General features: G+C 36.0%; 1 protein-coding gene across 1 annotated transcript; it reads left to right on the top strand.

Annotated features, from left to right (window-relative positions):
• The first annotated feature begins 47,047 nt into the window (after nt 1-47,047).
• On the top strand, nt 47,048-71,280 carry irs2b (insulin receptor substrate 2b). Its single transcript, XM_087267482.1, has 2 exons — nt 47,048-50,434; nt 67,368-71,280. The coding sequence occupies exons 1-2, from the start codon at nt 47,251-47,253 to the stop codon at nt 67,370-67,372; spliced, it is 3,189 nt and encodes a 1,062-aa protein (XP_087123608.1). The 5' UTR covers nt 47,048-47,250; the 3' UTR covers nt 67,373-71,280.
• Nucleotides 71,281-72,089: the final 809 nt, after the last annotated feature.

Genomic DNA, 72,089 nt, shown 5'->3' with positions numbered 1-72,089 from the left:
ATGCAATTTCAAAGGTTAGAGATCACCAAGCTTGAACTTTCTAACGAAGCGAAATGCAAAACTTGTCGCATGAGCCTACGTTTTTGGTATGTCACATCCGCACACGTTTGAATGGAAGTCTATGGGGAGAAAAGTGCATTGTGACTGCAGCTTAACACTTTTTTGGGGGGGAAAGAGGCTAATTTACAGGCCACCTAGAGTTAAACAGTTGAGTTTTACCATCTCTGTTTGGTGGGAGCATTTTTAGCTTAGCTTAGCATAAATCACTGAATTAGAGCTGAAGATCTTTGTCCAAACCCGATGGGACCCGGTTGAACCCAACAAGTTCCGGTGGGTTCAGGTTTAGTTTCTATCATTTTAGACGGGGTCGGGTCGGTTTGGGCCGGGATTGGCTTGCGCGGTAAAAATTCATATGATGCATTTGTATTAGCGCGAGAAAGTAATCAAATTGTTTGTTACAACATCAAAATTCCTCCCTGTAAAAGTGAAACAAAAGATGACAAAGAAGTCAAAAAGAGCGACTGCGGTCAGGCCAGCCACCAGTCCAAAAAGAACAATCATTCTAGCCACTAAGGTATTTAGGTGGTCGCTCATACACTGCGTATTACGGTAGAGCGCTAAACAGCACAACAAGCTGATAGGGAAGATGGCGAGGTCTTTCGCTACATTGAAACCGCTGTCAAGGAAAATTAAATGGATGTTCTTGGCTGGTAGAAGATGAACAAACAATCCTACCCAAAACATGCTGAATTAGCCAGATTAAAACTCTGCATCTCGCCCTGTAGCAGCAGCAGTTACAGGGTGTTTGGTGCTGCTGGATGCACCATCCTGAGCGCAGGACTGCGCTAAACCCTTTACAGTGGATTCAATAATGTTCCTCCACAAAACACGTAGCCTAATCTTGGTGAGTAAAGGGTTTTAAATTATAAATAAACCATAAAACCATAATGTAGACAGAGTATACAGGCTAATGTTGGCATTAGGCTATATTCAACTTCACCGTCACCATAAGGTCAGATTATGAATTGAAGTGGCAAAACAAATCTTGCACAGCCTTTATCTTAATTTCGTTATTTCCAAATACCTGTCATCATTTATAATTTATTTTAATTTAATTTGTTAAGAAGACTTGCTTTTATAATAAAGTGCTGAGATGTTACGATGTTACAGAGGACTTTTTTTTACACGTATTTTATTTCTTTGTTCCAACTTCCAAGTTGCCTATGTTTTTTACGAGCAAATTCTGTTAAAACATATAAATGACTCATTCTTGAAAAAAAGGCAAAGGAGCTGTGTGCCTGTTCACATTTGAATAATGTCGAGCTATAAACGGGTTCGGCCTGTCAATCAAAATGTACCTGTCAGGCTTGGGCTAATTTCTGTCGGGCTCGGACCCTATCAGGCCTGATTACAGCTCTATATTAAAATAGATTAGACCATTAGCATCTAATTTTAAAGTAAAGTTTTGATATTTCAGATTTAAAGCTTGATTGTTCTGTGGTTACATTGTGTACTTAGACAATGATATTATTACCTAGTTACCTAGCTGCAAACTATTTTCAGCTGGTGTGTAATAGCATTATGCAAATTTCCTTCATTATTATGTATATAAGAGTATATTTCGTAGCAATATCAGCTTAGTAAACAGCAACTTATTTTTTTTTCCTCAGCCTTACTACACAGGAACTACAGGAGTGTCAAGCTTTCAATTAGATAATAATTTAACCTTTGTTTTTTGAGCGAGATGCTAATGGTCTAGTCTGATTCAATCATTTATGCTATGCTAAGCTAAAAGTGCTCCCACCAGACCCACAGATCGGCAGAATGGATTCAATAATGATGAAACTCAACTGTTAACTCTAGTAGTGGACTTATAATATGAGTCTATTCAAAAATAATAATAATAATTTAAACAAACAAAATACACACAACAAATCTTGATTTGTTGCTGCATAAAAGACTGTAGTGATATGAGATTTGTTACAGGAATGAAACTCTCTTAGAGAGGCAGATCTGTCCTCACTTGACCTCAGTTCGATGAAAAAAAAAAAAGAAAAAAGCTCCAGGAAAAGCTGAAATGAAGAGGGCTTGTGTCTGTTCGAAATATATAATTACATCCTAAGTGCTCTCACATTTCTGCCATCTTGGCAAAGCTTTTAAACAGAACCAGGACTGTGAATGATTGTTGTTGTTTGTGATTTCCGAGGGTTTGTCACAGTCCTGATCTATGTGTCTTTTTCATTTATTAGTATAATCTCACTCTAAAATCATTCAGGCTTGCAAGACCAGTTAGTGCCCACAGCGGGGTCACAGTAGTCATTGCTTGGGGCGAAGGGGGCAATTATGCCAAACCAGCAGTGCCACTGTCTGAGAAACTACCCACAAAACACTGTGCCATCTTGTTTCCCTGTATAGGCTTTCTCTGTACCTATTTCTGAAGGATGAACCCAAGCACACTCCGAAAAGTGATACCCATCCATTTTTTCCGCCTATTTTTGCATCATAAACAGCGCTCTCGGTTTATCTGGCAGATCTTTGATATCAAAAAAAGCATGTGTTTGTGTGTATGCGTCTGTTAAATGTGGTTACAGTCTCCCAGCGTGTCCGGACATTGACTTTCTTACTTCACTGGCTAAAAATGCCATTGTTCTGATGTGTGTATGTGTTTTTTTTTTCAGCCCTGTGTCTTGAAATTTTGATCCCACAAATGCAGTAATGAAAGGGTGCGGCTGTTGAGGATTTCTGAAGGACATGATATAACTTGCATAAATCTGAAACTCATATCTTGAACGATGAATTCAATTATGGTTTCGTTACAAACAAGTGAAAGTACCAACATGTGCAAAACACATTTGAAGAGAGTGACGTAAGATGTTTTGTGTGGGTATGTGTCTGTGTTTAGAGTCAAAGCTCACAATATACTCACATTGAACAAATACACAGAAGCAATATAATTAGTAGTTTATTTTTCTAATTCCTTTATATATATATATATATATATATATATATATATATATATATATATATATATATATATATATATATATATATATATATATATATATATATATTTTTTTTTTTTTTTTTTTTTTTTTTTTGCCAGATATAAGACTTCTTTGTAAACACTTGTAAACACTTGAGTGTGCTGGATAATTATCTAAATTTTGTTTTGTTATTGAGTGAGGTGCTAATGGTCTAATCCGATTTAATGATTTATGCTAAGCTAAGCTAAAAGTGTTCCAGACAGACCTGAATATGTAGAGATGGTTGTCCGTAAAAAAAAAATGCACTTGCAGTTTCTGAAATACAGATTTATTTATTTTTTTTGTAATAAATTGTATAATTATCTAAATTTTGTTTTGTTTTTTAACAAGATGATAATGGTCTAATCTGATTCAATGATTTTGGATAATCTAAAAGTGCCTCAGCCAGATCCAGAAATCTAAAGACGGTTGTGCGTGAAAAGAAATTTTTTAAAAAAATTTTATCTGATTCAAAAATGTATGCTAAGCTAAGCTAAAATTGCTCCAGACAGGTTGTGCGTGAAAAAAAAGCAGATTTGCAGTTTCTGAAATACACATACATTTTTTTGTCATATATTGTATATCATCTAAACTTTCATTTATTTTGTTTTTGAACAAGATGATAATGGTCTAATCTGATTTAATGATTTATGCTAAGCTAAGCTAAAATGGAGCAGGCAGACCCGAACATCTAGAGATGGTTGAGCGTGAAAATAATTATGTAAATTTTGTTTTGTTTTTGAGTGATATGCTAATGGTCTAATCTGATTCAATGATTTATGCTAAGCTAACCTAAAAGTGCTCTAGCCAGATCCAATAATCTAGAGATGGTTGTGAAAAAAATAAAAAATAAAAATAAATAAAAAAAAAAGTTTCTGAAATACAGATTTATTTATTTTTTGTAATAACATAGATAATTATCTAATTTTTGTTTTGTTTTTGAGTGAGATGCTAATGGTCTCATTATGACTAAATACATTTTCACTTACCACCATGTGATTGACAGATTAAATAGTTATGGTAATGAGTAGCTTAACAGGAATACCTAAAAATAATAATAGGAAAAGGTCAGGTGTGCGTTAGTGAAAATGTGTTGAAATGGACAGCACTGAAATAAATAAAGAATGTGTGTTAAATTCCTGTTTGGAATGTATGTTAATCCTGCTCTTTAAACCGATAGCTATGTTATTCCTTTATGTGTTTGTTCATTATTTTCATCCAGATTTTCAACTAACGTAATTGCAGGCTTTTATTTACTCTCTTTAGGGTGCTCTTACATCTACATATAGAGAATTTTTAAATGTGTGTTTTCTTTTACAATTCTGTTAGCGTTTACCTTTTTTAAATAATATGAAAACAATTAAATTAGAAAGTAGTTTGTAGTGTTTTAAATTTGTCACCATATGTTTGACATTATTTTATATTCATAATTTTTTTTAATTTAAATATTTATTTACCTTTAATTATGTATCTTTAAAAGTTTTATTCTAATATTATTTTCTCTAATTTTACTTAAATGGTTATTTTTATGTTTACATTTAACTATTAGAATAGTTTTTAATTGTTTTAGTTAAAAATAGCAGTGTTTGTTTGGTGAATTTGGTTCGTTTGGAGAAATCAATTCATAAAAATTAGAAAAATGTGTCAAATTAAATCATGTTACTCTTTGTTTCAGACCTAATATAGATTTTTTTGTGATGTAAACTTGAATTTTTTTTAAGTTGTACAGTTGAAGTCAGAATTATTAGCCCCCTTTGCATTTTTTTCTATTGTTTTTTAAATATTTACCAAACGATGTTTACCAGAGCAAAGAAATTTTTACAGTATGTCTGATAATATGTTTTCTTCTGGAGAAAGTCGTATTTGTTTAATTTCGACTACAATAAAAAAAGTTTTTAATTTTTTAAACACCATATTAAGAACAAAATTATTAGCCCTTTTAGGCATTTTTTTTTCGATAGTCTACCAAACCATCATTATACAATAACTTGCCTAATTACCCTAACCTGCTTAGTTAACCTAGTTAACCTAGTTAAGCCTTTAAATGTTACTGTAAAGTGTATAGAAATGTCTTGGAAAATATCTAGTAAAATTTGATTTACTGTCATTACGGCAAAGACAAAATAAATCAGTTTTTAATAATGAGTTATTATTAATGTTTATAAATGTGCTGATAAATCTCTTCGTTAGACAGAAAACGGGAAAAAAATACAAATTAACACTTCCAATCCTACTCTCAACCTTTAAATGTGATAAAATATACCTATCTTAAAACCAGGTAGGTAAAAAAGTGTGTTTTTAGTCTTTTTCTTTAAGGGGGAAAAAAAGCACAGCAGGAATTGGTCGAAATGGGAGATTGGACATCTGCACATGACCTAGGATGATCTCCACTAAGTCATGAGGGAGAGAAGAAGAAAAGAGGGCAGCAGGAGTAACATGAGGGTGAATGTTCTCCCAGTCATCATTATGGTGAGTCGGTGTCCTCTTGAGACTCGTCACGGGGGCCAACCTGACAGAGCAGCACAATTACAGCTTCGGGACCGCTCAGGTATGTCTACAGCACTGCCATTTAATACAGTCCTACACCAGTGTTTTGCAGTGTCTCTTCACATTTTTACATCTTTGATAATCGCAGAAGCACGAGAGGAATATACTTTACATTTGTAGACACACAGAAGGTGAATCTCGTCACAGAAATGATCCAGGAGCACAAAACCACATTGGTGCACAGGTATATTTTTGGTAATATCCAACAACACATTGTATCCCAGCAGGCACACAACGTCATGAGACATTGATATTAGGTTAGATTTAAGTTGTCAGCGGCTAAGGACAATGTTATTTTGACATCCAATAACTACATCAAATTACGTTGATATTTGTTTGATTTTAGGTTGTGTTGGAAAATGACCAAAATCTAACGTCAAGCCAACATCTTTGACCAACATCATATTGACTTCAAATACTGCCATTTATCCGTCAAGTATGGCAATCAAAACTTAAAGGGCACATAGTTTACCCCTTTTTTATGATTTCATATTAATATTATGGTTCTTCTGAGTGTGCCAGTTTAGGTTCAGTTCAACACACAGTTCAGATGTTTTTATTATAATGTGTTAAAAAGTGTCATGTTGGGGGCGTTTACACAGTTTGCTGTTTTAGGGGCGTGTTGCTTCACAGTTTCGGCTTCCCGCCCAACGTAACAAGGGGGCGGAGCCAAGAGCTCCCACGCCCTGTGTTTGCAACAGACAGGCTGACAGACAGAGAGAGAGTAGCTAAGCTAAGCTAGGATGAGCATTCAGCCGTACATGTACGACTCGGACACAGACTAAGCAGAGTACTAAATCATTTGTGTCTTTGTATAGTCTCGTTGCCGAGCTTGTACACCGAGACTAATAACCACACATACTGAATTAACTTTGACTGAGTCACCGATTGCGTCGCGACACGGCACACCAGATACTCAGTGACGCGGCAGAAACATGAAGTGTCCCGAATCATCGCGATACGCATTCCAGAACTCCAAACACAAGCCTCCACCAGGGCAAACACAACGGCGCCGCGGCCTCTAAGCCGCTGACCCGAAGCTCCACCGCGTGCACCCCGACAAAAACCCACGCCCAGAACTCCGAAATGCACAGCGCCACGCAAAAGGTACAATTTCGATTACAGCGATAATGTGGAGAATATTGATCTTGTGTTGAGCCCAATGAGCTTTTCATCAAAAAATAGAAAAAGAGTGTTTCTTTAGTGATATCCCTTTGACTCACACACTGAAAATGGCAGACGTGCAACAAGAAACTGAGGATATGATCGTGACGCGAGGCTGTCAATCAATATTGGTGGGCGGGTGGACCGCAATTCTACGTTGCGGTCAGTCTGAAAACTGCTCCAATTGGTCCACCATTTTTATGTTGTTAAAAAAGGACTGGTTGTGTTTATATCACCCCAATATGACCATAGGTGCCCTTTAACGTCTGATAGATGTCATATTGGTACATCCACACAATATCAAGCTGTAACACCATTAGACCTTTTTTGTTGCTTTTAGGTTGCGTTGGAAAGTAACCAAATGCAATGTCTGTCAGACGTTGAACAATGATGTTCAGTTCTGCCTGATTTTCATTTCCAATCAAAATGTATCATCCCACGACATTGGGAAACAACCTCCATTTGACATTATGTTGACATCCTATGGCTGCTAGGATGGCTCAAAATTCTATGTGCAAAAAAATGTGATGTTTTCCAAAAACTAAAAAGAAATTGCCACAAATTCACTAACAATTTGCTGTAGAACCTAAGAGTTTTGGTACAAACAACCATGAATGAATATGCTGGCTATTTTGTACAAAAAAATAAAAACAATGATTAAGTGGCCGGTGGCTAGCTTTCTGCAACTCCCACATGGTCGCCCACTGAAGCTAAGCAGGGCTGCACCTGGTCAATACCTGGATGGGACACCACATGGGAAAGCTAGGTTGCTGCCAGAAGTGGTGTTAGGGAGAGTGCTCAACCTGTGGTCTGTGTGGGTCTTAATGCTGATGGGGAAACTATTCAGTGAGCGCCATCTTTCAGATGAGACATTAAGCCCAATATTTTTGTACCCCTTCCCATTTGGTCCTTACAACCGAGGGTGAAGGGAAAGGGCTTCAAAAGGTACCCCTAAGAATTGGGACAGCACTACAACATCTGCACATGTCATCATATGTCATTGCGATCTCTGCTTCATATGAGATCAGACGATGGCGACTGCTGTAGTTATTCCAGTTGTGCTATTTTTATTTTTATTTTTTGGTATTTATCTTCAGGAAATCACCGAAAGCTAATATTATTTCATCACAATGATCTAATATGGCAATAAGATCATAACTATACTGCGCATTTACACAGTAGCCATATTCATCTATATAAACACACCCAAAACAACATTAACAGGATAGCAGACACTGTAAAAGCTCATTCTCAGCCACTAGACGGTAGCCCCTTTCACACATACAGACCTTTCCGGAAAATTGGCAGCAATTTTATGGAAAGGTTGTATGTGTGAACAGGTCCTTTTTGAAAATACCGGTAAATTCGTTCTGGCTATTTTCCGGAAAGAGAAGTTGTAACATTACCGGCAATTTGCCGGAATGCTGCGCTGTGTGAATGCAGATGGAAGATTGCCGTAATAAGCGCGTGCACGTCTTGAACGTGCTGACGTGAAACGTCTGCTTAAGCCAATCACAACAGTCAGACGCATTTACGTCCGCGCGGTTTGTGAGAATAAAAGCCTTTGAATATTTTTCCAGACACATTTAGCTGCTAGAGGATAGTCAGGTCACGTTTATATGTTCTTCTTAATGCCAATTGTGTAAATAATCATCGATGAGATGCTTATGATAAGCCGTTGTTTGTTTACCTTCAATCTTTGCGTGTGCCTGTGAAACAGCCTGTGAGCGCCTGCACACGCACATATTATGAACATCTCGACATGCGAAAGTGATCCTGCGAAAGTTGTTCACAATATTGATCATCCACAGAGTTTGCAATTTAGTCAAATGTTTACAAATACAAGCGCAGCCGTTTAAAGCTCATTTGTGGTGAATGATGTCAGAATTTACCGGTATTTTGGAATGGATGTGTGAATGCTCTTTTCCGGAAAATTTCCGTAACGTCCTCGCCTGTGTGAACAGCGCTTTTTCAAATATACCGGTCAAGTCGTTCCGGAAATTTTCCGGATATTTACCGGTATCACTGTGTGAAAGGGGCTATTACTGACAGGGTATTTGAGTGTCATCGAGTGTCAGAATGTTGTAGGACTGCTATACAGGAGTTATTATTAGGGATTATAGATCTTTTTTTAAGCATGATGGTAAAACATGTGCTTGTTTGATGTAAAAATTTGTAATAATGACAAAAAAAAAAAAACTAATTTGTTGATCTTTTTTCCAGGTGCAGTGATTCTGCCGTTGTGGCTGGTGTGTTCTGGGAAATTTCCTTCCCCCTTGGTTTTGAGTGTGGTGCTGAAAAATCTTCATTCGAAGGGGTATTAACCCCTTCTCCTTAGCCCAACGCCTTCAAGCTAAAGAGAATTGGGACACCCCTAACCCTTGATGTGAACGCGCAAAATGAGGGGTAAGGGTAAAGGAAGGGCTAAGGGGTAGAATTGGGACTGTTAAACAAGATGGCTGTTAAATAACCCAGGATGTCCTTGGAAAAAAAAAAAGTAGAGTAGGAATTTTATCCTGGCCAAATTTTGTCACTGGCCTCTGTTCATATAACTATCCCCATATCTTCATCACTCCTCTCCACCAATCAGCTAGAGTGTGGTGTGCAATATGGCTGCCGGTGCATCACCCATGTAGATGGTGTATATGCCAGTGGTGTTTGAAGTGATTCCCCCAAAAAATATGCTTTGAGTGTTCAGAAAAGCGCTAAATAAATGTAAGGATATATTATTATTATTAAAACATTACAATTAAAAAGATTTTGGCTTCTTAAATGCATTTAAACACATGACTGTTTACAAGGCATGGGCCGGTATAAGATTCTGACGGCATGATAACCTTGGATAAAAATATCACTGTTTCATGGCATCACGCTATTGCAATTACTGCTCTAAAATATATTATTTTTAAATGTCTAAGTAAAAAACTAAACGTTTTTTTTCCCATTTGAACACAATATATTTTATTTTGAGAACCACTTTAAATATTTTGGAGCGGCAAACATGTCAGGCTGAATAATTCTGATGAATCATTGACTTCTGCTGTCTTCATTAGTTTCTAAAACACAGATTTCTTTACGATTTAAAATGGCATCTTTGAATATCTTTTCTGATGGAGATTCTGTTTTCCTAAACAAAAGTTAATAAAAATTCTTACACATACCTTAGGAACGGTATAGCAGATAATTTCGACAGTTTTAAAACCTTGACTTTTCAAACTGCGGTATACCTTGAAAATGGTTATTGTCCCATGCCTACTGTTTACAATATAAAAGCAATCCAATTGAATGTGTTTTCATCTGCTTCTGGAAGTGGTCAAAAGTGGACAGGTTCTAAACATTTTACACCCTTTTCCCTTAGCATTAACAACCTGTAATCAGTAAGAAAAAAACAAATATAAATATTTATATTTTTTTTCTCTTAAATGCTTGAAGTCCGTAACAGGAACTAACCAACAAACCCCAGACCAAAAATGACAATTTTGTCATCTTTTACTAATTCTCCACTTGTTCCAAACCTGCATGAGTTTCTTTCTGTTGAAAACAAAGGTTGATATACTGAAAAACTGTTGAAAAATCAACCTTTAAAATCCATATTCTGAGTTCCAACTATGGATGTCAACAGCTGTTTTTCCCTCAATATTCCTCAGTTCTTCTTTGCGTTCAACAGAAGAAAGAAACTCATAAAGGTTTAGAACCCCTTAAATGTGAGTAGATAGTGAGGAAATGTTCATTTTATTCATCGACATGGAACAAACGTTAAGATCAGGGTCAGATCAAAAGATTGGATCAAACTTTTTCAAAAACCAACCTTGATTGAGGCTAGTAGGTCAAAGGTAATTATAGCTGCCATGGGTAATTTCCTAATCTATTTAATAATATTTAAAATTAAAATAGTTAAAAAATAACTAGTTAATCCTCTTTTGAGGCATGTGCAAGTGCACAGACCCTCCTCCCCCATCCCTCGGTATTAAAAAAGGGCTCCTCCAAACTCGTAGCATGCACGTAACACTAATGCTGTCCTACACCTTGGCTTAATGTTGTTGGTTGATGTTTGTGTTACAGTATATTGCTTGCAAGCAGAAAAGGCTTTGGTGATCCCATTGTTCTTAACCTTTCCCCAAGTCCATCTGCAGTAATGGAGTTCTGAATGACCCTCTGGGCTCCACTTTGCTTTTGACAGCTCTCAAATAGAGAGCTCTGAACTGACAGATAAAAGATCAGTTCTGTATAACCCGTGACAAACAAGCAGATCCTCATGGAGCTGTTAAGATTCCAAACCCTATGTTCATTGAGAATCCTGTGTAATCCAACCATAATCCATGACAAGTCTTTTTACCTGGGACACGAAGCTCTTAGTATAGAAATGATATAAGCTGGTTTTATCTTGGCCATGCCTTCATCGGAGGTCAGCCACTAAACAATGCAGCCCGTTAGAAGATTGATGTCATGATGAGCACAAACAATGGAGCGGTGATATACTTACTGGTTTATGTAGCGGTCTATATCAGCTAGCCTGCTTGACTTCCACCTACTCAGCTAGATGCAAAAGTTGGCCCTCGTTTATTGTACTGGCCCCATTGCATCAGTGGCGACCCACATTCGCATGATCAATATAGTCCACTTGCTCCACCTCTTGGATCATGAGGCATTAGGTTCATATAGGTTTTCTTTCCACTTAGCTAAAGGTGAAATACTGTATATAGAGGAATATCTACTCATACAGTTTGAACTACGAACTTACTCAAGGTGACATATGGAAGGTAAAGATCTACTTCTATTGAAAGAGCCAACACCGGAATGGGCTTTATGAGTTGATAGTAGTAGATTAGTTAATGTAGGCCTTCTGATTCTGCAGATCTGCGTTCTTAAGTGAGCCAACATTTAATTCCAATACTCAAGACTGCAAGTACACATGAAAGAACCTAATGGGCCCTATTATACACCCGGCGCAATGTGCCGCAAGGCGCGGCGCAATAGTCTTTTGGTAGTTTCAGTCGCAAGAGTTGTTTTGAGGCGTTTCGCTACGCTGTGTAAATAGCAAATGCATTAGCGCTCATATGTGCGCCCATAGGCGTTCTGGTCTAAACAGGAAGGCTCTGAGGAGCACTGTTGGCGCGTTGCTATTTTGAGAAACTAAAATCGATTTTTCATTAGACCAAAACAAACCTGCCTCGCTTACGCACTACTTAATACGCACAAGAGAGCAATAGGCAAATATCTTTACATATGAAAAAAATTAAATATTAGGGGAATATATATATAGGATATAATAAGAATAGAGATAGGATATAAATATAAAGGAATAAAATATTACAAAACATTATTTTCTAGCCTATATAAATATGAAAAATCACTGCTTTTATGTCTTCTTCATCTCGGGAGGCTTTTTCAGTTCATTCATAACAATTTGCTTTTGTATAATGTCATTATTATTAGCAGTATTATTTATTATATTCATATTTATGTTTGTTTTATTAAAAGCAAGCTTAGATTTGCCCACCAGTCAGGTTTTAGACCATATGGGGCACAGCATGTGTTTTAGGATATAACTCAAGTTTTTGAGCACACTTCGTTATTATTGTTCATTTATTCGTTTGCTGGAAATTAGAACTGAATTTACAAAAAAGTTACATGACACATTAAATTAATTATTTATAGACTAATTGATGTCTGTGCATAAAGGTTTCCCTATCCAAGAGCGAAAGTGAAAGTAGTTCCATTATCTCATTCTCACGCAGTAGATGCTCTGTTTAACAGTTTTCTGTTAAAAAAAATTGTTTGCTAGAGAAATTCTTAGTTTTTCCACTTAGACTTACCTTGCGTCCTGTAATTAGCGAATGCGCTTATGGTGCGACGCAGCTGGCTCTTAAAGGGAATGGGAGATGAGACTCTAATTGGTTTATTCTCAAAACACACCTATAACTCATAAAGAAAATAAACTCAACCCTTTTAGACCATGCGCCATGGCGCAAAGCAAATTTTCCCATCCTTAAATTAGCAAAAATGCGTTCTGACACGCCCTGAAAGCGTTTGCGCCCTGCGTTTTGCGCTTTGCTCATGGACCGTCAAAATAGAGCCCAATGTGTTCTTGACATCGAAGATAAAACTGGATATAGATGAGTATCTACTTATAGTTTAACCAACAAACCTGCTCAAGGTGAAATATGGTAGGTAAATGTCTACTCCTTTTGAAAGAGCCAATACTGAATGTACGTCATGAGTTGATAGATGAGTTAATGTAGGTCTTCTGATTCTGCAGATCAGCACATTTTGCATGTTTGTTTCTCAATTTGCTTTCTTAAGTGAGCCAAAGTTCAATTCCAATGCTCAAGACGGCAAGTACATATGAAAGAACCTAATGTGTTTTTAATATCAAAGATGAAACTGGATGTAGATATGATCTACTCATATAGTTTAAAATACGAACCTGCTCAAGGTGAAATATGGTACAGTAGGTGAAAATCTACTCCTATTAAAAGAGCCAATACTGAATGTACGTCATGAGTTGATAGTATTTGATGAGTTATTGTGCCCTTCTGTTAATGCAGGACTTCTAATTCTGCACATTTTGCCTGGTTGTTTCTTAACTGCGTTCTTAAGTGAGCCAAAGTTATTCAATTGACTGCAAGTACACATGAAAGAACCCTAATATTTTCTTAATATCAAAGATGATACTTTATATAGAGGAATGTCTACTCATATAGTTTGAACTATAAACCTGCTCAAGATTAAATATAAATGGTGAAGATCTGCACCTATTAAAAGAGAAAATACTGAATGTACTCCGTGAGTTGATAGTAGTAGATGAGTTAGTTTATACCTTCTGTTAATGCAGGTTGTTTCTCAAGATGCGTTTTTAAGTGAGCCAATTTCTTAGATTTCAATACTCAAGACTGCATGTACACACAAAAGAACCCCAATGTGTTCTTGATATATCGAAAATAAAATAAACAGAGACTTCAGACTTCAAATCCTAGAAGTCTTTAGCCCCTTTCACACAGTGATACTGGTAAATATCTGGAAAATTTCCTGAACGACTTTACCTGTAAATTGAAAAAAGTGCTGTTTACACAGGCAAGGACGTTCCGTAATTTTTCAGAAAAGACCATTCACACATGCATTCCTAAATGATCGTATATTCTTACATCATGAGACAGAAATTACCTTTAAACGGCTGCGCTTGTATTTGTAAACATGATAGGGGTATGGCTTTTGTTTTCACTTTTATTTAAAGCTATAGGAGATCAACAAATGAGTATTTTTTTGTCATTATTACGAATTTTTACAACAAACAAGCACATGTTTTAATATATTTATAACTGTGTTTGTGTTTTACCATCATGCTTTAAAAAATAAACGCTAAAATAAAGGACGCCAAATTTCGTGATCTATAATCAAAAATCCTGTACAGTTCTGCAACATTCTAATACTCGATGACAGTGGAATACCCTATCAGTAATGTCTAGTGGCTGGGAATGAGCTTTTACAGTGTCTGCTATAATGTTAATGTTGTTTTTTGGTGTGTTTACATTGATGAATATGGCCACTCTGTAAATGCACAGTACAGTTGCGAGCTTATTGCCACATTAGATTGTTTTGATAACATGATGTATACCTTCAAAAAAATAGCACAACTGGAATAACTACAGCAGTCGCAATCTTCTGATCCAACGCAATCTCATGACAATTCGAAACTTTTTGATTTAGTGGCTAATTCGTATAAATTTGTACGATATAATTCATACAATTTAGTAGTATTTGCTTATCACTCAACGATAGTTGGGTTTAGGGGTGGGGTTGGCTGCAACGCCTCCTTTTTAAAATCGTAAATTTTTGTACGAATAAACTCCTACGAATTTGTATGAATTAACCACTAAACTGACAAAACGTAAAATACTTACGTTTCCTCGTGAGATCAGGCTGTCTCATATGTAGCAAGAGATAGCAATGACATATGATGACGTGTGCAGGTGCTGTAGTGCTGTCCCAATTCTTAGGGGTACGTTTTAAAGCCCTTCCCCTTCAACCTCGGTTTAAAGGGCAAAGGGAAAGGGGAAGGGGTATAAAAAACAATTGGGTTTGGGCCACAGTGGTAAGGGTAAACATATATATATATGGTTGACCCTAAGGCTTTTCCCATGGTAATATATATATATATATATATATATATATATATATATATATATATATATATATGTACTTTATATATACAGTTGAAGTCAGAATTATTAGCCCCCCTGAATTATTAGAACCCGTTTATTTTTCCCCCAATTTCTATTCAACGGAGAGTAGATTTTGTCAACACATTTCTAAACATAATAGTTTTAATAACTCATTTCTAATAACTGATTTATTTTATATTTGCCATGATGACAGTAAATCTTTTGATATTTTTCAAGACACTTCTATACAGCTTAAAGTGACATTTAAAGACCTAACGAGGTTAATAAGGTTAACTAGGCAGGTTAGGGTAATTAGGCAAGTTATTGTATAATGGTGGTTTGTTCTGTAGACAGTCGAAATAAAAAATAGCTTAAAGGGGCTAATAATTTTGTCCTTAAAATAGTGGTTAAAAAATTAAGAACTGCTTTTATTCTAGTCAAAATAAAACAAATAAGACGTTCTCCAAAAGGAAAAATATTATCAGACATGCTGTGAAAATTTCTTTGTTCTATTAAACATCACTTGGGAAATATTTAAAAAAGAAGAACAAAATCAAAGGGAATTCTGACTTATATATATATATTTAAGTTAGTAAATATAAGTAATAAGTAAATATTATGATATATATATATATATAAAACAGAAGTTGCTATGTGTTGACTTATATGAATGTATAGTTGCAGTTTAGGACTCCACTACCTTGAACGGTCCTAAAAATATATTTTGCCTCATGTTTTTGCATTCTGGATTTTGCAGCTGAAGGATTTTGGCAGATTTTTGTCCTAAAGGACTATTGTTTAGCAAATACAAAGCGAAGCGATTGCTCTTAACATTTCACTTTGAGTATTCCAAATTTAAGTAGTTTATTTTATATTGTATTGAACTAATACTTTTTTCCACTCTTACCATCAAGAAACGAGTAATTTGCCTTTAATGGCAGATGTGTCCACTATTGTCAACCATTCTCTAGCGAATGATATATTAAATAAATTACTATTGAAATGTCAAGCAGCTAATTCATCTTAACTCAAGAGGCCTGTCTGTAAGAACATACATCATGAAGGATGGGCTTTATTCAAGTTTAATGTTAATTTTATAATCAGAACTCTGATGCAAACTGAGTTTTATTCATGAGGTGAAGCTAAAGCACAAAATGTAAATGAGGGCAGGGTCTTAACAAGGCTCTTCACCCTTATATTCCCCCTTCCCCCTCTGCTCTTCTTTCCTGTGTTCTATAGCAAGAGCTTTCAGTCTTCGCAGACCCCTAAACTTGTCTTACACAAAGGTACTTCATTCAAAAATGCATGAATTAATAATTGAAGGCAGAAGAAACAATATTGTTTAGATGTGTTTTATTTTAGAAACATGTAATTCAAAGTATCAAAGTTATTAGCTAAAGCATGTGTTTAAAAAGGACAAAAAAATGCAATGGTTTTCTGATATGTATGGTTTTTATCTTGACCTGACCCTGATTTTGCTATATTTAGGTACTCTCGTTCTTCTCTGCAGGATTATAATGTGTCTATAGGAAGAAACATAATTTATGGACTGATTGTTGCTAAGTGTCATTCAAAAACTGTGGAAATTAATTTAAGACACGGTTAAATTACCTCTCTCAAATATTACACATGGATAGAGTCTGTTATGGAGTTACAATACAATACAATATATGGCAAACATTTCTTGTTCACCTGGAACAATATAATGCAGATTCTGAACAGCAGTGTAATGCTTAATCTGCTCACTACCATTATTAACTGCCTCTTTGTATTTTCATTGAAACCATTTATAGCCCATAATTGTTTTTTTTAATAATAACTTTTTTATTTATTTATTTTTAAAATTATTATTATTACCATTAATTTCTTTGTATTATCATGCTTATATCATGTTTTTTTAGTGTTGCTGTGTTGTTGGCTAATTTTTGAAAAACGGCAAACTAATAAAAACACTTGTTAAAAAACTGCAACATATGGAACAACTTTACTCAAAATGTCCAAAGTAAAAACCACATATCTAAATTTCACTGGATTTTAAAGGGATAGTTTACCCAAAAATAAACGTTCTGCCATAATTTAATCAGCCTTTACTTGATTCAAACCAGTTTGAGTTTGACTTCAGGACACAAAAGACAATACTTTGAAGCATGTTGAAAACCTATAACCAATGACTTCCATAGTATTTGTTTTTCCTACTATGTAGGTCAATGGTCACCGATTTTAATTCCTAATAAACTAGTTTGGATGAAGTGAAAGGTAAATGATGGTAGAATTTAAATTTTATCCATTTTATCCTATTTCTATCCATTTAAGTTTGAGTAAAATATTGTTTTTTATATGTAAATTAGGGTATGAAAGAATTTCTTCCAGATTTTGTTTTGTCTTTTGGAGTTTTTATAATAAGAGTTATTGCGTCAGATATAGCTTTCCTAACTCTTCTGAAGTTACACCATTAGTAATGTGTTGTATATAAATTAATATAGACTTGTCTGAAACCATTGCACACTTTTTATTTTATTTTATGCCAATTATTAAATCTCTAACTGTATTTTTTTTAATTACTAGTATAGGTCACACTTAAAGAGCCCCTATTATGCCTAAAAAAGGGTCATATTTTGGTCTCCATCAACAATCTGATATGCATGCAAGGTCAAAAAACACTTTCATTGTCTTATAATATGGAGTTGTTTTTACCTAATTATCCTAATGACTCCCATTTAAATTGTTCAGCGACTCATTTTTTTCTCAAACCCCTCCTTAGAGCGATGCTAACCTGTGCAGTTTGTTCCGACGACCCAGTCTGTTGAGATTGGTCGACTGGGTTCAGCACGAGACAGAGAGAAATGCTCACCATTGCTTATCAACAATATTAAATTAGTCAGAGTACAGTGTGTCCACACATCGGCAAAAGCTAAACTATTTTAAAATTTGACTGCCACACAGATGAACAGCTGATGATGACCATAGTAATGACAAACAGCAGTGGATCGATTCCATACAAAAATCGACATGTGTCACGATTTCAACGTAGCTTTAGATGCGATATGAGAATATAAAGAGTTAACAGATATAGTACAAGCGGTTGCAAGTAACAAAACACAATTAAATACATAATTTGCACGCTAGAGAAAGCATTGAGGCAACCATTTTAATCGCGGTTAAGTTACTTACACTTGTGAAATGGAGGAAGAAACTGATCAATGAACTATGTACTGCAGTGGCGGCTGGTGCTAAAAAAATGTGGGGGGGCGCAAACACCAGAACTGACCTAACGGTTGGTAATGCAACAGTGTAAAAGCCATTTATCAGGTGATTTATGAAAAAACAAAAATATGACTAAAGCATACAACAAATGCTTCATAAATGAGAAAATTTTAGTTCAATTTAGGTTTATTATCAGTAATGAAGTAATCAATAAACACACGCACAGACACACATAGATGTTGCCTAATCACTGGCCAGTAGCACTACTTGAAAATAAATTTTGCTCTCCTTTCTTTCTGGCTTGCAAATTTCTCAATGACCTTTTGGTTGAAGTCAGTCATCTCAGTCACTAGTCTCTTCTCTATTGGCAGCATGGCCAATGCATTCAGCCTCTCTTGGGTCATGCAGTTTCTCAGAAATGTTTTTATTCTTTTCAAAGTTGAGAAGCACCTCTCAGCTTCTGCTGTGGTCATAGGCGTAGTTACCAGAATCTTTAGGAGAGTTACAGTCTCTGAAAAGACTTCCTCAAGATTGTTCTCCATAAACAGCTGGAGTAGGTCCAAAGCACCACAACAGGCTCTGAACTCATCCTTGGAGTAGATGAGACTGAGCTCTGTCTTTAGCTTACTTCCATCGAGCACAGGATAGGCTTTCAGAGTCCTGCTAAGTGCATCTTCTGGAAAAGCTACTGTATACTGCTCAAACCTGTCTGCCTGCAGCAATGTGGCACTAACGAGGTGGTCTGTGAAGGAGAACCGCTCCAGTGTGTGTGTGAGTATGGTATCACAGACCTAAAGGATAAAGACAAAAATGATGTAATTATGTGTCAATTTCAACTGCTACATTAAAATAACCAGGTTGAGTTATAAAGGCAGACCAGTTAGTGGTTAAATTCATACTTTCTCAAAACCTCATAAACACATTCATTCTTAGTAAACATGTCAAGCTCCACTAGAAGAAACTGAAGAATAACAAATCATTTTAGATAATAGTTTAAAGAGTATATACGTTTAAGAAGATCAACTAGTCATAAAAATGCATTTACATTTATCATAGTTTTATACAGCCCACTATTCCCAGCTTATAAATCAACAACACTTAGATTCAAAATTCTTATCAACTATTTTTTATATAATGCTTCTATAATGAGACACTTAAAGACTCCTATTTCAAAAAGACCTGGTCATTGTATCATATAAACAAGCCAGTGTGCTTGCAACAAATTAAACTGTATTGTTTCATTTACTATCTCTGGGTAAATGTTTTGGTGACTACAATATTATTACTCCTCAAATTATTATTGAGCAGTTCCAGCATTATGGATGTGGCATTTGCAGTAAAAACTCAAAACATAAATTCACAGAGAAAGTATGTTAACATTATATTGAAATATCTGTTTATATTTTCCAAAACTACTGACCACGTAGCTATAAGATCAGCTTAATATCAATCTGTAAACATGTTTTGTACTTTAAATGAGGAAAATAAACAAAGGAGTTATGGATGTAACTAAAAAAAGTCTGTGAGTTTGCAGTATACAACAGGCCTAGTAGAAATTCTGTCTGTTAAACTGCAAACCCCCCCAAAATAATGCTAAGCAGGATGTTAAGAGTTTTTTTTCTTCTATAAAACAAACATGATTGATTTTATTTGATAATTTTTCATTTATGAGGAAAAAGCTTAGTTATGGATTTGACACCTCTGTATTATGGGTGTGACGGATGTGAAATTGCCTTTCATGTGACTTGGGTAAATAAATAAAAAAATTTAAAAACATTGACAAAGACATTTGAGTATGTCTAAAGTACTGTAAAATACTTGCTTACACACACAAAAAAAAAAAAAACACAGAAACAGTTTCGGTATTTTGTTGAGAACTTAATTTTTTTCATGAAAAGGTTAACATTTGCAGGGAATTGCTCTATTATTATTTTTATCTTAAAATCAATGAAAAGGATATTTACAAGTTCCCATAGAAGGTAATTAAACAATACAGTTTAGCTTGTTTGTAATGACTTATTTTGATTAAAATAAAAACTCACTTCTGCTATCTGTTCATGAACCTCTGGACTGAGGGACCGCCGCCTCTTCTGTTGAAAACCACCTTCACTGCATTGGTCAACCAGGGAATGGAGAGAATTTCTGTAAAGGAATAAGAAAGTGTAAAAATAATAATATTAGTAATAATCATAATAAATCCAAAACAAAAAAAAACAGCAACTACCTGATCTTCTGTATGTCCTGCTGGAATTGCTGGATGCTCCCCCTGATGTGGGCTGAATCGATGTCCTTCTTCTGGAGTTTGGCATAGAGGATGTCCACATGTGGCATGATGTTGTGGAAAAGTATAAAAATATGTGTCTCATAGCGTTGTCAAGATGGCTTCGGCTACTTTCATGACGCTTGCACTTTTCAGAAAAGTGTTTTAAATCGCGAACCCCTGTTGTTGTCCACAACGTTTCGGTGTAAGGACTTTGAAACAGCAAACACGGGAAACAGTAAAAGGCATGACTTACATCACAACCTGCCAGCCAGCTCCGTTTGTCATAACAAGTGCTGGAAAAGCCCCGAGTGTACGCGCGCCCACGATCACTTGACTGCTGTTGAATTTGCAAGGAAGGTCGATCTGGTCCAAGCTCCTTGATTCTTTTTTTTTCTTCATCCAAACGCCTTGTGAATGGATATCTTTGCAAAGATACAACGGAATTTTCCTTCATTTCGAGAAATTGCACTTGCTTCCACTATGATTAATAGTCGTCAGTTAACTGAGGAGCTGCTTGCTAAGTGAAAGTTCCAAGTGGGAATGGTCCAATCACATAAGGCCAACCATATAAAAACAAATATGATTCGTTCTGACAACATAAATGGGCGGGTTCGGGGCGCAGAGTGCTGCGCCCCAAGGACAATTTAAAACGGGCCAATTAGAGCTTTTTGTCATATCACATGTATTGCAAAAGTTCGTGTATCTACATAGACACTCATTAGTCCGGCGCCCCGCACACATATGAAAAAATATTTTCATACATTTTTTTTTATTTTCAATAAATGTTAGTATGACTAACTGTAGAGTGTTATCATTAAACCATTTATTTTGTTAATATTTGTGATAATAAATATTAACATATTAAAGTAGGCTAACTTGAAGGGGGGGGCGGCGCCCCAGCGCCCCCTATTGACCAGCCGCCACTGATGTACTGTAAAGCCCCTACATCAATAGTCTTTTCTAATCCTTCCTTAAACAAATGGATGTCAAATCCCTCATCGTAGGCGTGTAGATTGCTGAAGCACTAGTCAGAAAAATGACAAGAACACAGCACAAGGTTGGGGCTATAATGCTTCACAGCCTCATCTTTGGGTAGTGAAAAATAACATTAACTTTCCCTCACACTTCAGTGAACAGCGTCTACTGTACGCAACTTCATTCAACCAGGATCTGCTACAGTGTTTGTCTTCCTCTTTTTCTTTCTACAGTGTTTGTGGGCAGGGCCGGGGGGTTCAATTTTCCCGGGTCTGAACGTGCACGTCTTGCCGAAATGGCTAACGACGCGTTACAGCGGTGATTCATTTGAACCACTGAGATGACTCTTTTATATATGAAACAATAGTTTTAAACATGTTGCACTCTTAGATTAGAGCTTTAGCTGGATAATTCACTTCACTTAGAGCTTTGTTACACACTATATGGAAGGTCATTTTCAAAATATTAATTTTGTATTATTTTGTTTAAAGAGCCACATAATATAGGCTCTCTAAACTAAATGGGAAGTAACTAACACATGAAATGTTTATACCTTTAAATTATTCTTGCTATCATTTTCCACACATTTGCGACTCTCTGATGTCCCCCAATTTGAAAATCCTTGCTTTTCAACATGAATTCAGGGAAAAATCAATGAATAAATGCACTAAAATCATTCTGCAGCAGGATTAAGCCTATAGAAAACCAGAAAATGTGCATTTAAACCATCCGAACCAGCTTAGACTGAATCGGCATTGAGCTCTAAATGCTTGTTTTAAGCTTGTCTTTGTGGTTATGGCATTAACATAATTTCTTTAGCGATCGAGGTGCTAAAACAACACATGCAAATAAATAACACTATATTATTGGCTACAGTCAATTCATAAAGCAAATTTCCCCCCTGTGGTGTACATTGGCACATATTTCCGTGGTAATTCACTGTCCTAATAAATATTAATTCTGAACGTCGGGCTGTATATGTGAAGCAGCTACCACTGTGCCAGAGCCCCACATTCATGAGCTTTGTGAACTCGCCATTTGTCATTTTTCATAATTATGCATTGTCTTTGGTCATGTGACTCCCACATTAATGCGTTTGATCTATAGATTTCATTGCTATAAGGACCCCGGGGGAAATGGAAGATAATTGCAGGGAAAGGACACCAGGAGAATAATAGCGAACAGTGCTTGTTTAACCTCAAAATCACTTCACAGGAATGACCTCCGGAAAACGTGATTTATTACTCATTACTCCTCTCCAAAAGTAATAATATTGCCTTGCTTACCACTCCCTGTCAACTAGGGTAGTTTCGCTAAAATTACAAATGGTGGAATCTGTAACAATCATCCCAAACAACCAAATTCAAACCATTGGTATATTTTAATGGTTTCTATAATGTGTTTGGGGATATATTCCATTAGGATTTATTGGTTTTATCATGCCATCAGCAGAAGGCAAAAATAACCAGACCCAAAGGACCGCTACAGTTTCCATTAAAACCCGTACAATATCCAAAACATCCATTAAAATCATTACAAATTCTATGATGTTACTATTATTTTTTTTCCAGCAGAGTATTCATCATTATATTAATAAAATTAATTACAAAATAATTTCACATTTATTTTCTAACACTCAACACTAAGTTTAATAAATTGTGAACCTTCTGACTTTGTACCTCTAATGCTAATGTTAGAGTATATTTATCCATTCACTTCATATTTCTATTAATTCCCCACAGATTTACAGTTGAATTCAGAACAATTAAACTCCATTTGATTTATTATTATTTTTTAAAAATATTTCTCAAATGATGTTTAGCAGAGTAAAGAATTTTTTACAGTATGTCTGAAAGTATTTTTTTTTCTGGAGAAAGTCTTGTTTGTTTTATTTTGGCTAGAATAAAAGCAGTTTTAAATTATTTAAATCTGATTTAAGGTCAAAATTATTAGCCCCTTTCTTTTAATAGTCTACAGAACAAACCATCGCTATACAATAACTTTCCTAATTACCCTAATCTGCCTAGTTAATCTAGTTAAGTTTTTAATTGTCACTTTAAGCTGTAAAAAAGTCTTAAAAGATATCTAGTAAAAAAATAATTACTGTCATCATGGCAAAGATACAAAAAAAAATCTGTTATTAGAAATGAGTAAGTAAAACTATTATGTTTAGAAATTATGTTTATGTGTTGAAAATCTTCTCTCCGTTATACAAAAAATTGGGGGGGGGGGGGGGGGGCATACAGGGGGCTAATAATTCAGGGGGTTTAATAATTCTGACTTTAACTGTAGGATATCTGAAGTGCATCAAGTGGTTTCCAGTTTGTATGTTTTCTTTTTGGGGATCACTGTTATGTGGAAAATAATTACATCACTCTATTATTCCAATATATTTGTATATATACAACATTTCTGCCTGGTTCTCAAATCTGATTGGCTGATAGCCGTGCGATATATTGCAATATCAGCACCTGTAGGGGCCTCTTTATCCTTGTGTATTACTCTGCCCACATAAAGTGACAGCAGATCAGAAAACTCTCTGACAAATATTGCAGCTGTTGGGCAACATAATGCACTTTTGAGGCTTTTTAGGCGAGAATAGATTGAAACTAGGCAGTTTATTTAAAAGGATAGTCTCTATTTTACATATTTATAATTTCAGAGATTCAGCGCGTTGGCAGCCATTAGCCTGTCATTAAGGGAGGAAAAACTCAGAGGAAATTTTAAATTACAGTTGATCAAATCTTTAAAAAACTGGTGACACTCTAAGTCAATCTCTCTCTTTTGTATGTTGCAATGCTGTATTTATACCATAGTAATCTGGTAGCATTTGCTTTGATTTGGATTTTTCGTGGTTAGTTATTGTGATCTTTCACTTGCAACAGAAATACTGGGAGAAATCTCTGTAGACTGATGGCATTTCATGCTTTTCAGCCTTAAAATCTTCAAATGTGAAAATGTTTTGGCATCACTTTAGACATTACACTAAAGAATCATTCAAATACAGCTAGTCAAGTTGGTGAATTAGCAATGGTTTCTGCTGTTCAGCTGCAGATGTGAATGAAGCGGTAAGAAAGTAGTTCCTTGTACAAAAGGATTTTGAGACTCGGTGTATGGTTTTCTTTTTTATACACGCAATTATGTCGTCAAACTGTTGTATAAACGCTAGATCATACTCGTAGCAGAGCAATATGGCTGTATATCATCAGAGGTGGGACACTAACACATGACTAATCACCACTAGTGCTGATATGCAGCCATATTGCACTGCTACGTGTGTGATGTAGATTGTGAGAATGTGGGCGTCTCCTGTGACCTTTTTACAAGAATGTTGGCCGCTTTTAGAAGAATAATAAATGTTTACATGAGAAATGTTAATCAGGTGTAGCAATTAGCTTTTTGGCAAAATGCTACAAATAACTTACTTCTGCCTCATTTTATAACTAAAATCCACATTGGCTAGTAACTAAGAGCATTAATCATATGCTAATATCTTCTTTAGCATTGATGCCCTATATGTCATGCTGGGTCAAAAGAGGGTCATGGAAATGTTTTGGTTTGGCTACCAGCAACTCAATTTGATCATAATATAAGACAGAAATTATTATTATTATTATTATTATTATTATTATTATTATTATTATTATTATTATTATTATTATTATTATTTAGCTTGCTTTTAACTTTGCGTTTCTTATTTTAACACTTTGAACTCTTCATGGCAAAGAGTGTTTGTAGGATATCAGTTTTCAGAGATCAAAATGATTTGACAGAGAGGTGTGTTTTCTTTTTTTTCCTCCAATCTAGAACTAAATTGCTCTGTTTGATTTGTAATTTGATAGTTTGATGGAGTTGTGAAGTGTAGAATTGTTAAATATGCCGCTATGAAATAAGTGTTTATGAAATACAGACATTGAATTGTCACATAACTCTGGCTTTTTTTTTTTTTTTGTATTCTTCCATAAAAATTGCTGACATTTAAATTTAGTGTCACTAGTCAATTTGCCCCTTTTGCACTTGTTATTATTGTATTTTTAAATGGAAAAGGCGTTTAATGGTTCAATCGTTTTCAATGGTTGATTTTCCAGACCTTTGACGTTGATGAAAATTCAGCTTTGGACCTTTCCTGACTGAAGCGTTAACATATCATCACAGCTAGATTTTTGCCCCTTAGGTTACACAGACTTGCCTTCAGTCAGCTTTTATATGTGCATATATTAATTCTCTTATTAAACTAAGCTCACGTTTTAAATTCATTGTCCATGAACGGCAATATAATTGAACTTGCACTTAAAACAATGTTAAAAGAAAAAAAAAAATGTTGCTGATGTAAGCTATATTTTATTTGCAGGGTAGAAGGTGGAATAATTTTTACAGTGTAATACTTACTATACCCTTTAGTACTTTTAGAAGAGCTACTTTAACTCAGATAGCTTTACTCTACTTCTTTTGGAATGTAATGGTACTTTTACTTGAGGTGATTTTTTCTGTTCTTTTTCCACTACTGATTATAGAACAAGATTATTGATGTATTGACTACAGAGCAATATAACACAGCTACTCTTCTGATATTGCTTATTGATATTGGACATTGCATATTACTCAGATGTTATGTTACCAATAAAGAGTTCAGATCCAAAAACCTCTAAAACCTGTCTGAAATATTTTTTTTTCTAAAATGAGCTTTCTCTTCTCTCCATGTTTTATGTTTAGTTATTTCACTTTAAATGCATAAAAAAATTATAATTTAAAAAATAAATAAATATATATATATTTATATATTTAGGTTAGTGTGATAGTGTGGGGGTAAGTTAGTGTGATATCCAGAGGCAATTGCAGATTAGGAAGTGAAGTGGAGACTAAATAGTTGAGTTTTTAGTCATTTCTTGAAAATAGCGAGTGACTCTGCTGTTCTGATGCAGTTAGGGAGTTCATTCCACCAACTGGGCAGATTGAGCGTGAGCGTTCACAAAAGTGATTTCTTCCCTCTTTGGGATGGAACCACGAGGCGACGTTCATTCACAGAACGCAAGTTTCTGGAGGGCACATAGATTTGCAGAAGTGAGAGCAGATAAGAAGGAGCAAGGCCAGAAGTCGCTTTGTAGGCAAACATCAGAGCTTTGAATTTGATGCGAGCAGCAACTGGCAGCCAGTGCAAACGGACTAGTAGCGGAGTGACATGTGCTCATTTAGGTTCATTGAAGACCACTCGTGCTGCTGCGTTCTGGAGCAGCTGAAGAGGTTTGATAGAGTTAGCTGGAAGCCCAGCTTGTAGAGAGTTGCAGTAATCCAGTTTGGAGAGAACAAGAGCTTGAACAAGGAGTTGAGCTGCATGTTCAGATAGGAAGGGTCGGATCTTTCTGATGTTACAGAGTGCGAATCTGCACGATTGAGCAGTTCCAGAAATGTGGTCAGTGAAGTTTAGTTGGTCATCAATCGTTAATCCAAGGCTTTTCACCATTATGGATGCAGTAATGGTTGCCCCATCCATCCAACATTTTTGTTTGTAATGACACAAGTAATGAAACAAGGACTATTAGTTTTATATGGAATGACTATTCAGCATTTACAAGTTTAGTTAATTTTGTCTGACATGACATAAGCAAATGATGTTATAATTAGCAGAGAATTGTATGAAAGCAATTGATGCATGTCCAAAAGCATTTGCAATGTGTTGAAAAGAATGAGAAACTGCTACTAGGATGTGCACAAATGACTAATTGTTTTGAGAAATGCATTAACTATTGTGCAAATGTAAATAGTGTAGTGAGAAATGCACCAAAGCGACTGAGAAAAACTGTAAATCTGCCTTCAGGCATTCTTCACCACATTCTGTTGGTGTTGTAAATCTGGCAACCTGCTCTTTTGTGTGTTTTGAACTATGTGTGCAATACCTAATTTAACCACTGTGTGTCAAACTTACATTCTACACCTTTAAATGCAATGTTCCAGTTTAGTGCATAAGTTTAATTTGCATCTTCGGATGAAAACTGCTACCAGTTTATTCTATTTTTACTTTGTTCTAAATATCTTTTGAATTGATCAGCAGTAATAACCCCTTAAATTGGTTTGAAACAAGTGGAGGCTGAGTAAATGATGACCGAATTAAAATTGGGTGAACTATCCCTTCCTGTACCACTTCCACCTCTTTCATGCTTCCTTCCTTTCTGACCCTCTCGTTTTCATCCTTTCCTTCCTATCTCTTGGTAAGTTGAGCTCGCACATCCTCCCACTCTTGCAAAAAACAGCCCAAAAACAGCATGCGTATCTGTGTTGTGCTGAGATTAAGTCTGACGGCTGAAATCAATGATCTCTGCTTTACTCCAGTTCTCTGGTTGACTGAATGACTCATCCTCCCGTCATCCCTGGACTAAGTGGGAAGCAGAGGCGGAAGAGGATGTGGGTCTGTGTGTGTGGAGGAGAGAGGCAGGTGCACAGTTCCACACCCCCGCAAACAAGGAGGAAAGGCTGAGACCAATCAAAGTCACTGACTAAAAAAAAAAAAAAGTGGAGAAAGAGACTGCACTGGGAACTGAGCACTTTCTTCTAGAAATCAGAGTTTTACTATTGAACTTTAAGAAGAAAAAAAATGTTACATAAAACGTGAACAATTTTACTGTGTTATCGTGTTCTACTTTCTTTTAAAGGAGAGTCGGTTGTTAGTGGGTGAAGCTTATGAAAGCAAAGAATGAATCATTATGGAATTCATGAACGGATATGTCAAAGCTTCAATAGTATCTGTATACAGGCCTTGTTTAAGGAAGAGAAATCAGAATTAGAACAAAAAAGTAGGTTACGGTAAGTGTTTAGTTGAATTATTTGTGCAAATACAGAAATGAGGTCTCCGAGAATAGGAATTATGGATGGATGGATGGATGGATGGATGGATGGATGGATGGATGGATGGATGGATGGACTGAAAAATAGACAGAGGGATGGATGGATGGATGGATGGATGGATGGATGGATGGATAAAGTAATGAATGTAAGGATGGATGAATGAATGGATGAACAGATAGATAGATAGATAGATAGATAGATAGATAGATAGATAGATAGATAGATAGATAGATAGATAGATGGATGGATGGATGGATGGATGGATGGATGGATGGATGGATGGATTGACGGACGGACGGACAGACAGACGAACTGATAGATGGGTGGACGGATGCTAGATAACAGGATGGATGGATGGATGGATGGATGGATGGATGGACAGAAAATAAATACACAGAGGGATGGATGGATGGATGGATGGATGGATAAATTAATGAATGTAAGGATGGATGAATGAATGGATGAACAGATAGATAGATAGATAGATAGATAGATAGATAGATAGATAGATAGATAGATAGATAGATAGATAGATAGATAGATAGATAGATAGATAGATAGATAGATAGATAGATAGATAGATAGATAGATAGATAGAATGAATCATTATGGAATTCATGAACGGATATGTCAAAGCTTCAATAGTATCTGTATACAGGCCTTGTTTAAGGAAGAGAAATCAGAATTAGAACAAAAAAGTAGGTTACGGTAAGTGTTTAGTTGAATTATTTGTGCAAATACAGAAATGAGGTCTCCGAGAATAGGAATTATGGATGGATGGATGGATGGATGGATGGATGGATGGATGGATGGATGGATGGATGGATGGATGGACTGAAAAATAGACAGAGGGATGGATGGATGGATGGATGGATAAAGTAATGAATGTAAGGATGGATGAATGAATGGATGAACAGATAGATAGATAGATAGATAGATAGATAGATAGATAGATAGATAGATAGATAGATAGATAGATAGATAGATAGATGGATGGATGGATGGATGGATGGATGGATGGATGGATGGATGGATGGATGGATGGATGGATGGATGGATGGATGGATGGATGGATGGATGGATGGATGGATGGATGGATGGATTGACGGACGGACGGACGGACGGACAGACAGACGAACTGATAGATGGGTGGACGGATGGCTAGATAACAGGATGGATGGATGGATGGATGGATGGACAGAAAATAAATACACAGAGGGATGGATGGATGGATGGATAAATTAATGAATGTAAGGATGGATGAATGAATGGATGAACAGATAGATAGATAGATAGATAGATAGATAGATAGATAGATAGATAGATAGATGGATGGATGGATGGATGGATGGATGGATGGATGGATGGATGGATGGATGGATGGATGGATGGATGGATGGATGGATTGACGGACGGATGGACAGACAGACAGACGAACTGATAGATGGGTGGACGGATGGCTAGATAACAGGATGAATGGATGGATGGATGGACGGACAGACAGACGGATGGACGGATGGATGGACGGACGGATGGACGGATGGATGGACAGAAGGATGAACTGAAGGATGGACAGAAGGATAGACAGAAGGATGGATAGATGAAAGGAAGGATGAATGGATGGATGGATGTACAGACAGCCACATAGATAGCCAGGTATTTTATGACACATATCATCAACATCTAATGTCAAAAACAACCTTAAACTGAAAACCGTTGTTCCGTCTGTCTGTATTTTCAGCCCAAACACTATGAACAATCTCCTACAGAATGCATTATGGAGTCAGTCATTATTAAAGCTATACATCTCTAGACGTGCACATCTCTGTGATGGGGCATGAATATTGATGCTACAGAGAGAAGGCCTGATGAGAGAGAACATACACTGAATGCTTTAACAGCTGCGTAATTGAATCAGATTCATATTACATGATCATGAATTGAGCTCTGTGTTGTTCTTTTCTCCATAATGCATAGCTGGATATAACCTAGTGAGGAAAAACTTAATTAGAACAAGAAACTGGATCTTTTAAAAGTTTATTTGGAACTATTTCAGATATACCTACATTTTTTAAACAGACAAACAAACATGATTAGTGATTAGATTAGATTAATAATCAAAGAAAAAAAATGCTTTATTGCAATGGTCTGTGGTCTTGTCCGTTATAATATTGCATGGACTCTGAACCTCAGTGTTTGAGTAATGTTGGACAAACCAGCAGCAATCCATCAAAATAATGTTTGATGTGGTTGATGCAACAATTATGTCGATATTGGACTACGGTGATGTTATCTATATGCATGCTTCATCTAAAGTCTGCATGCATTGGATGCTGTTTACCATGGTGCACTAAGATTTATAACTTGTGTGCTGTATACCAGGGTAGGTTGGTCTACTTTGTCCAATCGCAGGCTCAAGCATTGACAAATTCTTGTTTACAAATCTATACTGGGTGTACTCCCATCATATCTACACAATTACATTTGTAAAAAGCCTGTTCTTAAGGTCTTTGGTCACAGGATATTTGTTTACTGTCTGTTCCAAAAGTGCGGACTGAGATGGGAAAAAAAGGCTTTTAATTCCGCAGCACCCTTTGCATGGGATAATCTGCAAACACAGTTGCTGTTCAAAGAATTGATTTCACTATATGCTTTTAAAAAGACTATAAAAGATTTAGAAGTTGAAACACGGGTTTGAAGACGTTTTGAATAGTTTGTCAGTGTGATTTTTGTTAACTGTTAATTGTTTTTTGTTTGTTGTCTGTTAGACTCATGTGCCATGTATACTGCCTAATCTTTAATCTAAATGTGTCTTTCCTGGTAAAAAAAAATAAAGGTTATAATAATAATAATAATAGTGGAGTGTTCCTTTACAGCTGTCTATTTAACATTGCTTCACCATATTCATTTTAAAGCAAAAAGGTTCATACGCTGATTATTGATGTCTCTGTCAGCAAAAGTTGAACCATATAATTTTTTTTTAGCTTATAAACATTCATAATTATGTATCATGTTCAAGCATGTTATGACGTTACTTCTAATAATGGATTGAATATTGGTTAACATCAGTGACATATTATTTCATCACAGTTTGCCTCACTTAATTTTATAGTTTTTTTTTTTTTTTTTTTTTTACTTGGCTTGTTTGCTATAATGAATAACCATTTCAAGCAAAGCTCTTAAAAGTTACAGCAGCCAAAAATAAAATTTATATTTAAACCAGTTAAACTCTGCGGACCTGGTACCGGGTCCGTGACATCATCGACTTTCGTTTTGAGATTTAAAGGGCTAGCATTGCACCAGATCCCCGTAAGTGGTTTTATTTGAAAGTGTAGAATCTATATTTTATGCACATATGCATCACTTTGGTTTTTATTCTACTGTACAAAAGTTTTTACACTTAAATACACAGTATTTTGGATACCCGAGCTGGGTATTGAACATTGGTTCATTTTCATATTTTCCATATGGTTCATATACGACACACAGGCCCGTGCAGAGACTGTCAAAAGGGCATGTGCAGAATAATTTTTTAAAGGGGGGGGGCACTTATGATGATATCCAAGACTAAAAAGGGCATGTGCACTGCACAGGTTGAGCTCTATGTGTGCACGTGCCTGACGAGACATGTTCAAGATATAGCTCAAATGAAAGCTCTTGCCGATGCTCATACGGTTCTAGCATTATCTTTACTGAATTTTATTCACATATCAAGCAGTTGACAAATGAATCGCGGTGTTTCCATGGCGCAGAAGTGAAAACAATACATTTATGATCAATAAGCAGCCCCGGATAGCACAGACAGCTGTCATCTCTTACATTATGCTGTGCGCTTCAAGGCCATTCTCCTCTGTTTTTGAGGTGATGTGCATGAGTAATCCTTTTATATGTCTGATGTGGTCCAAACATAGTGAATGATGTTTGATCAAACAAAAGAATAGTGAGGTATGAAAACAATGATCGATCCCTGTGGCTTGTATAGCACCTCTCATAAGTTGGAATACAATAACTTTTGCATACATTATGGTAGAGACATTTTTGTTTTTTCCTATGATTCCAGAAATGTGCAGGAACCACCAAAATTAATTACAGTACCCTAGACCACACAGAACCTAAAAGGTACACTTTCAAATTTGAGTTTATAAAAAAAAATGTTTATTATATTATTATGTGTTTATTATAACATAGATGACATATACAGATGTTTTATACACTTTCAATAGTGTTTTATGAAAAATTCAAAGAGTTTTCTTTAAAATGATGCCAAATCTTTGCATTTACACCTGGGATTTGGGAAGCTTTTAAATTTTGGTAGTCAAAATCCAGGCGGAAATCCCAAAATAGCAGCAGAGTATGACGTTTAGGGCTATGAGCCAAAATAAAGCAAACACGTTTCTCCATGATGGTGACTTTATGTGTTCTACATATGTTTTAAGATAACTGGGCCACATTTGCCATATCTTCTCTGTGAGGCTCACAACCACATTAGCCAGAGCTTACTGTGCCGAATATTCGCCAAAAGTGTCCCACATTTGTTTTAGGATAACTGGGCCACATTTGGCATATCTTCTCTGAGCCACTTTAGGCTCACAGCCACATTAACCAGAACTTGCTGTGCCAAATATTTGCCAAAAGTGGCCCAAATATGTCTTAAGGCTGTTTTATACTTCTGCGTCAAATGCCGACGTATGCTACGACACTGACGCATAGCCCTACGCCGTGGCCGTCGTCGTCGCTGACGTGCACTTCTCAAAAAATTTAACTACACATCACAACGACGCGTAGCGCAAGCTCTGTGATTGGTTGGCTTGGTAGCGCTGACGAGTCTGGGCGGGACTGAGAGCCGTGTGAATGGTGTAAACCTGATGGAGCGATAGTTTACAATTGTGGAGTCCCGTGAAGGAGCTCCGGATGGAAAGTTTTGTTTAGTTAAAGTTGTTGCACGTCCGTCGGTTCCTGCCTCAAAATGAGCGAGTTTGAGCCACTTGTACATCCTGGAAGTGTTCAGGAAAAGCAAAACAGCAGCGAAGAAACTCGACACAGAGAAACATTTACACCTCACTGCCAACTAGCGTTTCGGAAGTGTTAATGCAGACCAACAGAGACAGCGCGCAGAAGTATAAATGCACAGCTACGCGCGTTGCATGCGCCATGGATTATGCCGGTCACTTGACGCAGAAGTATAAACCTGGCCTAAAGATAACTGGGCCACATTTGCACCAACACATGTGCGCCACTTTAGGTTTAGACCCAGATTACTCTTAAATGACGATGCCAATATTTTGCCAACTGTGGCCCACATTTGTCCTTCTTCGTTTGCGCCAAATGTATCATTTTAATCATGGGCCACATTGGGCTCACATTCATATTACATTTTTGCAATAAGTGCCAAATCTTTCCCTTAAATGGCCCATTTATAAATGTGAATCTTTAGCCCCTCTTTGCCATTGTACAGGTGGGCCACTTCAGGCTCACATTCATTTGTCATTTGTATGCAATCTGTGTGATCTAAATATGATTCAATGATTTATGCTAAGTAGGGGTGTCACGATTTCGATTTTTAATCGAAATCAATCGAAATTTATGCTCAATTTCGATTATCGAATCAAAAAATAGAATCGTCGATGCTGCCACGCCCCCATGTCACGTCAGCTTTGCTTGCCAAGTGGGAAAAAACAGGCTTGTTGAAGTGCTTGTTAGACTGTAGAAGCAGGAGACCCGTCGACAGAACTTAAACTCTCTCCTCTTTCAATGAAGTCGCCGGTGTGTAAGCATTTTGGATTTCCAGTGAGTTATGTTGACAACGTTCGTGTTGTCGACAAAAAACACAGTTTTGCAAGCTCTGCTATGTACGTATTACGTACGGTTCGTCCGATAGACAACACCGGCATCGCGATCCTCCGCCCGCCCCCGTTGCAAATCCGCTCGCGTAAAGTACACACTCAGGCCCTCTTTACACTGTGTTTGTTTTTAAATGCCATTTTAGAACGACAACGATTTGACATCCACAGTGGCGTGTAGCATTTCTGAGCAGCCCTCCTTCCTCTCTACCTCTGAAACATCACGTGACCACACAGACACAGACGCACACAGCCATGCGCTCGAGACAGCAGGTCCAGGCAGTCAGAGGACTGCTTCAATCTTTCACTCACTTGTACTTTGTCATTTTAGCGAACACCTCAGATACTGTTGGCTGGTTCCTGTTGGTTGTGCGTCTTTTTTACCGACGCCATTATAACGACACAGATCACTGCCTATTCACGAGTCCCGCAGAAAAAGTGATTGACAGGTGGTAATTATGTGTGTATCTTGCCTTTATTCATTTACTGTATGATTTGTTTATCGGTTAAACAATGACCATGCAGGTCTGGTAGTTTAAACGGTAGGCTACAAATAATTAATTGGTCATTAATTAATTATTCATAATCGAAAATCGAATCGAATCGTGCCTTTAGAATCGAAAATGTAATCAAATTGAGGATTTGGAGGATCGTGACACCCTTAATTGTAAGCTAAGCCAAAAGTTCTAACGCCATACCCAGAGATCGAATAGATCCAAAAGGGGTAAAGCTCTACTATTTAGCTCTAGATGCGTTGTAAAATAAATCTATATAATAAAGTGTTCTTTTACAGCAGACACTTAACTTACATTTATAGGCTACATTTTGTATTTGACCCACACCTAAACACCTATGTTTAACCATAAACAGCAAAGCAATTAAATGTATCCATCAAAAACGCTATAAAAAAGGGATTCCAGTGCAGAAAATACTTGAAGAATCCCAGACCTCAATGCCATCACAGATAAATTAAGTGCTTCGCATCACACCTGTAGTTTAATTTAAAATAGAAAACAAAGTGTGATGGCAGCAGTCCAGAACGATCAACTTTACACCCTCGTAAATAAGAGTTTGATAGGCATTTAATTGACTAGTAAATTAATGATTCATTGTGTGCATTTCAAGCTGATACATATGCATGCTTTAATAAATAACCTGCATGGACCAGCAAGAGCAGATGGACCTGAGAAGGGCCTTATGCTGAATGTGTGTGTGTGTGTTTGTGTGTGACCAGCTTTGCATGTTTGTGAACATGCATAATTCAAAAGAATCATGCACCTTATTGCAATTTTATGAAGCCCTGATTTGCATTTTGCAAGACTTTATAGTCAAACGCACACACACATACTCGTAAACACATGCTCTGGCGGATCACTCTGCTACTCATTGTATTGTCAGGAGAAGTGTTTATCCTCTGTACTTCTCTCTAGTTGCTGTCATTTACTGTAAAAATAACCATCTAGGCTTAAGTTGATCCCATTATACTGTCTGTTTTCCATTTTGCATGTTTCCTTCTTTGTCTTCTGCATTCGTCCTGCCTCGTTGTTGCAGCACAGTGTGGGCACGTTTCCCACTTAATAACAGACAAATGAATGTGACAAGTGCTGCTATTGTTCACAATGACCAGCTTGCCAAAATAGGCTTCGTATTTTTTTAACACCGAGCCCATCAGGGGATCTTCTCAACTTACTGCAAACACTGAAAAAGGAACATTGGACGTTAGTAACTAAAAATAAACATATTTTTAAAATTATTATTCAACAAGGAATAACATGCAGTAAAACTATTAAGTTTAGACTTTAACTGACTAATCCTTTGGTTTCTTTGAAAAAAAAAAAGACTTTATCACTTTATCATACAAAAATAAAGCTAGAAATAACAATTCAGCTATTTGTATTATTGCTTAACCGTAATTGGTAATAATAAAATTACTTTACAGTAAAATGTTTTACCATAAATATTTTAAAGCCACTAACTTTAGCTAATAATTGATGTACATTATAATGGTTTCCTATCCGATACCAAGTAAAATAAAGGCGAGTATCGGCGGTATTAAATATATATACTTTGCTCAGAAATTACTGTTTGAGAAATTCAAGTAACAAGAAGTGTACTTAAAACTCTCTTTATACTGAACACGTGACATATTATGGGTTATTCTTGTCTATTGCTCATTGATGAGGAATTATCATTCAAAAAAAGCCAACTTCCATATTTATTGACAGCATCTGAGCATGTATAAAACACCTGCCTGAACATGTTAACATAAAACAATAAACATTAACACATTTTTGTTTAGTGACATGTTAATCCGGTCCCCTTGAACATTTTTAACCTTTTTCTTTTGTTTTATCATTGTCACAAAAACCCAAGCCCCCAAAATACAGCCACATTGCCACATTTTCACCATCTGTACCTGGATAGTGCCTGCCTGCTGCACCTAAGGACAAGGCAAACGACATCTGTCGGCCTCTCCTCCTTTTCTGACCACCTAGTCATGCCATAGTCATATTCTCTCTTGTCATTATATGTAGGTGTTTGATATTACCATAGTGCCTCACTGTTTTCTTACATGTGTCACAAACTGCATTGTTTGTGTTTATAGAAGTGTAGTAGCTCCACGCATAACTTTGCATTTGGTCTTACATTTCCAATGACAGCGTGACTGAACAACATGTGCCAGCAGAATGAGTGTCTAGCTAGCGTGCTCTGCAGTAGTACAGTTCCATATTACGCACATGACTTGGCAGGCAGAAAAATAAGTAGTTTGACTAAGTTGGCATTATTTAGATAAACTAGGGTAATTGTGGTTACTTTCCACTGCATTTCTATTTCCAATAGACTACATATTTGCTCCAAATTACTGAAATATCGATATTTGGATTAGATAATCGATTCTAGAACATACAAATCTGGTATTAGAGATATCGATATTTTAGTATCAATCCACACATCACTACTGTACATTTGAAAAAATCTAACCAAAGTGTGCAAGAATAATATCAATATGTTACTAATATTACAAATGATAATCTGCCAGGCTTCTAAATATGAATGCAGTTGTTTACGTTCATTCGACCTGATTGGCTGAAATCAAAATGTGGAAATTACATGAAAATTGACCTTCAAAATTATGTTATTTCTGCTAAATACTAAAGAAACCAGCAACAAAGAATATGATGTAAATGTATCGTGTCAATTCTCAGAGGTACATTACACTGAAAAAAATGCTGGGTTTCACACAATTCCTTCATGTTGTCCCAACACAAAAATCAGTAAATTCATTCATTCATTCATTTTCTTGTCGGCTTAGTCCCTTTATTAATCAGGGGTCGCCACAGCGGAATGAACCGCCAACTTATCCAGCACATTTTTACGCAGCTGATGCCCTTCCAGCCGCAACCAATATCTGGGAAACATCCACACACATTCACACACACTCATACACTACAGACAATTTAGCCTACCCAATTCACCTGTATCGCATGTCTTTGGACTGTGGGGGAAACCGAAGCACCCTGAGCAAACCTACGCAAATGCAGGGTAAGCATGCAAACTCCACACAGAAACGCGAACTGAGCTGAGTTCATAATATTAAATTTAGAGTTCATAATATTAAAATTTAATTTGAAAACCTTCACCAAGTGCTCCTGATGAAAAGAGGTGTTAACTTCATTGCTTAAGTTTCAGAGTAGTGATGTATGGATCTATACTGAAATCAATATTTCAATAATGAATAATCAATATTTCAGCTTCACAAACAGTCAAGAAATAGTTTTAAATTTTATGATTTGTTTACTGTTTTTACACTTATAGTTTCTTTTTTGTTTGAAAGATTTTTTTTTTTATATATGACTGCATCGTCTATTTGGTTTTTCTGTTGTTTTCTTAGCTCGGCTATATTGTAAATGAGGCTGTTACCCTAATATACTTCCAAGTTCCACTTTTTTTTTTTTACATTTTATAAGGTGCATTTGCACAAAGTATTAGTTTCGGATCTGTATTGTCCATACCAGCCTGGATGTTACTCAGTATCGGATTTTAAAGAAAATCTGGGTAGAACATCAGTATTTCAGAGTGAAGTAAGCAGCAATCTGATTGAGTGATAATTTAATTTAATTGTGTTGAGCACACTGGCTGAGTCCAAAAACACATACTCCCATACCATATAGTATGCGAGCTGAGTAGTATATCCGAATTCACAGAATTTGAAAACCAGTATGCGAGAAGTGGATGACCTTTTACTTCCAGTGAAATTATGCTATGCTATCCCATGATGCACCACAAGAGAATTCATGAATGGGAGTGAAGCGATGCAACTGACGTTTGTAGGACAATGTAGTGCATCCGAGATCCATTTATACCAATTATTCATATTATATAAAACGTATTTTCGTTCTTTTTATACAGTTGTAACAGTTGTGTTAGTAAATAAAAATTTAAATGCACTACCTACTAAGTAGTAGATGATTTTGGACGCAGCCTGTGTTTTATATATATATATATATATAAATATATATATATACATATATATAAATATATATATATATATATATATATATATATATATATATATATATATATATATATATATATATATATATAAATATATATTTGCACACAATCAATAAAAAAATACACAAGATGTTTAAAAAAATAACACAAAAAAAGTTTGTTGTTAATTAAGACATCTTTTTTAAAGTGCACTTACAATGCAGTGTGTTTCCCACACAAACATAAACAAAAAAATAAGTTTATATATCACTCTTAGAATGCTGCATACTTGTGTCTACATTGGGTGCAATGACGTGTGTGGTAAGTAGTTCCTGTAAGAGCTGTCTATTATGGGAACCTACCATGACTACTATGCATACTACAAATGTTTACTACGAATGCACATCATACATCACAGGTCAGTCAAGAATTGTCGCGAATGCACAGATTTATGCACTTTTGGAAGCTCACAAAGGGCCACTGCGCATTATATTGACCTTTTTCTTCATGTTTGAGTAGGCGCAACCATTGGAATCTTTTTAGCTTGAGACTTCCCGTCTCATTCGCTTCCATTCATTTTTAGACATTAAAAATAGCTAATTCTGCTTGATGTTGCTAACTAATATTTTCTTATTATATTATTCCGCTTTGACTGTATTTTCATGCAAACACATTTTTGTAGAGCAAGTAGTTTGACCATTTTTGGTTGTTTTTTATTCCTAGTAAATTCCCCCCATAGGCAACTGAACTGGAAGATCTAAAACAATCGCAAAACTGAATGCATTTCTGAATTGAAAAATAAGGTCAATAACATAGGAAAGCCAGTATAACTATTAGATCTTCACCAAGACTGTGTTCGTCTGAAAAAAGAAAGTTATATACACAGAGGATGACTTGAGGGTGAGTAAATTATGGGGTAATTAAAATTTTTGGGTGACCCATTCCTTTAACTGTGCCGAGCTGCTGATACACTGTAAAATAAATAAATAAATAAATAAATAATTAACAGTTTCTCTATTTTATTAATCATGTGTTTTCATATGAATTGCATTACAGAAATTTGATGTTTGATTTTCAACTTTGCCATTCAATGACTTTTATTCACATTTTAGTTGTTTGAAACAATATATTGTATCAAAATAAATATGACCATGCCTTGATTTTTAAGGTTTGACTTTGCTTAGACAAATGTCTTGTCACTTAACAGAAATAATGTACAGTAAAGAATATAAAGTGATGGTGCAGTGGGAAAAAAAAAAAAAAAAAAATATATATATATATATATATATATATATATATATATATATATATATATATATATATATATATATATATATAGTGTGTATGACTCCCATGAGCTTAGACAACTGCATGCATACATAAAGTCGTCTGGAAGGGCAAAGAAAGCGTTTTTGGAGGTCACCCTGTGTTCATCAAGATCCTTTGGATTCATCTTCAGTGCCTCCTCCTTCATCTTACCCAGACATGTTCAATAATGTTGATGTCAGGTGACTGGGCTGGCCAATCCTAGAGCATCTTGACCTTCTTGGCTTTCAGGAATTTACATGTGGAGGCTGAAGTACGCGAAGGAGTGCTATCCTGCTGAAGAATTTGCCCTCTCTAGTGGTTTGAAATGTAATGGGCAGCACAAATGTCTTGATACATCAGGCTGCTGATGTTGCCATCAACTCTGCAGATCTCTAGCACTGAATGTACCCCAAACCATGATTTTTCCTACACCAAACTTGACTGATTTATCTGAGAATCTGAAAAAAAAAACGACCTACGCCACTTTTCCAAATGATCAACTAGAAGTTTTTATTTGTTACTCTTACAACTGGGATCGATGATCATACTTTTTTCAGGTAGTTTATAGTCATAAAAAAAAACAGAAAAGTAACTGGCCTTTTTATTACCAGGTTATTGTACTGTACTCAAATAATGACTTTTGCGTCTTGTTCAAACTACTTATTTAAAATGTGTTGAAACTTAATGTTTTTTTGTTTTTTTGTTTTTTTTCGGGGACAACTTATTTGTTTTAAGTTCAATCTACTCAAATTTGTAAAAATTTGGGTTGGAACAACATGAAGGAATTGTGTGAACCCGGCATTTTTACAGGAATTTACAACATCAATCCAAAAAATATATCCTTATTTTACGCGCCACCATTTTAAAACACAAAAGCGAGGCTGTGGTGGGAAGAAACCTGGAAGTCTAGCACTGAAAACATTGCAACAACATGCTGTGGGCTAAAAACCTCCAGCTGCTGCGGCGGTTTCAAAATGCAGATATGGTGTAAACACCACTTTAATATCATTCAGTTCAATTTAATTTAAACAATTAAAAGCATATTAGGTATCAAACAACATGACAATTTCTTTAAGAGTAATACACTTAAGTGTCCTCCTAGGTTTCAGTTCATGGCAGCAGGTAAACACCATGGGGACGCTTCCCTGCTTCAGCCTATGTAACCTGGTGAGCGATTAAACAATGCAGTCATCTGTAGCACACCCTCGTGTTGTCTGTAATGGTGTTGTCCCAGTACTGAAGTTTTAAAAACGATCATTGCCCGGTAACATTTGAGCGGCGCTGAGCGCGTTCATAAACACTAATGCAGGCGTCACCAAACTTGTTCCTGGAGGGTGTCCTACAGATCTTAGCTCCAACCCTAATCGAAGACACCTGAACAAGCTAATCAAGGTCTTACTAGTTATACTTGAAACATCCAGGCAGGTGTGTTGAAGCAAGTTGGAGCTAAAACCTGCAGGGACACCGGCCCTCCAGGACCGAGATTGGTGACCACTGCACTAATGATTTGCCATAGTATTCACCAGTGCTTAACAGAAATGGCTGTGATTGACTGTGAAGGTCATCAGTTCACAACTCTTCACAGATTGCAAACACAATTAGATGGACACTTGAGCATTTTAAAGCTGTGAAGATTAGCGTATCGCTCGTCTGTGTTTGCACTCAGGAAACATCGGTGAAGTGAACTGATGACCTTCACAGCCAATCACAGTCATTTCTGTTGAGCAGGTGAACTCAATGGCAAATCAGCACTGTTTAAGAATGCCATCAACAGTGCATTAAATGTTAACGGGAAATGAATGTTTGTTTGTTTTTTACTGAAATTTTGTATCGTGTCAAGTCTTATATAGTGAATGAATCAGTTTATTAACTGGAGTTTGATGAATGGCATCTAAAATCTGCGTTTGGGAAAGAAAACATCAGCTAACTAGTGCCATTTCCCTTAGCTGAAAATGAGGTCTGAAATCCCTTTTTATTTTCACTTTGAGTTCAGAAAAGACCTTTAAGTTACTCGGAAGGTGGTGAAATGATAAATTTGTGTAACTTTCTCTTCGCTGATAAGATATACAACCAGGTACACAACAGTCCTGTGTGACTCAGGCGATACATCCGGGTTTCTTCCCACCACAGCCTCGATTTCGCTGTTTAAAATGGCGGCCGCATGAAATCAGTCTTTTGCTTCAAACTATTAAAAAATGTCAATAAAAGCCACCTTTTCAAACACTTCCACATCAAAATTTGATGGAGGAAAGATCCAATCCATATTCCAACTCTAAAGCATAAATAAATTGATATAAAATGAAGTATGAAATGTTAATGAAGTATATTAATATGAAAACAAGAATTACAAGACACACAAAAAAAGTGTATTCATATATTTTTTCACAGCGTAGCATTGTTTATGTGCAGTGTTATAAACACAACACCATGTGTCGCACAAAAGCTAGTGGGGGTTGTAATTATAATTGTATACTTAATTAATTCCATCATGTCTCACTTCACATACCTGCTTCGCTCAAGCTTATCATTTGCTCATTATTAAAGGTGACATTATAAGTTACTGGGCCACTGATTCTGTTGATCTGAGTTTCTCACAGGTAAAGACAGAGGTTAAGTAAGGCGTTTTGATTTCATTTCCACAGCCAACCCGGTGAAATCAGTGGATTGTTACCCTGATTGACCCATTCACAGCTCTTTATAATTGACCTTGCCAATGAACAAGGAGGTGATCCAGGGAGCTGAGGCAGCAGAAATTCTGTTTACTCTGAACATGTGAGGAAGGAAAGGTCTTCTGTCCCTAAGGGAGCCAATAAGGACACCATTTATAAGATGACAGTCATGGGTTGAATTGGAAGAGACAACACACTGCCCACTTTTTAATTACCTGCAGACAATACTACTTTTAAATGTGATCATACAAGTTAGGAACAGTAAATAATATACACTTACTAATAAAAGACTTGTTGTCAATCCTAGTTGTAAGAGCAGAAAAATATTAATTTGATTTTCTAGGAAGATTTTTCAGATTAATCATCTGTTGAACTGCATTCAGTCATCACAAATACTGCAGAAGACCTATTGGAACCCACATAGACCCAAGATTCTCACAGAAATCAGTCAAGTTTTGTGAAGGAAAAATCATGGTTTGGGGTTACATTCAGTATGGGGGCGTGCAAGAGATCTGAAGAGTGGATGGCAACATCAACAGCCTGAGGTATCAGAACATTTGTGCTGCCCGTTACATCACCACAGGAGAGCGCAAATTATTCGGCATGATAGCGCTCCTCATACTTTAGCCTCCACATCAAAGTTTCTGAAAGCAAATTAGGTCAAGGTGCTCCTGGATTGGCCAGCCAAGTCACTAGACATAAACATTATTGAGCATGCCTGGGGTAAGATGAAGGAAGAGGAGAACACAAGAACACTTTTGTTCAGTGACACGACTTTTGTCTAAGCAAAGTCAGACCTTACTGTCCAAATTAAATAATTAAATATTAAGGCATGATCATATTTTATTTTAATAAAATAAATGTAATCTTGAGGACTTTGTCTTTTATATCAGCCACCTCTGATACTAAGTGATCAACTAGAAGTCAAGTTAATATTTGTTGTTCCTAAAACTTGAATAGGTGACAAGACTTTTGTCAGGTAGTGTAGAGCTCAGAATCATTTTTGAGGCTGCTTTAAAGTTATTGTAATTTTTCTCTGATTTGCCCTTAATAGCTATGTGTTTTAAGTAAAATATTAATTTATGTTTTAAGTATGTTAAATAAATAAATTGGTGGTAAATCCCATTAACACATTTTTTTAAACTTCAAAATAGCTTCCAAATATCCAATGTGATTTTTCACATAATCAATGTGAGGCGCAAATAAATGCTCCTCTTTATTTATTCATTCATGTATGTCTGTATGTATGTATATGTATGTATATCAGGCCAGTAACCAGCTTGGTAAAAGGAAATTGTTATTTTTTTCTACAAAAGTGGACCTTTTTGCAGTTATTTGCCTCATTTTATTTATAAATTTGAGATTTAAATACTAAACTTGGGTGGCCTTTTAGACAATATTTTCAGCTGAATTAGCTTGTCAGATGGTCTTCATAACTACGCTTTTTGATGTAACAAAATATTTCCTAAATTTTTAGAATAAAGATATATGACAGATTTTTATATTTAAAATACACATTTATTACATCATCCCAGAGATGGGTTGCGGCTGGAAGGGCATCCGCTGCGTAAAAATGTGCTGGATAAGTTGGCGGTTCATTCCGCTGTAGCGACCCCGGATTAATAAAGGGACTAAGCCGACAAGAAAATAAATAAATGAATTTATTACATCAGATATCATTAGAAAAATTGTTTTAAATGAAAAAAACTGTAGCCGATAGTAATTTTTTTTTTTTTACTGTAAGCACACTCAGCTTTCTTCAGTCAGAATTTGGCTAATAATAATATAAATAATAATAATAATATACTAATAGTATTAAAAATAATAATATGCATGTTGTACCCGTGATCGCGTAGTCTTCCTCATTGTGCTCCGGTTTCCCCCACAGTCCAAAGACAATAGGTGAATTGGGTAAGCTAAATTGTCCCTATAGTATGCAAGTAAATGAGTGTGTATAGATGTTTCCCAGTGATGGGTTGCAGCTGGAAGGATATGCCCTGCGTAAAGCATATGCTGGATAAATTGGCTGTTCATTCCGCTATGGTTACCACAGATAACAGATTAATAAAAAGAGTAAGCCAAAAAGAAAATGAACAATACTACTACTACTACTACTACTACTACTTCTAATAATAATAATAATAATTTAAAGCTTCACAATTTTACTAGCCTCTCTTGTAAAACACGTTTTTATTGGTCATGTTTTCTTTCAAGAATAAAATCCAAGCTTTATCGAATAAAAGTGCTTAGTCAAGTGTTTTCTCTATTCAAAACAATACAGTAGCGAAATATGACTTCACTTATGTCGGATGTTTTCTTGCACAGCTGGATGTTGGGCTCATGAAAAAGAATTGTTTGCATTGGCCAAAACTGATTAACTGAAGTCACATCTGGATTCCACTTGGTCTTAAAGCTTTTTTAAATGGGATTTCTACTATTTATGATGGCATAGCAGTTAAAATAGGACAAATTCTGGACTGTTGTCAGTGAGGAGTGGGTCTTCCGAACCACCTGAACCCCCCTGGCTATGGGTCTGTGTAAAACCCAACAATTAACTTTATCAAATGAAATGAGTTAGCTCAAAATTTATTGAAAATTCAATCTTATCATTTGAAGTTTTGAACTCAGTTTTGAAGGTAATGAGTTAGTTAATTACCTCATTACTTCAACTTAAATTGAGTAAATTCACAGTACTCATATGGATTAGTTTTTAACTCAAATTGTTTGTAGCAATCGGTTTCCTTAAACTGTTTGAGTTGCCTTAACTTATTTGGGTTTTAGAGTCCTCAATTGTTTTTTTGAACTTAAATGGTTTGTTGCAATCTGTTTCCTCAAATGGTTTGAGTTAACTTATTTGGTTTTACAGTGTTGTAAAAACCATTAGCCCTCTTGTATTTTTTCCTCCTTTTTCAAATATTTCCCAAGTGATGTTTTACACAGATAAATTAATTTTCAAAGTATTACCTATAATACTTTTCTATAACAGAAAATGTAGCTATATAACATACATTGAACAGAATTTATAACATATATAGGTTACTGCACAACAGAAATTTCTGGGTGAATTGAAAAACAGATCTCGTTCTGCATGCGTCAGCTGCTGTATTTTCTCCCTCAATCAGAAGAGGCATCTTATCCCGAAAGTGTGCTCTTATTGGGTAACGCACAACTAGACAGTAACTTCAGTTCATCAGAGAGGAGTGCAAGCATCTCTATCTGCGTACATATCCAGTCACTGACGTACTCAATCCTCAGCAGACCCGCATCGCAGCGTCATCACTGATACCCACCGAGAACTAGAGCAAAACTGATCCTCTGCGTTTTGCACATGAACTGACACAGTTTTCCTCATATTCTTCTATTCTGGGTTTAAATTTATTTTTTATTTATTTATTTTTTTAGACTGTAAATGTGATATGGGGTGATGTACGCTCATGTACTTCATACTACGCGATGGTAAAATGTAACTGTCGTACACGTGCAGAGTTTACAGCTCCATTCATTTTGTTGGGAGCGTTTTGTTTTGTTGCGTGTGTAGGTTTGCACTGCTTATTACACTGTGAAGGATGAGTGTGAGGAAAAGGCAGTGACCGGAAAGAATCTTCTAGTGGAAGGCAAACACACACACACTCACGCGCGCGCATATATTCTAGAACACTAGAGGCAGTCGTGTTACACAAGACACATCCAGACTCCGTAAATATAGGCTAGAGCACCGGTTGCGTTACATAACGAGGATGCTCCGCAAACTTTTAGTTTTTTTATATGCTCGTGGTTAAATGATTTGTCTTGAACTGAATGCGGCAATATAACAAGATCAAGCAATAATGTACTGAGCTTTACGGGAAGACTAGGGTCACGCGCAATGCATATGCATTAAATGATGCGTCAGAGAAGAGATGATGCTATTACTGACGTGATCTGGGTCGATGTCCTTATAATAAAATGTACAGAATAATAGCCTGCCAATAGTAATATGATAGCGAAATCGTGGTTTTAGGCTGAAGAATGAAATTTGCTATTTGAGTTTATGCATACACATCCCCAATACTGTGCTATAATGCACAACCTACAGGACTTAAGCACATCTAATAGCGTATCAAACATTTATTGTGCAAATTAATAAGCAAAACTAACACTAGACACACTGTATCGGATTACAAACGCATTGCTCCCCATTTAGTCAGTACTTACTGGTTGAATTAACCACCCTGTTGTTCACTAAAGAACCAAAGAATATCTGGATATGCTATTCAAAGCCATTTTATTCCGTGTATGAGATGTCGAACGTGCTGTATAAATAAGAGAGCCTCTCTGCGACCTGCTCGCTCCGTGCGCAGCAATCCTCTGACAACTCTCCGACACCTTGGGATGTTCCAGCGGGGGCGGGGCTGCGAACAGGAGTAGAAGCTGATTGGTGCGTGGTGATGCCTTTCATACTTGGACCAATGAGCCCAATGAGCTGTTAAAGGGGGAGGATTCGCAGGTACGCCTTCCCCCGAAGGTTGCACCGCCTAGTTTCTGTGTGTGTGCGTATTTTTTTCTTTCTATTTTTTTTGTAACCAAAGCTGGATGTGTAGGACGTCACATGTTGTTTTTCCTCTTCACTCCAGTCACTTAGCGATATGTGTTATTTACTGTTAAACCGCTCCACGCAGCGAACGCGCACTCCGTGCCGGGTACAGAAGAGAATCTGACAGGATTATAACTGACTGACAGCACAAGTTGAGGAGGAAAAGTGAGAGTTTTTCTTCACAGCATATGAGAATGGCGAGTCCGCCGCCGACGGGAGGACAGCTGATTTCAGATATGACCGTGAAGAACAACAACCACGTTAAGAAATGCGGCTATCTGAGGAAACAGAAGCACGGACACAAGCGCTTTTTCGTGCTGAGGGAGCCGAGCGATGGCTCTCGCGCCCGGCTGGAGTATTACGAGAGCGAGAAGAAATGGAAAAACAAGTCGGCTGCTAAACGGGTTATACCTTTGGACTCGTGCCTGAACATCAACAAGAGAGCCGATGCCAAACACAAACACCTGATCGCCCTTTACACGAAGGACGAGTATTTTGCCGTGGCTACCGAGAACGAGCAGGAGCAAGAGGACTGGTTCACGGTCTTAACGGATTTAATGAACGAGGGGAAAGTGAGCGACGGCTCCGCGTCTAATTCGGCGTCATCCCTCGTCGGCTTTGATGAGGCGAACTACGGCGTGATAACGCCCGTCACCGCTGCTTACAAGGAGGTTTGGCAGGTCAATTTGAAATCTAAAGGACTCGGACAGAGCAGGAACTTAACAGGCGTTTACAGGCTGTGTTTATCCAGCCGGACCATCAGCTTCGTCAAACTTAACACCGAGAACGCATCGGTGATTTTACAGCTGATGAACATCCGCAGATGCGGACACTCGGACAGTTTCTTCTTCATCGAGGTGGGCCGCTCCGCGTCCATCGGACCCGGCGAATTATGGATGCAGGCGGACGACTCGGTGGTGGCGCAAAACATTCACGAGACCATTCTGGAGGCGATGAAAGCTATGAAAGAGATGTCAGAGTTCCGACCGCGCAGCAAAAGCCAGTCCTCAGGTACGAACCCCATCTCTGTGCCCACAAGGCGGCACTTTAACAACCTTCCGCCGAGTCAGACCGGGCTGCCGCGCCGCTCGCGCACTGACAGCATGGCAGCCACGTCTCCCGTGACGAAACTGACGTCCTGCAGGATCCGCACAGCGAGCGAGGGCGACGGCACTTTAGGCAGCCCCATCAGCCCAGGCGTGAACAGGACGCATTTGAGCCGCTCCAACACAGTGACAGCTCGCCCATGCAGAACATTTGAGTCTTCATCCTTGCAGCATAGCAAATCCATGAGCATGCCCGTGTCTCACTCCCCTCTCTCAGCTGCCAGCCCGGTCAGCCTATCCTGCAGCAGTAATATAGAGAGCGGTCCTCGCCCATCCAGCTGCACAGCCTCTATATCAGGCTCCCCCAGTGATGCGGGCTTCATCTCCTGTGATGAGTGTGGCTCCAGTCCGGGTGATGTAAGACACCTTTTAGCAGCAAACCGAAGCAACACACCTGAGTCACTTGCCGACACACCCCCCTCACAGGAGGGCAGTGACCTGTACGGATACATGATCATGGAGAGACCAAGCAGCTTTGGCCAGCGAGGCATCCGGGCAGCAGGTGAGGAGATCTTAGGAGACCTGGAGAAAGCCTACAGGAAAAGGACGCACTCCCTCACCATGCCTTACCAGAAGAGGGTGCCATCACAAGTGTCCTCAGCCTCACTGGATGAGTACACACTGATGAGAGCCACGTACACAACTGCAGGCCATTCGGGGCGCAGCTCTCACACTGCATCTCCAAAGGTCACATACCCTGAGGATTACGGGGACATTGAAATTGGATCATTACTGAAAAGTTCCAGTGGTAATATAGGTGATGATGGCTACATGCCAATGACACCAGGTGTGGCTCCGCAAGGGGGGAAGGCTGACAACTATATGCCAATGAGCTCAATGTGCGTTTCAGCTCCAAAGCAGATAATCAACCCCAGGACTCATCCCCTGACTATAGCTAATGGGTACAGAACTAGCTCTCCCAGCAGCTGTTCTTTGGAGGACAGTGGCTACATGAGGATGCTGTGCGGCTCTAAGTTCTCAATTGACAGCTCAGATGGGAAAATGACAAATGGCGAGTACCTCAACATGTCTCCTGTAGATTCAGTCACACCACCAGACTACTACCTGAGCCCTGAGTCTCCCCGTCTCAGACAACTTCACTCATTTAACTCTTTGCCCCGCTGTCATAAGCCCCAGCAGATGCAAAAGGATGCGGACAATGATCAGTATGTTGTCATGAACCCTCAGAGTCACAAGATTATAGAGGAGTCAGTAAAAACAGCATCCCCCCCTGCCCCATCTCCTCTAAGACAAAGCCGCACAGACAACCTCATTCTCCGGCACAGGATCAGCCGGCCCACCCGCCTCTCTCTTGACACTCTAAGGACATTACCCAGTATGAACGAGCATCCCAATCCATCTGAGCCAAAAAGCCCTGGGGAGTACATAAACATAGACTTTGGACATGTCGCTGAAAGTTGCACCCCGCCTTCTACTGCTTCCTTCGAGAGCCCAGCCTCATCCCTGGGATCGTTCGCCGATCAGAGGACGTCCCCCCTCTCTGATTACATGAACCTTAATGTGAGTTCACAGTCACCCAAATCTGGAAATGCCGCCCCATCTGATCGCTTGGAGCCCCTTCCAGAATGCACGTCATGTCCCACCCACACTGAGGAAGAGGAGGAAGATGAGAGGTACCAGCGCAAGGCACAGTTGGCACCAGCGGGCCCAGTTGATAAAGCAAAAGACGATTACACAGAGATGACGTTTGGCGTGTCTGCTTCCTCTCCGCCGCCTCAGCCCTCAGAAGGTGGGCAGACCATCAGCCCATCCTCCTGCTTGCAGAGGCTGACTGTGGACGAAAATGCTGGAGCGCCTGCTGTGGAGGCATTTCTGCTGCATGCAGCACCTCTGGCCTTGGTGGACCCTGATCGAGGTGCCAAGGTGATTCGTGCTGACCCCCAGGGACGCAGGCGGCACAGTTCAGAGACTTTCTCCTCAACCACCACTGTAACACCAGTGTTTCCCTCCTTTGCACATGACACCAGGCGGCACGGTTCGGCCTCTGTGGAGAACGTGTCTGTTTCGGTGAGAAACGGCGAAGGATCGGATGAAGAGTACAACAGTCCCATGTGCAGGGAGACATCAGCTGGCTTTCAGAATGGACTTAACTACATTGCCTTAAACTTGATGGATGGAGGACTTGCCAGCTGTGATTCCCTTGTCCGGTTCAAAGCTGCTAGCTGCTGTAAAGAGGGCATCAATGGAATACACACTAGTCCGTATGCCAGCCTTGGGTTCAAGGACACGGCAACAACAGTAAAAGGTAAGCTTCTTGTTCGTTTTTTTTTCCTTATTAGTTCATATTTATAGTCGTTCAATTCATATTTAATTTCACAAATGCAGTGCTTTTGTAGAATGACGATTTAGCTGTGTGAATTCCCTACAAAATGACACGACAGTTTGTTTTTGCTAAAAATACAACCGCACCTTACGCGTGCACTAGATGAATGTGGCACATGACAGATTCCCCTTTTATGTGAGAGAGCTAATTGAGCAACTTGAGTGTCAGAATGATGGAAAAGCCTCTTTAAAAGCTGTGGCGCAGTTTTTATTCTGAGACCGATCACTTCATTCGTGCCTGCAGGAGCATTTGGGATGAAAACAGCTCAGGTTTTTAATCCTTTGCACTACAGCTGCTTATTCCTTAAAGCGAACACTTTTGTTTGCAGGAGTGTTTGGATGTGGTCAGTTTGGGAGGATGTAAACGTGAAAGAGAGACGTCGTCAATTATTCAGCTGAGAATAAGGGAACGTTCCCGATATTTACATCATATTTGACTCATTCTCTGGATCAGAATTAGTCATTTGTATCGTACTTGAGTGAACAGTAGCCCAGATCAAAACAAGTGAGTCAGTTGTTTATCAGTTTTCAGGTCGAGGGTTTCAAGGGCTGGAATGCAGAACGTGTGCAAAGGTCGTTCAGTGAGGTTAACGCCGGCTTGTTTTTCCAACCTGCCAGGTTCCACTCAAGGAACAACCCACCTTTAGTTTATCAGTATGACTTAAAAAACAAAGTTGTTTGTGCAACTCGAAGATAAACATGTGGGCTGATTGACTCACGTGGAAGTTACATGCAGAAATGCGTGGTACGATAATAGCAAACAATTTTGTGTTTAATAGACGTCGAATAGACATCTAAGTGTTTGCTTAAAACTTGGGCTGAAATTCGAATAGACATCTAAGAGTAGTTCAAAACCAGACTAGTCCTTAAATAGACAAATTAGACAGACTTCTTATGTCTAGTCATTCATTCATGTTTGTTTGATGACTAGTTTAGTTTTGGTCTATTCTTAGACGTCTATTAGATTTGCTGTCACTGACAGCCTAAATTTAGCCTTGATTTAGTCAAGACGACTATGTTTATATGTCTATTAGACATCTATTAGACATCTTTTAAAAATAAAAAAATGCTTGCTGGAATAGGAGATGTTGTTGGCAACCGTGCCTTTGAGTACGTGAGAAAGCTTTTAGAATGCACATAAGTGTCAAAACGAGTATAATACACCCTAGGGAGACTCTTACACTGACAAAAAGTCAAGGTGAAGGATTGCACTCGGAAGACAGCAAATTATTATCTTTTGAATGACACTTCAAGAGGATAGAAAAAGAAGCCTATCAAAACAACACACACACTCACTACACAAGGCAAATAGTCAACATCAGAAACTCAATTATGTTCTCTAGGGTGTGTGTGAGAGAGTGTTTGTGCTGGCTGAGCAGGTGTTTCTGCAGTTCTCTGTTTACCTCCACAAGTGGACGAAGCAAAAAGACATAGCCTCAGGCCACGGAAGTTCTAGAACAGTGGGAGGAGACCACCAAAAAAAAAAAAAAACCCTCACACAAACATCGTCACACACAGCCACCCGGCTCTGTGATTGGTCGCTGACAACATTCCAGCAAAACAAAAGATGAGCCACAGAGACAGAACACAGAGCTCTTATTTGTGTTGAACAGTCTGATAGTCTTCCTGATAGGAACCTGCGCCAGTATGAGACCCACTGAGCAGAGATGAGCGCACGGATAGGCTGCGCTCTGTTTACTACTCCAGCTTCTGTAATGCCACATTCCACTCCTTCCCTCCTTTCGTCACTTTTACTCACTGATTTGAATGGTACATTTGTGAATGGGGAGCAGGCACATACTTTGACAAACACGACTACATATTTACATAGCGTGCCGGATGTTTGACTCAGGTTTATGATGGTGCGTCATCATGTTTGGACTGATTAGTTATTTATCTCGGTGTTTTTCACATCTGCGTCCTTACAGAGTCACTAAAATACGTTGCCAGTGTGTTGTAAATCAACCCGATCACCTCTGACCTGGCCTTGGATTTAGAGGGCTATAGAGGTACACTCGAAAGCATAAAGAGCGCCATTGGCATTGAAGCTTTCGGCTGCCTTTTATTTCCTTGGATTGGATTCTTTCCATTTCTTCCTTCATAATAGCTCTAGAGAGGAGAGCAAACACTGTCTTATTAAAAATTTACTATTAGGACATCCCAAGAACTCATCTCAGAGAGCAGTGTGTTTCTGCAAGGAGCTCCCCCCCCCCAAGAGAACAGTCTGTGTGAGGGGCCGGGCTAGCAGATGGTCGAGGCCAGGGTCGTGCACCTGCCATTCCAAGCAGTGCACAGTGGTTATCGGGCCCATCAGAGCCCTGACAATACACTAATGATTAGCGGCCATCTGCTGCCCCACACAACAGCCTAGAGAGATATAGGGAGATACAGTCAGATAACCAGTGTAAACAGTTGGCAAAAGCTGGAAATAAAAGTGAAATCTATCTTTTGTTTGGAGCCTCGAGTACCGCCCCTTCCCTGTCTTTTGATAGACTTGATTTAATTGATAAGTACAGCAGTGAAAGCGAGATTGTGTCTATTAATTTGCCTTTTATTTGTAGAAAAAAGACTCAAGCGACCATCCCCCATCACAACACACACCTATTCCATGGAATCCTAGTTTGCTATTCTCTCTTCCGTCATCTCTTTCTGAATTTCTAAGGTTTTTTTATATTTATTAATATTTTTGTTATCATTAACAATTATTATTGTCCACTGTTCTCTGTCATCCTAAGGCCAATGAGCAGTGGTGAGCCCGGGTGCGGGGTCCCTTTCAATGCTGCTTGCAGCTTTAATATTCTATTAGTCACTTTTGTTTATTCCTTTCTATGTCTATCACTGATCATAACTCAATCGTCGCCTCTCTCTCTCTCTCTCTCTCTCTCTCTCTTTCTCTCTCTCTCTCTTTATATCCTTGTTCACCTCTTAGTCTTGTTGTTGTTGACTTTGTAAGTACCTGTTATTGTCGCAGATTTTATAGTGTTAAACTGATCCAAGATGTTCTGTTACACGATCTTACTGCTTCCCACTTTTAGCTGCACAGATAAGGCGGATTACACGCTGCCACAGATTAGACATTGTTGAGCAGCTTTGTTTGGTGACCAAGTAAATGACACACACACAACCACACACCACACACAGGTAAATTCCACAATGTTTGCCATGTCTAGGTAATATTTCAGTGGATTAAAACAAGGAATTTAGCTTTAATTAAACAGCATATGACAATTACACACACACACACACACACACACACACATATGAAAATGTATAATATATGTATAATATATGTATATATATATATATATATATATATATATATATATATATATATATATATATATATATATATATATATATATATATATATATATATATATATATATATATATATAATTTTTTATAAATATTTTTTATAAATATATAATATATTAAAATATATATATTTTTTTTTACCAAACATATTTAGAGAAAGATAATACAATTAAATTACAACCTACAACATTTAAACTAAATTATATATATATATATATATATATATATATATATATATATATATATATATATATATATATATATATATATATACATATATATATATATATATATTTTTTTTTTTTCTCTTTAAAGTTTATATTTAATATTTTTTTTTCTGTAACTATATAATTATTCATGCAAAATTAAATATAAACCTGAGATACAGTAAATAATATTGCCAATTCATGTTTTTTTTTGTTGTCTTTTGTTCTAAATTTAAATAAGACAATATTTTAACATCTATAGTCATTTATACAATTATAAATTATTGGATTTTTTACTTTTTTGAGAATTACTATGATGTCAAATGTTATTTAAAAAGTCAGAATTATTAAACCTCTTGAATTATTAGCCCCCTGTTTAAATTTTTTCCCAATTTTTGTTTAACAGAGAGAATATTTTTCAACACATTTCTTAACATAATAGTTTTAGTAACTTATTTCTAATAACTGATTTATTTTATATTTGCTGTGATGACAGTAAATAATATTTGACTATATATTTTTCAATATTATTTATTTATTCATTTTCTTATTTTATTTACTTTATATTTATTTTCTATTTTATTTATTTATTCATTAATTTATGTTTTATTTATTTTATTTTGATTCAGTTTTATTTATTTTATTTACTATTTATTTTACTACTACTTTTTTATTATTTTATTTTATTTACTATTTATTTTCTTATATTTATTTATTTTATTTACTAATTATTTAAATTTCTTTATTTTTTTAATTATTAATTAATCAATTTTAGTTACTAAATATTTTATTCAATTTATTGTTTATTGTATTTATAATTTTATGTGTTTATTTATTTTTTTTATTTTTTTATTATTTAATTTACTATTTTTTTCTATTTATTTTCTATTTTATTCAATTGTTATTTAAAAATCACAGCGACAACATCAGTTTGGCCCAAAAATATTTTAAACATTCAATTATTGTCATTTGCTCATATTTTTCTTTTTCTTTTTTCCCACACATACAAACAGTTTTTTATTACTCTAGATTATTTCAGTGTAAAGTCTTAAACTGTACTTAACTTTGCATCATATGTTAACATCATACAAGTCAGAATTATTAGCCCCCCTGTTTATTTTTTCCCCAATTTTCGTTTAAGAGAGAACTGATTTTTTTCAACAAATTTCTAAACATAATAGTTAGTAGTTCAGTTCTAATAACTGATTTATAAACTATACCTTTATTCCAGCCAAAATAAAACAAATTAGCCAGAAGAAAATCTTCAGAAGAAAAAATAATATCAGACATAATGTGAAAATTTCCTTGCCCTATTAAGCATAATTTACAAAATATTTGAAAAAGAAAAAAAAATCAAAGGGGTTTAATAATTCTGATTTCAAGTGTATTTATAAAACATCTAACTTTTATGTGTTTGTGTGTGTGTGTGTGTGTGTGTGTGTGTATGTGTGTTTTTAACATGTGGCAATGAAAGAGTGGGATGTGGCTCGAAAACATCATCTGAAATTTGCATAAGACGCTCTTTAAGAGCACGTGCCGTGTGTGGGAATAATTGCATGGCATGTGGCCTGATTCTGAATGAATGCTCCTTTTCTCTCCTGCTGAGCTAAGTGATCTGAATGCATGTGTGGCAGGGGGAGCAGAATATGCGATACTTTAAAGTCATCAAATGAATTTAAAAGGCTCCTTTGCTGCAGCTTTTTTTTTTTTTTTTTTGATTTGTTAAACACGGGAAGACTGTGGGATCTGCTGAGCTCACACACTCTTATGCACACATTTTCTTATTCATGGACTGACGTTTATTTCCATATGACTGCTGAGCTCTGTTGGCTTAGTTGGCTCTAGTGTTATGAGATTAGACCATGACATTTGCACATGAAGATCATCACACCACGCATACAGTATAACCTTTCGCCCAGACATCTCTCAGCCTCTCTTCCCATTGCTAATGATGTCCAGACTGTCTGTCATTGTAAAGTTAGGGTACCATTTGCTATTGAGCCAAAAGCTGTGTAAACATCCTTCATTGATACAATAGCTGTTAAAAGTGCTTTCAAATAGTGATTTATCCTTATTTATTATTTAGTGATTATCCTATTTATTTATTTATGTATTTATTTTACTTTCTATTTATTTATTTGATTATTTATTTATTTTTCTGTTTTATTTATTTTATTTACTATTTATTTGATTATTTTTTTAACATTTTTTCAATATTTTATTTGATTTACTATAGATTTTATTCTATTTATTTATTATTTTATTTTATTTATTAATTATTTTATAATAAATGAATGAATGAATTACTTGTATAAACTAATTATCTTATTCTATTTGTTTTTATTCCATTTATATTTTATTTTATTTTTCAAATATATTTTCTATTTTATTTTCTATTTATTTATTTACATTGTATTTTATTTATTTTTATTCTATTTATTTTATTCAGTTTTATTTATTTTTTTACTATTTATTTTATTCTATTTATTTATTTTATTTACCAAATATTTAATGCTATTCATTTTCTATTATTTTTTATATCTTATCTGTTTTATTTTTAAAATTGATTTTCTAGTTATTTTCTATTTTATTTATTTATTTATTTATTTATTCATTTATTACTATTTTTTAATTCATTTATTTGTTATTCTGTTTTATTTATTTTATTTACTAATTATTTAATTATATTTTAATTATATTTTATTTTATTCATTTTGATTGATTGATTGATTGATTGATTGATTGATTGATTGATTGATTGATTGATTTATGGGGGTGTAATGGATAATAATTGATCTAATGAGATTGCATCTAAACACAAAATTATGTTTTAATCCTCAGTTGTCAGTTTAATCATTAGTAAGCAGTAATTAAATGTAAACAGCGCAGAGTGAAATTATATTTATATTAGAATTATGCATTAGCTCTTAAAGTAGAGGTAACTATTAATCAAACAATAAAAGACAAAATATCGCAACCCATTCCTAAATTTTAAACTTTTAGATGGTATACATAATTACGACTACATTGTAGTTTGTTTGTTTTTTTTGTGTGTGTGTAGGTCCCTACTTGAATACTAAAACCAAAAAAGTACTGGAAAAATAATAAAAAAATGTAACTTTGTTCAATTATTAATTTGTGCAGCTTTTAATTTGTCCTTTTTTTTTTACTGACTTACATTTTCTCTTATAATGACTGAGTTTAGACTAATATGCTTCAATGTGAAATTAATAGCTGCTCCAATGATTCATTTAATGTATTAAAGAAACTCTTTAAAAAAAAAATCCCTTTATTTGTGAATCTATAGTGAACCACAGGGCTCATTTGGACAATTTAGGTTTACTGACCATCTGTCAAGACTACATTTTAGCAACTATTTTTACAGTAGTCTAAATATATTGTATTTTTTTCAGTAGCTGCTCCAGTGATTAATTTAATTTATTAAGTCTCTTAAAAAAGAAATAAATAAAATTCCAAGCTGTTTTGTGAAGCTATGGTTAATATATTAGCAAAAATATTAGCAAGTATGTTTACGGTAGTCCAAATTTATTGCAATGCTTTATATAGTATGAAAATTATCAATGGTGAAATTGTTGAAATAATTCCTGCTTGCTCAAACTCAACTGCTACAAATCACTGTCAGCATGAATATCGCTAAAGGGAGTGACATCGGAATATCCTACAGAAAATGAACGGAAACATTGTTATTTCTGCCCCTCGGGTTAAAACTGATACCCTCTACTATGATATACGAGACTAGCGTAGATAAATAAATTAGTAACACTAGCGCATGTTTACAGTGCAGTCAGTCACTCAGCTGCTTTTCTTCGTACTGTAAATACGTGTGTGTTTGCATGTGTATGCATATGAGAAAACAGTTGTGTGTTTTTATGTGTGTGTGTGTGTGAGAACGCCAGACTCTTTCTGGCCCGGCTGCAGGGGGGCTAAATTTAACCTGTGTGAAATAAATAAAAAATGAGTAGCAGGACAAATGTGCGTGTGCACAGGGGGCATTTTTTTTGAAAGGATGAGAGGGGGGAGGGGGGCAGTGAGTTCACAGGCTGTTGACTTATGATGGTACAGCAGAGTCCGGATTACAGCTGCTTCAAATACCTGAACATTTCCAACAGGAAACAGCTTTATAACCGTATATATGTTTAGGAAGCGATATGTTGCACTCGGCTACATTGATGTTAAGACTTTTATGGGCTGAGGGATCAGTCTGAGAGACAAAACCTGAGGGAGAGAGAGGTAGATGGGGGAGGGGATTTGGGGTCAGAGGGTCCAACACGAGCTCACACTGCTGGTCTCCATCTGCTCCTACTGATATTTGACTGGGAATAACCACAATTAGCTTTTAGATTACTTTTAAGAGCTGTCAAAAGCTGTGTTTATTGATTTATTTTTTAAAAATATTTATATTTATAGTTGACGTGAGCATTGTTTTTGCTTAATTTAAAGCCACATATTCTAAGTTAAAACAGTTATGTCAGGTTATATAGTGAGGAATTTTGTCATAATGGGTTATTTGTTTATGAATTGAGCTATTGTTGTCATTCATATGTTTAAAAATTATTATTAATTAATTTAAAAATATTTATTATTTTTCAACTATTTTATGTATTATTAATTATTTACAAATATATGTTAATTAAAAAAATATTATTTTATATTATTTTAAGTATTTATAATAAAAAAATTAATAGTGTTACATTAATAAAATGTATGCATTCAACAGTAAACTCATTCATTCATTTTCATTTCATCAAGGGTTAATCAAGCAACAGCAGAATAAACCACTTACGTTAAACTAATTAATATAAAAATATTAACAAAATGTAAATTTACAACATTTGAAGTACTACTAAAGTGTTAGTAAAGAAATAATATAATAATAATAATAATAATAATAATAATAAAATTACAAAAAGCACACAAAATGAACAACAAAAACTAAAAAATTTGCTAAAAATAATATTAATAAAATAATAATAGTATAAGACTGTATACTAGCATGAAAATAACATTAATTGACATAAAAAGGAAATAACTCGACTTATAGGATGAAAATGCAAACTTTAGAAGGAACATTCAGATGGCACTTAGAGGTTTTTGCATTGGATCTCTTTATTTCCTGTTTGTTATCAAACTATTTCATAACTGTAACAAGAGGCAATTCAATCATAACCTAATGTAAATAGCTATCATAACATTGTTTATTAGTATGTGCTGCTTTTTGGGTTCTTAGTAGCTATAGAAATAAATGTGTTTACATCCCTTTTAACAACAAAAAAAATTGTTTACATCCCTCAAAATTGTCTATATACAGTTGAAGTCAGAATTATTAACCCCCACCTTTGAATTTATTTTTCTTTTTTAAATGTTTCTCAAATTATGTTTAACAGATCAAGGAAATTTTCACAGCATGTCTGATAATATTTTTTCTTCTGAAGAAATTCGGCTAGAATAAAATCCGTTTTTAGTTTTTTAAACTCCATTTTAAGGTCAAAATTATTAGCTCCTTTAAGCTATTTTTTTTCCCCTGACTGTCTACAGAACAGTCAATCGTTATACAATAACCTGCCTAATTACCCTAACCTGCCTAGTTAACCTAATTAACCTAGTTAACCCTTTAAATGTCACTTTAAGCTATATAGAAGTGTCTTGAAAACTTTAGTAAAACACTATTTACTGACATCATAGCAAAGATCAAATAAATCAACTATTAGAGATGAGCTATTAACGTAATATTAGAGATAACTATTATGTTTAGAAATGTGTCCGTTAAACAGAAATTGGGCAAAAAAAAAAAAAAAATACAGGGTGGCTAATAATTCAGGGTGGCTAATAATTCTGACGTCAACTGTGTATTGTTACAAATATTTTGCCTACAGAGATTGGGTCAAAATTGTAGATGTGCTTAAAACTAAACGAATATTACATAAATATCATGTTTCATGGAAGATATTTAGTACATTTCCTAAAAAACAAACTTAAACTTAATTTTTTAATACTCAGAACTTAATTTGGACAACTTATAAGGCGATTTTCTCAATATTTTCTTTTATTTTAACCCTCAGATTTCAGATTTTCAAATAGTCATATCTCAGCCCAAATCTTGTCCTTTCCTAACAAACCAAACATCAACAGAAAGCTTAATATTCAGCTCTCAGGTTATGTTTTTTTTTTTTAAATAATAATAACAACCAGCTGATGCTTATATATGTGTTCACATTCTCATCTGTAGTCTGCAGAAAACAAAGACACGCTGTCTTGGCATACCATAATTTTATGTGTTGCACTTTAATGTGTAGCAGAGCAGGACACGCTGAATAAACTCTATCTGGATCAGCTTTTGAAGAAAAGACAGATAAAATATATATACAGATCCTCCCTCTGCTCATTCATCTCTCTCTCTCTCTCTCCCTCTTTCTATCTCTCTGTCTCTGTTGAGTGCTTGTCCCATGACCTCATTGCTCTTTTCCCCCCCTCTCGTTCATTGGCCCTTTTTTTTTTTTTTTTTTTTTTCTGCCTTTCCGGATCGGAATGGGACATCCATGGAATAGCCAAGCTTCCTCTTGCTTAATTAGCTCTGTGAAATTCAAGCTGTCTCTCTGACCTCCCCACACACACACACTCACATGACTCTATGGCATCAGTGTGAATGTGAGAATCAGTGAGAGGGGGAAAGAGATCTCTGTCTGTTTTGAGGCTATTAATACACATGACGGAAGAAGACCACCCGACATGGGGCTCTAAGAGGTCTGGGGTACGAGTAGCCAAGCTCAAGTTCACACCAAGTTATCCGCTCATGTTTGATGAGGCAGTATAGCGTCTTTGTTTTTTTGAGGTGATGTCTCTGATGCTCTGGGCAAAGTAGGTCAGGTCATTTACTGTAATGTCATTTTTCAGTTCATGGTGGGATGAACCCATGGATTCGCATGACCTCCATTAGGTCATACAATTACTTCATGTTGTCGCAACACAAATCGATTTAGTTAGCATAATTTATTTACAAATTTAAGTGGATTGAACATGAAAAAATTAAGTTGTCCCAACAAACCTTAAGAAATGTGTTGTTTCAACTAGAGCTGTGCAATATATCGTTTCAGCATCAATACTGCAATGGGTGCATTTGCAATAGTCACATCATAGGATCTGAATGTCTAGCTGAATGTTCCTGACCAGGAAAACACATTTGAAAACACTCATGATTTGAAACACTCATACCCATAAAGTTTCCAATTCATTCATCATTTCTGTGTGTTTTTATCATTTATTTTGTCATGAGGATTTATGGTGTTTTTTTCACATTGGATTATTAAATGTGTGTATCTGAATATTGATAGACTTCTAGACAATCATAAAGCACTGTATATTTGTTTTGTACAGTACGGTTACTCTACTGTATTTATTATATTTTATGTAGATCCACTCCCTTACAAAATAATTAGAATGTATCAAAAACTATAAATTCTTTCCAAATAGACCTTTTTATTTAATCTGGTTAAATTATGTGTTCATTATCGCAGTATATTTCATAGAAAGATAAAATAGCGCATGTCAGTTTTTTCCAATATTGTGCAGCCCTATTTTCAACTCATTTTAAATAGGTAGTTCAAATATGCTGCAAAAGTCATTTTTTAACATTATTAAAATATTTATGGAGAAAAAAATCACAACAGGGTCCAAAATGTTAAGTATTATGTCGTTTATTTAATCAATATAATACTCAAATGAACCAAAAACGTTTCAGAGACCGACTAAAGTAAAATATTTTAATTTATTTATATATTTATATATTTATTAATTAATTAATTAATTAATTAATTAATTTATTTATTTATTTATTTATTTATTTATTTATTGATTTATTCATTCATTCATTCATTCATTTATTTATTTATTTATTTAATCATTTATTTATTTATTTATTTAATCATTTATTATTTATTTATTTATTTATTTATTTAACCATTTATTTATTTATTTACTTATTTATTTAATTATTTATTTATTCATTCATTTAATCATTCATTTAATCATTTATGTTTGTTTGTTTGTTTGTCTGTCTATTATTTGTGTGTGTCTGAGAGTGTGTCAAGCGTATATAGTTTCTCTGTTTTTTTTTTTTTTTACCAATAAAAACAAACTGTTCTCCAGAATCTTCTATTTGTAAATTGAATTATGTTGGTTTTCATGCTATTTTTTGATTCACTAAATAGAAAAGGCTCGTGAGTTGTTGTTTTTTTTTTTCTTTTTTGTGAAACAGTCTAAACTGATATTGGTTGGGTTTTCGGGATTCACTACAAAAGAAACAGCTCATTAGTGTCATCTGTTTGTGAAATGAAAATCAACTTTTTGTGAATCATCCTATACCCATACTTCTTGATCTACTACAACGAATTGGCTTCATTAGAGTCTATTGTTTGTACATCAGACTCCAGCAAACCCTTTGCAGTAGGATCCAATGTTGGGGGTAATGCATTACAAGTTACGTAATATTGCTTTTCTAAGTAAAGAGCAAAGTAACGCATTACTTTTAGGAAATAAGTAATAATATTTGAGAAAAAAAATAACTAAATTAAAATTAGTCACAATGAATCATGCAGTCAATGAGAGAATGTGTTCATTATTTTGAATGCATCTGAGAAAAGGAGATTGTCTCAATGTACAGTGATTTTACTGTAGGCAAATAGTACAAAATTAGCAGACATATTGCTTTAAACTTTCAAGAATCTCTATATGTGGCATGTATAACTCTAATATCAGGAAGTTCTCAGATAACATTTTCCTAAAATATTATTTTTTGATATGTTTTTTTCAAAGATAAGTGTAGGTGTAGGTTATACAGTGCATTGTTAATTGCAGAACTCATCTGTTAAACAAAAAAAAGAAAAGAAAAAAAGTTCTGAAAGAGATCAAGGCTCAACCAGATAATAAAAATAAATCAAAATTTACTTAAAAGTAATGTTACACATTACTTGCCATAAAAAGTAACTAAGTAATGCAACTACTTACTTTTGGGGGGAACAACTCAATATTGTAATGCATTACTTTCAAAAGTAACTTTCCCAAACACTGGTTCATTTGGTTCAGCACTTGCTTTAACCCGTTTAACAAATTCAGTTACACACATATTCAATTTGACGATTAGTTAAATTTCGAAGAAAAAAAATAAATGACATACTGTAATCTTGTGATTGTCCACATTGCACCACATGAATTGGCCTAAATACTAGGGCTGCATGATATTGGAAAATATGAAATATTGCGATATTTTGTTTTTCTCCAATGTATGTTGTAATATGAATACAATTTCACCAGATGACTTGAATATTTCTATATGGAAAGGCTGAATAATTGTAGATTGATTGAGATCTATTCTATAAGGGAGTGAATCACGCATAAAATACAAAAAAAAATAAAAATCTACGATCAACGATACAGTACATACAATAGAGAAATAAAACGTGTTTTCCGAGGAGTCTAACCGTATTCAGGTACAGTAATTGAAGAATCGCACGCAAAATAATACTGCGTAGTCTTCATTGAACAAATAATTCAATGCAAAAAATCATTATTAAAGTTACAAAGGGTACAATTTGTTATGTTTAAATGCATTTAACATACTTATGCCAAAAAAACATGCGACTAATAAATTATAATCCAGACTCAACATTGCACATGCTGCAATGTAGCTATTGCGAATGATCACCTTGCGATATCGATGCTGAAACTATATTGTGTAGCCCTACTAAATACTATTCAAACCACACTTTGCTTATTTTTAGGGTTTTTCCAAATGGTGTTTGGAAAAAACACATAACCGCACAGTTGTTGCTATCATAGATATGGTCTTTCTTTAATTGGTCTTTGGCTGTGAGGGGGTTTTCAGGGTGACGCCGCCTTGTAAACATGTTTTTCACTGTGTTTTCCCACAGTCTCTGTAGTAGTAAGAACAACAGGAAAACACTTTCTCCTCTCTCTTTATCTCTTTCTCTTTCTGTCTTCACTGTTTGGCCATGAGCAAACAGATCTGTCAGCACTTAACTGGAAGAGTAATACTTCGGCAATACCACACAGAGGGAGGTATCAAAAGATGAGGCACTTTTACGAGCGTGAAAGCGCTTGACCTCTCGCCTTGACTTTACCCATAGAACTCAATTCCACTAACGTCCATGGGAACAACTTCCATCCCAGTCATAGTGGATGTTGTGATATCGGGCTCACATGCGGAAGTGTCGGGAATGCGTGCGGGTATAGTCCAGATAATGGCAGCGATTATGGTCATGCCGCATAGCCGATGGCCGTGAATCAAGGGTTTGTTAAGTGTGTGTGAGAGCGAGTCTAGTTCTATGAAAACAGCTCTTGTTCCAGGCGGAAGAAAAGCAGGAGGAGGCGATGGGAAGGGGAGGGGGGGGAGGCGCTAGCAAACAGCCCACGAAGGGTTTGTGTTCGCAGAGACTTCCGCCCCAGTGTGAGGCCTACATGCAAATGAAACCTCGCAAACAAGTACAGCGGGTGAAAGGTCAGGATAGCGATCTCGTCTTGTAAACAGAGCCCAGACATTAGCAAGAGAGAAGCAAATGACGCTGTGATGTTTACATTTCAAACATAAAGGTGGCATTTTTATGTGTTGTGAGAGATTGTTTACACTTACTGGATGCAGCTTGCTTTTTGTATGTGCTGATTTTTATGTGGTCAACAGTTATTAGCACATTAAAAATTGTTTTGTTAATGCCAGAAGAACAACATATCTTTCCGATAGACTTTTTTAAAGCCATTTTGTCTATATAGAAATATATACTCCACATTTTCAAGAAAAATTGGGATTTTGGAGGTCTAAAAAGACAAATACTTTGAAAACAGAAGACCTTTTTTGCATCTTTACAGCATCATTGTCCTGTTAACATACTCGGAGGCATCATATACAGAAGATGTTTTAAATTATATAATTATTTGTTTGGGCACATCAAATGATTGAGATATCGGTAGTAATAATTTGACAGTTTGTTTTTGTGATATAGATATTGTAGTTTAATTATTAACAGCTATGTTCTATCAAATAAGTTAACTTGTTTTAGGTAAAATCGTTGCCATGTTGTACAAATTCAAATAAACTTATTTAGACTATGGCATGTTTTTTTTATAAGTTGTTGACATTTTAAGACTTTTTATTTAAAAAACAAATGTTTCACACACTCTTTGTTTTATAGAATGCAAAAATTTTGAAGCTCATTATCTCAAAATCAGCATCAATATCACAATCCGCAATAGTCACATCGTAAAGATATTCAAGATGTCCAGTCTGAATCATTATTGACCAGGAGCTACAGAACTGTATTAAATTACTGTATTTATGGAGTTTATATGATTTATGAAAAAAAAAAAATCTTTCTTAGAATTTTTGTCTTGTCGTCACTTTAGATCTATATCTAATCTATATATATATATACACACACAGACACACATTTGGACTAGAAACGTGACAATGTAAGAAAAGCATTTGTTTTTTGCATTGTGATTATTCAATTTCTGTTGACAAATACTGTTAAACTCCTCAGAAAGCCATCAAATAGAGCTATTCAAACCATCTATTTATAGCAGAAAAATTTGCTACATTAGATTTTTCCAGTATCGTGCAGCCCTACACAGAACCTTTAACAAAATATGACTACAAATTAAAGTGATAGTTAAATCTATTGTTTATTCATGTTTACTGCACTAGTTCCAAACTTGTCTGAGTTTCTTTCTTCTGTTGAACACAAAAGAAGTTAGTCTGACGAATGCAGGAAAGCAGCAGCCATTGACTTCCATAGTATGTTTTGCTCCTATTATAAACATCAGTGGCTACTTGTTCCTCAGAAAACATTGTTTTGTGTTCAACAAATAAAAAAATCTATAAAAAAAGTTTAAATTGACTCGAGTGTGAGTTAATGGGAAGGAAATGTTCATCACTTTAGGAATGTACTTTCAAATAAAATGGCATCCCACCAGGTACACAATGCAAAAAGGCATTAATGTTACGTTAGATTTAGGTTGTGATTTCAGGTGACCAAAATTCAATATCTTCCCAGCGTCTAAGGACAACGTTAATATTCAAAAACGACGTTAAATGATGCTCATATTTGGTTGTTTTTAGGTTGTGTTGGAAAAAGACCAAAGTCCGTTTAGCCAACATCTTAAACCTTCAACATCATTAGACGTTGATATTTAGTTGATTTAAGATTGGACGTTGGATTCTGACGTCAACCTAATTTTCATTTCCAAACAAAATGCAACATATCCACGACGTATGGGTACAACATCAATCTGACATCATGTTGACATCCTGTGCCTGCTGGGATACTATTATTTGTAATTTTGTCAATTACTTTTTTTTTTAATTCAACGTTTAGTTCAACGTGTGTGAATCCAGCCTTATCTCACGAGGAAACTTAACTATATTACGTTTTGTCAGTTTAGTGGCTAATTCATACGAATTCGTGGTTCAGTTGTATGTAAATGTACGATTTTAAAAAGGAGGTGTGGCACCAAACCCCACCCCTAAACCCAACCATCATTGGGTGATAAGCAAATCGTACTAAATTGTACGAATGAGATCATAAGAATTAATACGAATTAGCCACGAAATCAAAACGTTACAAATTGCTGTGAGATAGCGCTGGTGAATCCTCAAGCACCTCCATCAACATGTCCAAGTTACAAATACATATATTTTTACATGTAGACACACACACACACACACACACACACACACAAAGAAAATATGATATTCATTGATTAAGTGTATGAGCAGATTTCCAAAGAAAATCCAATAAATTTATATACTTTTTATTTGAAAAATGCAAACAATTACACGTTAAATAACAGTTTACATGCACATTCCGTAACAGCTAACACTGTGTTGAGTGTGTGTTGTATTCCTGTGCTCTTTCCGTCAGCTGCATAGTGCTAAATGTCAGCGAGTGTTTCCCTCGTCTGTCTCCGAGCACCTGCCACTTCTGTTGCTCCCAGCGAAAGAGCACACATTCCATACTTGGTAAAGGAGAAAACGAAGGGGAGCCTGTAACCTTTTATCCCCCTGCTAGCCAGTTTCATTCCTTGTGTAGAAATCAAATACGGATGAAGAAGAAAAAAAAAAACACACATGAAAACACTCACAGAGGAGTATGATAATATTTCAGAAAAATGGCCAAACATTAGTGAATGCCCATAAAAGGCTGTTACATTGTGTGACGGATCTCAGGGAACATTGTGTTTTATTGGTTTCTCTTGTCTGGATATTTATAGGCATCACATTAATGCGCCTCTATCTCTCTCTCTTTTCAGACTAAACAGAGCCAGTCTCTTCATTGAAGCCTTCTTCTTTTGCATCTGGACGAGTGGAAGAAAGGAGGCGCTCGTGTGGACAGATGGACCACGCCGTCGATACTGCTGCTGCTACTACAACTTCAGTCCTCGGCTGAACTTTGACCTCACGGAATTCATTCGCACAGACACTTGACCCGAGGCCTAACGAAGACTCAGACACAGAGGCAGGACTTCCTGTCCATGTGTTACTCACTACAATCTCTTCCCTCGACTTTTGTGTTCGTCACGGACCTTTGTCTTTCCACTGGTTTTGTTACTTTGAGGACTTCGAGTGGCCAGTGTCCCCGACCCCCTGAAAAACAACCTGTGAACCAAACATCTGATATGCATGCACGCACACCTACAGTCGATTATTTATTGGTGGTGAGCGTTCATGTATGCGCGGGCGGTTGCAACACTGCACAGAGGTGGCATTTCAATTTACGCAACAATTCGAAAATCGGAAAAAAAAGCAGTCACTTGAATACCCTACCTCAGAACGAGCCAGGTTATGACTTACAAATATATATATATATATATATATAAATATATATATATACGGAAAGAGAGAGAAAGAGAGAGAAATTAATTTATTTTTGCAAGTGAATGTTTTCGTAAAAAAAAATAAAATAAAAAAAATGCAAACAAACACCAATCCAAAGCCTTACTAACTGTACTGTCAAACAGTGTTTTCTGGAGGACCTGCATACGCTCACAACACAAAGAGTATCAAAGAGAACTGTTTGCCATGCTAACTGAATGTCTAGCACTGCGGCGCTGGAAGCTCTTGCGCTACGCTCAAAGATCTATTAACGTTATTTTGCAGATGTTTAATATAATGCTATTTAATCTGAGCTGGTACCGGAAACGGATGGCCGCCCTGTGGCCATCCCCGCACATATGCAAAGCAGGCTTCCAGAGTTATCAGTTTTGGAAGGAAGCCACACGCGATTAACACACCAACCGCTAGATGAATGATGTCTGTGCCTCAGGTCAGAGAAGCCAAGCCTAGGCACGCTAGCACACTTTAACTCACTGTCTTTAAACCTTAAAGGGATGGTTCGCCCAAAAATGTACACTCACTCACCCTCAAGTGCTTGCAGACCTTTATGAGTTTCTTTCCTCTGTGTAGCCGCTAGCTATGTTTCCATTCAAAAATGCAAATTGGACTGATTTGCATAGAGTGATCGGCATGACCCACGGCGCCTGCCTTGTGTGTAGTCATGCATTTATACTTCTGCACTCTGTTTGTGTTGCTCTGCAATAACACTTCCAAAATGCTAGTCAGCAGGTATTTATGTTCCTCAGTAGGTATTTATGTTTAATTTGTTGTGTTTTATTTCTGAACGCTACAGTAATCTACAAGTAGCAAAAACTTGCTTATTTAGAGGTGGTTGTGCAACAACATTAATCATAATGTAAAAACAAAACAACAGTTTACATCTAGAGCTACTTCACAAGACTTGACGCATGTAAACACTCACTCCAATGGGTTCACGTTGCTCTCAGCCCCGCCCACACTTGTCACAGCTACCAAGCTGACCAATAGCAGAGCTTGCGCTATGCGTCTTTGCGACATGTGGTTTCATTTTTTAAGAGGTGCGAATAAATGTTGGCGTCAGCCGTTGTAAGTGCTATGCGAACACCGGTGCATACGCATACAAGCGCTTGACGCAGAAGTATTAATCAGCCTTCATACGCAAAACTTGAATATTGCATAAAACATTTTGGCACAAAATTTTCTCATAAATTGGAGGCAAATATGAAAAAGAAAAATGGAACTTGCTGCAGTTCAAAAAGCCAGCATGGGCCTTCTTACATAATAAATTACTTGCATTGAAGATTTAGCGTAATGAACGCACAACGAATTTTGGTGGCGTGAGCGCAGCCGCTAAAAACAGTACTCGGAGTAAAATTACCAGACTACTTTGATGACAAACTTTGGCCCAGGGATTTCAGAATGGCCAAAACAATTTTTCAGATGCTGCGCAATTTAACGCTCCGCTGGTTTATTCGTTAATTCCATTGCGGCTCACTTCCAACATGAAAGCAGATTGCCAGTTGCATTGTATTATGTACTTTTCAGAATGCCGTAAGTGCATTGCGAGTCATGTGACAAGAATTGACGAATCAGCTTCATACTTTGTATGAAATGTACAATTTTCGGTAGACTGATTACTTGAGACCAACACAGAACACCCAAACACTGTTGTGCTTTTTCAGTTTCTTCACAAATAAAACTTGTATCAGAGCTGCAGCAATGCTTTGTCAGCTTGTCATACTTTTAGAATTCAGTTGGCAGTCAATTCGCAATGACAAAATAGCGCAAACGCAAATCGCTTTGAAAATGGTGACGAAAGCGATGCAAAATCACTTTTTTATATGAAATTTTAATTAGATTTTTTTATTTTTAGTTCAAAATTAAAATAAAAGAACTAAGATTAAAAAAAAATTATTTAATTTATTTCTTCTAATTTACTAAATTTTATTCGGTAAATTTGTTCCCATCATAGTTTATACACATTTTTTTATTATCGAATAAAAAGTTTATCCTACTCATAAATTTCATACTCGCAATTTCAAAATGATTCTGTTGATTCCATAAAGCGTTTTTAATCCGACATATAGCTACTGACATCCATAATAGTGAAAAAGAAAGTCTGTGGTTTATCCTCTTTTGGGTTCAACGGAAGAAAGAAACTCAAGTAGGTCTGAAACAAGTGTAGAGTGACAGAAATTTCATCTTTGGGGCGAACTGTCAAGTTAACAACCCAAAAGCCTCTGCTGACTTTCCCGCCTCTCATGCACTGCTCTGAAAAACGCAGGCTTCCCTTTGCCTTACATCCGCAGCCGTGGAGAGTGATGATTCAGGGACGTCTCAGAAGGCCTGACACCATTAATGCTGCTCCCTATACCGTCAGACAGGGGTAGACCCGTCAGAACCAATGCTTTGTCTTGCACTTACAAACTCCCTAGATTGTAACACAAGACACTTTTGAATGTAGAGTATTCTGGAGATGAAACGGCACGGACTAAACATCCACAAACAGACTGATTGAGAGTTGTTTAGTTCAACACACACACAACACGCTCAACTTGACTTAAGTATATGAAAACGTTTGCCTAGAAAGCTGTATATAGTGTATATAGAGATTGCAACTGATGTTTTTAAGTTAAAGATTATAACGTATGTCTTTTTTTTTTTGTAAATTAATAAATATATATGTATGGTATGTGTTTGAATGACGTTTCCCCCCAAACAACTAAAGCACTAATGAAGGTACTTGCCAAGGGCTGAACTTTTTAGCCTGGCATATTTTTTCTTTTTCTAAATCTTCAGTATGTTAAAAGAAATAGATGTACACTGTACGAGAAATGCCACTTCAAGGATATTTGATAATGATGTATAAAATAAGAGCGAATTCATTGAATACTTGATATTTCAGACAAATAGGTACAAATTCTCCAACGGCATATGCAATATTTACATGTTTTTATAAAGATTAGTTTACAGAAAGGAACCAAATGTATAAATACTGTTAATATATTTAAAAACCTTTTTGCTGTACACAGTTTTCTGCCAATTTTAAATGGAAAAGTGTTTTTATTTCCTCTGTTTTTTGCTATTGAATCCTAACAGTAATTTCAGCAGCGTTCCGATGCGAACGCTGTTTCTCAGTAAGGAAAGCTTGAATATTTCAATGCCTGAGCGAGTTTTTTTTTTGTTGTTGCTTTTTTTTTTTCTGTGTCTTCCATTGTAAATACTTCATATTCTTTGCATTGTGATGCTACTTAGAAATGATAATTTAAACTTAGTGTATTTAGCATTGCTTTAGAAACTGTACTGATTCTGAATAGCCACATGCAATAAAAATGTAACATTATTTAAGAAGCTCTGGGTCTCCGCTCGTGTCTGTTTCATAGCTTATGAATTGTGGAGCTTCCTGAGAACAACCTGGCTCAGTCAGACAACAGATGTCTTCATTTGTCATCTGAGCAATGTCCCAGACACCACACACACACACACACACACACACACACACACACACACACACACACACACACACACACACACTACACTACAACTTAACGCTCATAAGGCATCTGTAAGAAATTACACATTTCATAAATGAATAGTTGTAGATAGTGTTTTGAATATTTATTCCTCAAAAAGAGATGTAAATGCAGTGATACCACGGTAAAAATTTTGCGTAAAAACAAAATCATGTTGACTCTTCAATAAAAAGTTGAGTTTAAGTTACAATAAATGTTTGTAGTCAATAATAAAATTATATATAATCATATAAAAAAAGGAAATTAATGTTTATTTGACAGTATATTTATATAAAAAATGCTTTTATAACAGAAATAAATTTCAATGGAATGGTTAATTTTATACATAAATCAGTTATTAGAAATGATTTAATAAAACATATTATGTTTAGAAATGTGCTGAAAAAATTTCACTCTGTTAAACAGAAATTGGGGGAAAAATAAACGGGAGCAAAGAAAATTTTCACAGGATGTCTGATAATATTTTTTTCTTCTGGAGAAAATATTTTATTTTAGCTGCTAGAATAAAAGCAATTTTCAATTTTTTAAAACTTATTTTAAGTCAAAATAATTAGCTCCTTTAAGCTATTTTTTTCCCAATAGTCTACAGAACAAACCATCATTATACAATAGCTTACCTAATTACCC

This window comes from Danio rerio, chromosome 9 (assembly GCF_052040795.2).
Source record: "Danio rerio strain M-AB ecotype USA chromosome 9, GRCz13ab, whole genome shotgun sequence".
Lineage (NCBI taxonomy): Eukaryota > Metazoa > Chordata > Actinopteri > Cypriniformes > Danionidae > Danio > Danio rerio.
Note: the sequence above shows the minus strand (reverse complement) of the source record. Positions and strands in the feature narration are given on the sequence as shown.

What these genes read in the sequence shown, in the direction of transcription:
- irs2b (XM_087267482.1), top strand. Translation starts at nt 47,251, where the DNA reads ATGAGAATGGCGAGTCCGCCGCCGACGGGAGGACAGCTGATTTCAGAT.